Here is a 72,089-nt window from a genome sequence, read left to right as displayed (position 1 = left end):
AAACAGCAATACACATAAATTTAGGAAGTGTTTATGATTTTGAAACCCAGATAATTCATTTAAAATTGTGTATGTTGCCTCTTTGAAGTAATTAAAAAGATATAGAAGAAGCCCAAGTAGACTATAATAATTGCCATAATTAAGTACAAGGATTTTCATACAGAATTTGGCATATATGTTATTTTCCCAAAAATGAGCTTTTATTTAGTGACTAGTAGACCTAAGCCCGTTTAAAAACGGGCTCTAGGTGTGTCTCAGAACTGCCACCACCACCACACGTCATATAAAAGAACAAATTTGCGCTGCCTCACAGTCCTCTAACAGCAAGGAATAGACCAAAAGGAAAGTTCTTGGCCTTGTAGCCACCACCGGCGTAGCAGATCGTCTTCAGTCAACCTCGGACAGAAGAAAACAAGAAAAAATTCATTGCATAGCCTATCAATTCAGACTTGATCCCCCACCAGCTAGGGCCCGTGTGATATTTAGAGGGTAACACCTTCTTCCTGTGCTCCACCACCCGTAGGGATTGCCCTCACCTTTGGCTATAGCTGCCCAGACCTCACAGACAGCAACCAGCACATATAGGTAACCACAAAGTCCTGGCTTTTCCTCGTTTCAGACCAGTAGGATTGCTCACGATTTAAAGCCCTGTTCACCACCACACGTCAGCTCACCCGGCCCCCTGGCCCATCCTCGACCTGTCCCAATGGCAGTCCGTGTGGCACATGCACAGTAGCGCAAATGCATGACACAGGAACAGGAGTACGCAAGGACACTGGGAGATTATACTATGAGATGAGCCCAAATTTCACATAGCCGCAATTCAGCATTATAATTTGAAATGATGATGCAAAATTTGTATACACATTTTTGGGGAAATTCATAATAAAATTTGCATGTAAATGCATTCCATCCATAATTTTGCATAATTTTGTGAAATTTCACAACATATTATGCTGACTTTGGTGGCTAATAGCAAAGCCCCCATACATGCCATCACCAAAATTGCTTTGTGTGTTAAGGGAAATACTGAGAACTAGTCAAAAATTATTTTTTTTTTCAAAAAGATCATTCCACAAAAACTTTTCAGTGCACAACAAGAACATCAAGTTAAATCTCAATTGTTCATCCTCCCATGTCCGTTTCCTGGATACCACAATTTATGTACAAGATAGAATTTTACAAACATCCATCTACCGTAGACCAACTGACCGGCATATTTACTTCAAGTGGAATAGTTTCCACGCAGAACACACCTAAAAATCTATTGTTTACAGCCAGGCTCTGAGGTATAACTGAATATGTTCTAATTCAGAGGACAGAGACAGACAACATGTCGCTATGTAATATATTCATAGATCAGGAATATCATCCATGAATCGTTAATGATCAAATACACAGAGCAACTTTAAAATCTAGAGAGGAACTATTGAAGTACACCCCAAAGACTGAAAACAACAGAATCCCAATAGTGGTCACCTACAATCCAAGATTAAAGATGCTGAGGAAGATATTGAAAACCCTGCAACCAATAATTCACAAAGACAAACGTCTGAAGGAATTTTTTCCTGATTTACCACTGTTTGCCATCAGACAACCTCCCAATTTGAGACAAATGATTATCGGAAGTGCATTATCTACACCAGAAACTCCAGGCACATTACCCTGCAATAACGAAAGGTGCGAGACCTGCCCTTATATCATATGCACAAGCCAAATACAAATACCAAACTTACAGGAAAATTGGTCTGGTATTTAATGATATTTCTGTGAGTCATCCAATGTTGTATACATGATACGCTGCATGAAATGCCCCTCAAGAGGAATCTATATAGGAGAAACAGGACAAAAACTGCGCACAATAATGAACCAGAACCATCACTACTTTAAAATCAAAGAGGCTAAAATGGACGCACCAATGGGCCAACACTTCTGTGAACCAGGACACAGCATGCAAGATCTGAAAGTACTTATTCTTAAGGGTAACTTCAAAAATGAACAAGCAAGAAAGATTGCGGAGTACAAATTTATGAAAATGTTCAAGATATTAACAGAAGATTTAAATTGTGGAACAGGATTCATGACTCCTTATGTAACATGATTGACCATTGGCCATAAAAACAAAAATGCTTCTATCGTGCTGTCCGGGTATCTATGGTCCAGGCTATGTAGGAGCAGGTTCACCATAAATAAACGAAAAAGAGATGGCACACAATTGGCTGTTGCTGTGTATTCTGGAGCAAAGCAGCCAATTGTGTGCCATCTCTTTTTCGTTTGTTTATGGTGAACCAGCGACCACTTGGGCAATCCGGTCGAGACTGAGCACCGGCAAAGTGTACAGGTCATACATACCTGGTGTACTATGTTTCCAAGGCGTCCCTTCCACTAACTACATATGTAGGAGAAGGTGTTTAAAGCACTATCAAACTGAAGTAGAGAAGGTGAAACACCACTGCACAGGATGTGACAGTGCGAGATCACAGGCTGCCAGGCCCAGTGAGAACATATAAAAAGGGTCTTGATCCGCAATGTCTCTACACAAAATTGTTTATTGAGGACATATCCCAGCACAATAAAACAGCATCTGCTGACATGTTTTAGACTTGCAGGTCCTTTTTCATCATTACATTTTTTTATTGAAAGTAGAACTTCACATATACATCACATGCATTAAAGATAGCTTCAATGACAAGCATCATTTGCAACATATTGATATATAACAAAATGAGTATAAACATTTTCATTATTAAGATAGAGAGCATATACATATAACATATCATGCTTTATAACAAGAGTCTGCATACTGACAATTACTGACCCAACGGGTAGTCAATTGTAGGCTTACAGATTTGGCTGAACTGACGAAATCAGCAGGAGATAACCCTCGTCAGACAGAACATTAACCTGTGGATATCCTATGTATTTTATTATAACACAGAATGGAGTATAAGTGTGAATATCAAAGTATTGGGTATTTCCATTGTTATTAGATATATCAACAGGACCTTACACACTAGAAACACTTCAAAAAAAAAAGAAAACTAGGAAATAAGCATAACGGTCATATGACACAATCCTCTATAAGAGCCTATTTTTGGAAATATAAAAAGATCATAATGTCGGGGGGGGGGGGGGGGGGGGGGGAGGGTCACACCCAGGATTTCAGGAAAATATAGTTAGAGTGGTCTAAGCCTAATCTAGATCTAGTCTTGATTTCCATGTTTATATTGCTTTGAGTAAGGGCTAGGAGTTGAGAATGATGGAATGATTCTTGGGATTTCCAGTTAGAGGTGATTAAGTGTAGGGAGCTAAAGATAGTATGACAAATAAGTGGTTGATGTTTTTTTCAGGTAATACCTCAGATCCAATTAACAGAATGGCAAGCTCAGGGGTTAGTTTGAAATTAGAGATAGTAGATCTTCGTATGGATTGCTCTACTTATAACCATAGTGAAGCGACCAAAGGGCATTCCCATATCATATGTAGATAGGTACCTATTTTCTTAGAACATTTCCAGCACAAGGGAGACATATCTGGAGAGAAGGAAGCAGTTGGTATAGGGGTTAAGTACCACCTATATAGCAGTTTTGAGAAAGTTCCCAATGTGAAGAACATTTAGAGACTTTGGTAATTACCTTATTTGCCGACACCAGCTGAGGTACAGAAATAGCCTGCTTAAGGTCCATGGACCAAACTCTTGCATATCGTAGTAGAGGGGATTCTCCAGGAGTTTGTAGAGCCTCATGCCGTACAGATATGCCACCCTTGAACTGTTTTTTTTTTAATTCAGCATAGTTAGTATCTCTGGTAGAATGGTGGGAGGGTCTATGTTTTTGGACGCAATCAAATGATTAATTCCAAGGTATGAAACTAATTGGTTCTGAGGAAGATCAAATTGTTGAACTAACATAGCAAAGGTTTTGAGTTTTTGATTAGAAAATAAGTCTGAAAAAAGTGAGATCCCCGTGTTTTGCCAAACAGATTGAGGTTCGGAGAAACGTATTCAAGCACTCTAATGCTAGCTGGGATAAGTACTGAATTGTTTACAGGAGGGGGGTGTTTGACAAAACACTCCCAAGCTTTTAACGTTATTTGTATGGTAGGATATTGGGAATTTGGGATTTTAGCTCCCATAACGATACTAATTAATAAATCTCTAATATTGCAGTCCAGCAATTTTTGCTCCAAAATGACCCAAGGTTTTGTGGTAGAAGAGTTCCACCAATGTCTGACCATGTCAAAGATGGAAGCTTGATAATAAGATTCTATATAGGGTAAACCCATACCCCCCAGCTTCTTTGAGAGCGTCATAACTTGATATGATGTACACAATTTTTTACCACTCCACACAAAATGTATACATTTTTTAATATCTGCAAACCAAGATCTATTAATATGAATTGTTCGAAGCAGATATAGACTCTTTGGTAATAAAAATAATTTAAATGCAGCAATACGGCCTCACCAAGATAGCCAGAATCTAGACATACTCTGACATTATTTTTTAACTTCCGCTAGTAGTGGGATAAAGTTATGTTTAAATAAGTCTGAAGATGGATTTGTTAATTGGATGCCTAGATATGGCAGAAGCAGGTAGAAAGGCAGTTGGCACTGCAGCAGTATGTAGTCAGCATGGAAGGGGATTAGGCAGGTAGAACACACCTCACCCACAGTGTTGTAACTTGCGTGCTCTGATCCAAGGGAAGTACATACAAGGAAGAAGGAGAAGGAGCAGGAATGATCGTCACTGCCACGTACATTTATTCTTCAAAAAGTGAGGCACAGTTCGAATGCATAAATACAAAACAGCAGTGCAGCATACATGGACATACCGGTGCTGAGAGGTGTGGTGGTGATGGTGAGTGCTGGGCACTGCTCACCTGACAGCCGTTTTGCGCTATATCACGCTTCTATGGAGGCCTCCGTAGAAGCGCGATATAGCGCGAAACGGCCGTCAGGCGAGCAGTGCCCAGCACCCACCATCACCACCACACCTCTGAGCACCGGTACGTCCATGTCTGCTGCACTACTGTTTTTTATTTATGCATTCAAACTGTGCCTCACTTTTTGAAGAATAAATGTACGTTGCCGTGATGATCATTCCTGCTCCTTCTCCTTCCATGTATACCTAGATATGGCACTTTCCTCTCTGCCCAAGTGAACTCATATGTCTGTTTAATTTGCATGCTCACCGCTGAAGATAGATTCAGGCTGCTTTCACAGTAGGACGCTACAGGCGCACGCTAGAGCAGCCTGTAACGCTCCCCCAACGCACAGCAATGTAACACAAGCGGGCTGTTCACAGTGCCCACGTTGCGTTACATGTAACGCTGTACGTTGTAGTGAAAGTGCAGCATGCTGTGCATTCTACGTTAGACTGTTTGCACATGCTCAGTGGAGGGCGGAGAGGATGCGGGGAGATGCCGCTACAGTAGCCGTGCACATGGCTACTTAATATGCACTGCACTGGCGGCCGCTGATTGGCCGGCGGGACCACGTGATGCGGAGTGTCTCGATCCACATCACGTGGTCCCGCCGGCCAATCAGCGCCACTCTGGGAGACCTTATGCGGATAGAGCCGCCTAACGCGGCTCACTCTAACGTCCTCTCCCGCACCAGCAGGCGTTGCGTTAGGGGACATTAGGCGACCATAATGTCCCCTATAACGCAACGTCTTAGTGTGTAAGTAGCCTTAAACCCAAAATTTGGGATTTGTGCTGGTTTAGCTTATAAGGATGCTTCTGAAAAACTTTGCAATTCATGAATTAAAGAAGGGACACACACACACACACACACACACACCTCCTCCCTCTCTCTCTCTCTCTCTCTCTCTCTGATCTTGCCTTCCAGGGATTTGTAGGCTGTCAAAAGCAAGCTCACATACATTGGCCAGGAATCAAACCCAGGTCAACTGCTTGCAAGGCAGCTATGCTCACCGCTATACTACTGACAGCACTACATGCTGAAGCCAGCCTAGCATGTACCATTGTGATATACCCAAGAGAAAAATGAGCTTGCTTTTTTTGCCCAATTTGCTAGATGAAAGCAGTGGGACACATGGTGAAACTTACAGGCTTCAATTCGAGACTTCAGAATCAGAAAGATCATGTGCCTCCCTGGATGATGCTGGTGTAACACACACAGCAAAGGACAGCAATTTGAAGTCTGGAAGATTCCAGGGCAAGGGTGGGAAGGATGAAAAGCTAGGTGGCCATGCAACCCTTCCTGCTAGGGATGGCCTTGCATTTTGTGCTCAACAGTTGTCCGAAGAGAACCCCCAGATAGCCATGTAGAATCATCTCTCTCTCTCTCTCTCTCTCTCTCTCTCTCTCTCTCTAGGACTCTACCCTAATGTATTGGATTTTCAGATTAAAACTATTAAACCGATACCGGCGGAATGTCACAGCCAATTTCAGTATTCCGCCGGATTGAAAAAGCAATTCCATTCTGACGGAACGGAATGACCAATTTCCGTCTGGAATCGCGGAAAATACAATTCCGCAGAAAGTGGTGACCATCCCTACTAGAGAGAGATGAATCTGCATGGCTATCTGGGGTTCTCTTCGGACAACTCTTGAACAGAAAAGGCAAGGCCTTTCAACCACCAACCTTTCGGTTGACAAATGCGCTAACCAGGGGCGTCGCTAGCCCTGTTTTGGGGGGGCACGTGCCCCCAATCTATCCTGGGGTGCCACGGATCTCTGCCCGGCCCCCTCTGGCAGCGGCTCCCTCCAGCCGCCGCGTCACTCAGACCTCAGGATCAGGCGGCGAGCCGGCGACCAATCGTGCGGGCGCTAGGACCCAGCGCCCGCACTGATATGCGGAAGTGACATCACTTCCGCATATCGAGCGGGTGCATCCAGCGCCCGCTCTTACTGGTCGGGCCGCCGCTGATCCTGAGGTCTGCTACAAGGTAAGGGGGGTGGGGGGTGCGGCGGCGGCGGGGGGGGCCTCCCTGGCACTCACTCACTCCCTAAAGCGGCTCCCCTGGCCCTCACTCACTCCCTAAAGGGGCTCCCTGGCACTCACTCCCTAAAGCGGCTCCCCTGGCCCTCACTCACTCCCTAAAGGGGCTCCCTGGCCCTCACTCACTCCCTAAAGGGGCTCCCTGGCCCTCACTCACTCCCTAAAGGGGCTCCCTGGCACTCACTCCCTAAAGGGGCTCCCTGGCCCTCACTCACTCCCTAAAGGGGCTCCCTGGCTCTCACTCACTCCCTAAAGGGGCTCCCTGGCCCTCACTCACTCCCTAAAGGGGCTCCCTGGCACTCACTCACTCCCTAAAGGGGCTCCCCCTGGCACTCACTCCCTAAAGGGGCTCCCCCTGGCACTCACTCCCTAAAGGGGCTCCCCCTGGCACTCACTCCCTAAAGGGGCTCCCCCTGGCACTCACTCACTGCCTGAAGGGGCTCCCTGGCACTCACTCACTGCCTAAAGGGCCTCCCTGGCACTCACTCACTGCCTAAAGGGCCTCCCTGGCACTCACTCACTGCCTAAAAGGGCCTCCCTGGCACTCACTCACTGCCTAAAGGGCCTCCCTGGCACTCACTCACTGCCTAAAGGGCCTCCCTGGCACTCACTCACTGCCTAAAGGGCCTCCCTGGCACTCACTCACTGCCTAAAGGGCCTCCCTGGCACTCACTCACTGCCTGAAGGGCCTCCCTGGCACTCACTCACTGCCTGAAGGGCCTCCCTGGCACTCACTCACTGCCTGAAGGGCCTCCCTGGCACTCACTCACTGCCTGAAGGGGCTCCCTGGCACTCACTGCCTGAAGGGGCTCCCTGGCACTCACTGCCTGAAGGGGCTCCCTGGCACTCACTGCCTGAAGGGGCTCCCTGGCACTCACTGCCTGAAGGGGCTCCCTGGCACTCACTGCCTGAAGGGGCTCCCTGGCACTCACTGCCTGAAGGGGCTCCCTGGCACTCACTGCCTGAAGGGGCTCCCTGGCACTCACTCACTGCCTGAAGGGGCTCCCTGGCACTCACTCACTGCCTGAAGGGGCTCCCTGGCACTCACTCACTGCCTGAAGGGGCTCCCTGGCACTCACTCACTGCCTGAAGGGGCTCCCTGGCACTCACTCACTGCCTGAAGGGGCTCCCTGGCACTCACTCACTGCCTGAAGGGGCTCCCTGGCACTCACTCACTGCCTGAAGGGGCTCCCTGGCACTCACTCACTGCCTGAAGGGGCTCCCTGGCACTCACTCACTGCCTGAAGGGGCTCCCTGGCACTCACTCACTGCCTGAAGGGGCTCCCTGGCACTCACTCACTGCCTGAAGGGGCTCCCTGGCACTCACTCACTGCCTGAAGGGGCTCCCTGGCACTCACTCACTGCCTGAAGGGGCTCCCTGGCACTCACTCACTACCTTAAGGGGGTCCCTGTCACTCACTATCGGGGTCCCTGTCACTAACTACCTAACTGGAGGCGCCTGTCACTCACTAGCTAACCTGGGGGTCCCTGTCACTCACTAGCTAACCTGGGGGTCCCTGTCACTCACTACTTAACGTGGGGGCTACCATATTAAGGGGGGGTTCTGCCTATTTGTGAAATGCTGTCTATGTATGTGCCTCATGACTGCTGAATTTGTCTTGTTGGGAGCCTTATGATTTGTTGGGGGCCTCAAGATTGCTGAATTTGTCTTGTTGGGGGCCTCATGATTTGTTGGGGGCCTCAAGATTGCTGAATTTGTCTTGTTGGGGGCCTCATGATTTGTTGGAGGCCTCATGATTGCTGAATTTGTCTTGTTGGGGGCCTCATGATTTGTTGGGGGCCTCAAGATTGCTGAATTTGTCTTGTTGGGGGCCTCATGATTTGTTGGAGGCCTCATGATTGCTGAATTTCTTGATGGGGGCCTCATGATTTGTTGGGGGCCTCATGATTGCTGAATTTGTCTTGTTGGGGGTCACATGATTGCTAACTGTGAGACTATGGGAAAAGCTGAATCCTTATATGAGACAATAGCATTAAACCTACTTTTTTAGCTTTTTAAAACAGAAAATAAAACTGGGAGGTTCTAAAAAATTGAATACATTTTTCAGGAGTAGGATGGATGAAATGGTTTATCTTCACAGTTTATTTTCAACTTGGATTTTCCATAATGTTCATGTACGAGTTAAAACGTTTGTACAGTATTTAGTTTAAATTGCGGTTGCCACTTTGCGATAGATAAGTGACTTTTGGGTTGCAGTTTGGGCACTCGGCCTCCAAAAGGTTCGCCACCACTGTCATAATCTAATGTCCCACCATTGCTAGGTTCATGTAAATTTGTCTCCATCCGGCCGTTACCACACCTATATTCTGGTCCATGGCCCACCCATTTTTCGGTGTGGCACGATAAGCACGCCGCACAACGTGATCCTCATATTTTTGGCACGCTAGCTGCAGTGTGCTGAATTCTGCTGCCTACAGTATGTACAGTATACGCTGTTCTCTAGTTGCTGCACTGTGTGCTGATTTACCTCCAGTGTGTACAGTGTAAGGTGTTACTCTGTGCCTTTACTGATTGTAAACCAGCTATATTGTATGCTGATCCCTGCTACTTTCAGTATGTACAGTATTAGCTGTAAAGCCTGGTACACACATACAATTTTGATTAGCCAATTTTAGCTCTGTTCATAAAATTCATTGTCTGTTGGCCCACTTACTGCACGGGGGTGGTAAAATTGGGGGTCTGTAATTGACCAATCAAAATTGTATGTGCATAGACATCTTTGATCTATGCCTATACTGATTGTAAATTATCCAAATAAAGGACAGGGGGCTCCATCCAATATTTCGATGGGCAGGCCCGTTATCTGTAGCTTACACCACTGCTAAGTTCATGTGCATTTGGCCCCACCCATGGCCACGCCCACTCATTGCATGGCCACGCCCATTTTTGCCGAACTCCCCGCCTGGTGCCCACAGGTGCCCCCGATCTCCAAGGACCCTAGAAACGCCCCTAGCGCTAACCAATTGCGCCACAGAGACTGTGCATGCAGTTGCTGCTAAATGGTTTTATGGGAATGTGTGTGTCTTTTGGAGGGAGGAAGTAAGTCTGCTCCAAGAAGTTTAACACCACTTTTTCCTACAGCAGAGCATTAACTGTGTGGCAGTATAGTGGTGAGCATAGCTGCCTTCCAAGCAGTTGACCTGGGTTCGATTCCTGGCCAATGTATGTGAGCTTGCTTTTAACTTCCTACAAATCCTTGGAAGACAAGATCCATGAACGAGGAGGAGGAGGAGGAGGAGGAGGGTTTTTTAGTTTGTAATCAATTTCGGATCCGGATATCTGCAATATCCGCGGATATATCCGTGTCATGTGGCCAAATATCCGCAGATAGCTATTCGGATTTTTTTTAAAATCCGGAATCCGAATCGGATAGCATAAAAAAGTTCGGATATCCAAGTAACCCGGATATCCGGAATCCGGATGAGCATCCCTGAACACCGGCTCTAACCGTTTTTTTAACTGTCTCTGCGCTAGCGCTGTGCACTAAAACACTGCACTTGAGCCCCTTTTGCCTCTCCTTACAGAGCAAGAGCGTTGCGGACTTGCGGTTCCTCTGGCAACCAGAGGTGTCAGCTGTCTCGAGACAGCAGACATGCTCACCTCCTGACATCACTGGAACGCAACAGCCATTTTTTTACTACTGGCTGCCCACCCCCTGCTCCAAACAGCAGCCTGCTGTTCCTGGGAGGGGGGTTTAAATCCCTGCATCAGCAGCATTACAAGCCATCACTGCTGACTAAGGGATTAAATGTACAATAAATAATAGAAATAGAAAGAAAGAAAAAAAAAAAACCGAACAGGCCACCAAACCTATACAATATATATATGTATACCTGTTTTAAACTGATTGCGATAGCAAAACAATAACAACACATAACACATTGGATTTTGCAGTGTGACACTAAAGAAAAATAAAACTTTATTGGTACTCCAATATTATAACATGCTTGTGCTGGTAATATACACACTTTAAATTCCCAAAAAACAAATCTTAAAAATATAACATTTTCTATACTCTATAGAAAATATACTATCTTTGTTCCAATTTTTCAACTTTGATGATTAATTACATCCATACTTTTACCTGCCTACCTATATCTTGATGGGGACTTCCTTGGTAGAGCATACATGAGGTGCATGGGCTTCCTCACCACCTTCTACCATCGCGCTGTTGTCTTCTAATCCACCTTGGTAATCAGGCCAGTAGCAGCCAGTCATGCACTCCTGCACATATGTGGCCAGTCCACACGCGTGGGACCATTCTGCGCCAGCACTTTACTGCTGCATAGCTGCAGAATGCTCCCAGCTGTAGGGGCACGATGGGGGTGTGTGCATGGATGAGCCACGCATGCTGGATTACCGGGGTGGATCAGAAGACAATGGAGTTACCAGAGAGGATGGCGAAGGGAGCCCATGCACCTCATGGGACTGGAGGTAGCTCCAGGTAAGTATAAATACACCCTGGAAACCCATGTTAAGTTTCCTTTAAGGTTTAGTCAGGTAATTCACGTAAAGCGGTACTGTAAAGTTATTTTAGACGCATAGTTTCACTTACCTGGGGCTTCCCTAAGCCCCCAGCAGCTGCCCTGTCCCACGCCGTTCCTTCCCGAGCTGCCGTTCTCCCACCGCCAGCTCCATTCTGTGCCGTAGACTCCTAAGTGGATGCCAGAACAGCCCTGCCATGCGTATCTTTTCATCGCACTCCCCTCTGCAATAGCGGGGACACGAAGAAAGGATACATGTGGCAGGGCTGTGCTGGCGTCAACTTAGAAGTCTACGGCACAGAATGGAGCTGGTGGCGGGAGAACAGCAGCTCGGGAAGGACCGGCGTGGGACAGGGCAGCTGCTGGGGGCTTAGGGAAGCCCCAGGTAAGTGAAACTATGCGTCTAAAATAACTTTACAGTTCCGCTTTAACAGCAGTTATTTATACACAGTTAGGTCCATAAATATTTGGACAGATACAATTTTTCTAATTTTGGTTATGTACTTTACCACAACGAATAAAACAACTGAGATGTAGTTGAAGTACAGAGTTTCAATTGTTTCATTTAAAATTAATTATGGTAATGCATAGAAATGCAAACAATCTGAGATTTGTACAGGGAAAAACTAGATGAAAACTTAAGTCCCGAAGGACAGACCCTATTGCACATAAAAGGTTATAACTTTGAAGTATTTTAAAATGAACTCAATAGTTCTATAACATGACAAATGAGTGTGGTCCTGATCGATTCCCTGCCACCTCTGAGCAATACTACGGGGGGTTTGGAGGGGTCACTATTCCCCCACTCCCTGTGACTGAGCACTGTATATTTGAGCACTGTATAGTTAGCATCCAAGCGTATTGGGTTGCAGCACCACCAGTGTAGCAAGGGGGCCATAGAGACAATTATATATCTCTTGGCACCCTATGCATTTTACACTATAGATTTGAGTCACAGGGAGTGGGGAATAGCGACACTCAACCCCCGGTAGTAATGCACAGGGGTGGTAGGGGATAGACCAGGATCACTTTTTCATATGTGACCTATATAGCCAACAGGCAATGGAATTCACCCTTTTATGTTGTGTTATAGAACTATTGGGATATTTTAAAATACTTCAATAAGATTATGATTTTTAATCTGTACAATAGTGTCTGTCTTTCTGGACTTAAGTTTGCATAATGTACAAAGCCAAAATTAGGAAAAAAAAAGTTGTCTGTCCAAATATTTATGGACCTGTATGTTAAACATGATAGATTGCAAAAGTATAAGAATATAATATATGTACCCATTTCTATTTATATAGTTTTAAGTTGTCAGGGAAAAAAATAATATTTACCATCTTCATTTTCAAGATCGCTAGGTGCTAGCACTTAATTTAAACTCTATAGTGAGGATCTTGCTTATTCTTTTAATTTATGTATAATGCAAATAGCCTTACATTTTTCTTCTGCATTACAGGTTTTTTTATTTATTTATTTATTTTTTTTTTACACTGCTATGCTCTTATTTTTATTTTGTTATTTTTTTTACACATTGACATGTCTCCCATTAAATCAGTTCAGTTTGTAAAATTTAAGAAATTTAAATTATTAATTATGTTTTTCCCAATGAGAAATTACTCTAGGTCTCATTAAAGGATGCTTTTAGGCTCTGCAGAGCTTGTGCTTTTGTTATAGATTTCCACCCATTTGGTAGTGTTGCTGGTTTTGCTTCATATTCATCAGCAAAATCCTTATTAAACTTCACAAAAATGTATTTCCAGTAATCTGAGGACTCAAGGGTAGGATCTGGTTTAATGTCCCAGTTTGGATACTTTTTACGGTACTCTTTAAATGAGTGAGGCCTGAATCCTGTCTTTGAGTTTGAAAATGTTGCATCAGTTATGACAGATGTGCTGCATATGTCAATAGATAAGGTTTCATCTCTAGTCCATCTGTAGCTTCCCAGTCCATCAGGTCTATGGAGAGTAGCAAAATGATCTTTGTGCTGAGAACCTCCACCTTCACAGGGGACTTTGCAGAAAGGACACACCTTCCCACAACCAACCACCTGCCTAAACAATTCATCCCGAGGATCCACCTTCACCTTGCAAAGTATAGACTTTATATTCATAGATTTTAGCTTAGATAAAATTTGTAATTGAGTTTGTTCCTTGAGGAAGAGCTGGACATAAGAAGAAAATTGATCTGCTGCGGCTTTGTTCTGAAAAGACACCACATTCATCTTATCAAATGGAATCACTAGCTCATTCTTCAGCTTCTCACACACACGTTTCAGAAAGTCAGAGACAGATGTAGCTGTAAGGCATGTATCATCTCTAAGAATAGCTAAAACCCGGTTGTTTATTGTGGAGAGGATGCTTTTTACCAATGGCTCTAGGCTCTGTAGGTCTTCATACTTCTTTTCAATGTAGTTTTGAATCCAAGATCGTGTAAATGCCTCATATGATCCTATGAATTCTACATATTTTGGGAATGAAAGTTCTTCAATTAGTTCCCTTAACAGAAAGCTTTGAAAATTGGTTCTACCACTGAATCTCTTATTGTCCGGGCTTTCTTTTATGTCATCCACTATTTTGTCCCCAAGATGTTTAAATACATAATCTATCATAGCTGGCTTTAGACATTGCTCACAAAATAGTTTTGCTTTAGACTGGCACATATCTTTCTTCTGAAATGAGCTGATAAAGGTTTGTAAATATCCAGGCTTTAATCTATCCAGCTGAAGTTTTGAGTCATTCTTAAAAATAAAATCATCATGCATTTCCTGAAACTTCCGAGAGGCCTGTACAAGAATGTAATGCTTGATATCCAATTCAAACTGAGAAGGGAAATTAAGATTTGGTGTCTGTTTAGCAATCTCAGCATCAATCATACGAAGTAATTCCATACAATAGTTGTCATGGTAATCCTCTCCGGTCCTCACTTTCTCTCTGACATAGGTGTCACACTTCCTTGTTAAAGAAACTGAAAAGGTTTTCATTTTCTCGCAAGACTCATTGTTGTTATTACTGAATGCAGATCTAAATTTCTTAAGTTTGTTAATTATCCACCTTCCAAAATTCTCCTCTACTCCTGAACTAAATTGTGTGTCTGCTTTGATGCTTTCCACTAAGGTTTTATTTACATCAGATCCCTTAAAACTCATGTTCTTGATTAGTTCCTGATGCATGAGGTTACTGACAATACGTCTTTGTAATTTCTCCATACGTAGATTTGTCAGTGTTTTCATCCACATCTCTTCAAATTCCTTCTCTAGTTCTTCATCACTTAACTTCTCATTCCTTTCTCTGCATCTCTTCAGGAGATCAGTGATTTTTTCCTCAATCAAAGTCTGTGAACTATTCTGCATTTCCAGAACCTTGAACTTCCCTTTTTGAATGGAAACAGCCTCATCACATTTGCTAATGGCATCTCGTTCTAATTCTTTCCTTAGAGATTCTGCATTCAAAACAAAATCCTGCTTGTATCGCTCTACAAGATGAACATTTTCAGTTTTAGTTTTAAAATATTTATCTAAAGAGTCTAATATGTTATCTTGTTCTTCAGTTAGTAAAGCACAGAGCTTTTTTCTATATTCACAACACAGCTGTTCTTCATTCATATTTTCTGCCGTCTGATTTTTAATATTAGTCTCTGTCCTTACCAGCCAGTTGTGGACTGCTTTTCGAAACTCCCATTCCCATTGTGAGTAGGCCACAGACAGCTTATTATACGCTTCTGCCATTAAACTGTTCCTAAAGCTGAAGATGAACTTCTCGTGTTTTACTGCAGCCCATAAGCAGTCCATCCATTTTATGAAGTCAGGAATGGTAAAGGCCCCTTGCACTTGCAGTGACTTGCTTTTCATGAATTCTAATAAATACTTTTTCAGTTCATGCACTTGTTCACTGTATCCAGAATTCACTGGAGCCATTGGTGGAACCCCAAGCCAGAGGCCAGGGATGTACCAGTTGTCTTTTTCTAGGTTATAGTCCATGACATCACAGAATTTTTTTATCTCATCTTTCTTTTCCATTGCTGCAGCTATTTTTGTGATTTCATTTAACTGCTCCAGGAGTTTATTTCGGTCCCTCATGTTTTTGTCATGTGCAGATACATCACTCACATTTTGGTGAACAAACTGGCAGTTGGGTCTCTTTCCTACTTCTTTCATTCTAAGAAATGCATGGACCACTATCTGTAGAATATCTTTCATTTCTGTTGCGTTTTCCATGGCCATATTGACTATAGTGACATCGCTTAACCCGACTACTAATGTGGCCAGTTCATTGTCATGTTCATAGCTGCCTTCTAAAGATGCCAGTTCTGGAGCTTTTAATCCCTCAGTGTCAATCACCATGATGAAGTCACAACCCATCTCCTCCTGAAAGTTTTCTTCCACTTTAAGAAGTGTCATGAATGCACCTCTTGTGCATCTTCCACTGGCCACCGGGAATTGCAGACCAAACATGGTGTTCAGAAGGGTGGATTTTCCAGTACTCTGTACTCCCAGTACAGTTATCACTCGTAATCTACATTTATTTCCTGTTTTGATGTTCAGCTGAGTCAGAATGGCTTTTATCCACTCTATAGGGATGTTGGAAGCATCTCCATCCATAAGTTCCAATGGAAATCCATCCAGCATGAGATCAGCAGCTAACCCAGGTAATCGTGTAAATCTTGCTGTATTTTCAGATAATGCTTTTTCCTTAATCATGGAACATTCGGCCTCATAGAACTGCCCTATCTCCCGTAAGAAATGTTCAATTCCTAAAGAACTGTCTGATATTTTTTGGTCTATCCGCTTGAGTTCATCAACTTTAAGTGACTTATTACTACATTTTTCTTTGTAGTCAGCATGCAATTTAGAAAGATTATTTCTAGCAATTGAATCAAGTTCAATCTTCATCCATTTCAGGAAAAATTGTTTCTCTGTCTTAGTAAAATGGGTGATGGCATCAATAAAGAGTTTGATACCACTAGGAAGATTGTACTTATTTTGTTCTTCATGCAGTAATTTATGTTTCTTTTTCAGTTCATCTAGATATTGCTGGGCATTTTTACCTTCCTGTTTTGTCATTCTGCAAAATTCCTTTTCTATTTCAGAGAGCCGTTTCCATAGATCACCCTGTAACACCATGGACTTCTGTTTGTACTCGGCTACATTTATTATTTCTTTTGTAATGTTGCAAGCATGTTCTTTGGCTTTCCGACAGTCATGACCTTGTTCATCTATATGAATGTTCAGTTCATTGGTTTTACTATCAAGTTCTCTGATCTTCATTCTTTTTGTGTCTATTTTTAAGGAACTTACAATATGGCTTTGTAGTTTACCCACCAAAGAGGCTTCATTTGCTCCACCTGAACGTATTATCACATTTGATTTTTTTAATTGTAACACTGGAGATAAGTCATTCAGGTGCTTCAGAGTCTCTGTACTTACTTTTTTTGTTGGACCTGGAGTAAGAATGATATAATATTGAGTGCCTTTTACAGTAAGGTTTGATAAGAATGTGAATTCCCGCTCTGAAATATCCTCAATAAAAACAAAAACAGCTGATGAGACTTGAGTCAAGAACGTGAACTGGTTCAAATGTGACAACAGATCTCCACGTAGGTTGGTAACTGCAATGGGCTCTGGAAACACATCAGACTTACCAGAGGGAAAATACCAGGACATTTCCACAAGTCCATCAGATATTTTCCTGGTAATGTTTCCGCCCTTCATGCTGTTGTGTATGAAGAAGTCGTTATGCACTTGAGCCGGATTAAGAATTTGATTCAGAGTTGTAGACTTGGATAATTTGTTTTCCCCCATCCTGACAAAAGAGAAGATTGGCATAGAAATATTCTCCACATTATCTTCACTAAATCCTTTACTGTCAGCTAATGTTTGAGGCCTCCACTTCTTTACTATGTCTTTCATTGCCCAAAGCATGAAGGTGCACTGCGGACTATCACCAGCAGGGAGCAGCAGAGGGACAGCAAACTGACACATGGACATTTTAGTTATAATCTCTTGTTGCAGAAAACTGTCTGAACAGTGCAGGAGGGCACACAGGACATCCAGGGGGTGGATGGAACTAGAAGAATTGTCTTCATCTTCAATGGACGAAGTGCTAAACAGAGAATCATTATTATTATTATCATCATCAGTTCCATAATGCTCTTCCAGGACCAAACCATCTCTTGCAGTTCTGTTTAAAGCCATCAGTTTTCTTAAGCAATTCCAGAGAAGATCTTCTGAAGTTATAGGTTGCCTGTCTTTAAGATCTTCTAAGCCGATGCTCAAGATATCCCTCAAGGTCAATTTTGAAGTCAGGTGATGCTTCATTTGTATTTTTTCCAGAAGTTCGTGAAAAAAAAATTCTGATTCTGTAATAAAATAAAAAGGAAAGAATTATGTTTCTAAAGAAAAAAAGTCCTTAAATGTAATCTTTTAATACAGTCAATTTCATTTATATATGTAAAATTTAAATGTACCGGGAAACCTAAAGAAGATTGTCAAAAAAACGCAATTAACCTCCTTGCCGGTTATTCCGAACTCAGTTTGGAGTAACCTGCGCAGGAGGATTTCTCAGGCCCCGCTGGGCCGATTTGCATAATTTTTTTTCCTACACGCAGCTAGCACTTTGCTAGCTGCGTGTAGTACGCGATTACCGCCGCTCACCGCCGATTCGCCGCTACCCGCCGTGCCACCCCCCCGCCCCAGACCCCTGCGCAGCCTGGCCAATCAGTGCCAGGCAGCGCTAAGGGGCGGATCGGGATTCCCTCTGACGTCATGACGTCTGTGACGTCGGTGACATCATCCCGCCCGGTCGCCAGGGGAAGCCCTGCAGGAAATCCCGTTCTCAACGGGATTTCCTGCATACTCTGATCGCCGAAGGCGATCGGAGTGGGTGGGGGGATGCCGCCGCTCAGCGGCTATCATGTAGCGAGCCCTGGACTCGCTACATGATTTAAAAAAAAAAAAAAGTGTGGCGCTGCCTCCTTGCCGGATTTTTTAGACCGGCAAGGAGGTTAAAGCCAATACGAAAAGTGACAAAAAATTAAAAAAAGCACCATGGTTACATGTGCACAGCAGTGAATATGCTCATATAATCATGGTATATGCAAAACCAGGGGCGTAGCAATAGGGGTTGCAGAGGTAGCCACCGCATCGGGGCCCTTGGGCCAGAGGGGCCCCGAAGGGCCCTCCCTCAACTACAGTATTAGCTCTCTATTGGTCCTGTGCTCATAATAATCACATCTATAGCTACTTTGAATAGTAGTAATCATTAACCAACTGTTCTCCATCCCCCTTCTAGCACCTCTGACACTGTAGTTGCCATTGGCAGGTTTTGGTGCACCGTATTAATTGCTATGTATAGAGTGCTTGTGGAGGCCCATTGCAAAACTTGCATCGGGGCCCACAACTCCTTAGCTACGCCACTGTGCAAAACGTAGTATTTTCCGTGGCAGAGGCCTCAGTAGGTCTGGTGTCAAGTGCTGCAATTTATGGTTTCATCTCCTTGTTCCCCAAGACAAGACAAGACAAATAACATTTATATTGCGCTTTTCTCCTGGCGGACTCAAAGCGCCAGAGCTGCAGCCACTAGGACGCGCTCTATAGGCGGTGGCAGTGTTTGGGAGACTTGCCTAAGGTCTCCTACTGAATAGGTGCTGGCTTACTGAACAGGCAGAGCCGAGATTTGAACCCAGGTCTCCTGTGTCAGAGGCAGAGCCCTTAACCATTACACCATCCAGCCACTGGACCTCCTATGCCAGACCAAGCAAAATCAATATTGTTATAACAATGTTACATGTAAATTAATAAAGGACCAATATCACACCAAAAAAAAAAAAAAAATGTACAATTTAAAATACATGTAAAAACGAGAGAGGTCGCGAACATCAAATTTTGGGTTCACGGACTCTGAAATCGAACTTCCGTAAAAGTTTGAGTTCACCTGAGCCAGGGAAACCGCCATAAACTTCAATGTGCAGGTGCATTTTAAAACCTACAAGGACTGTTTCTGGCCACACAAGTGATGGAAACATTGTTTCAAGGGGTCTAACACCTGGACTGTGGCATGCTGGATCCATGCCAAAAGTCCCACCAAAAATTACGTAGTTTACGTCATTAGTTTTAATCGCTAAAGGGCAGAAATCACTGTACATTCCTAAATTTGAGGAATAAAGGGTTGCTTTAACCTCTTGAGGACCACAGTGTTAAACCCCCTAAAGACCAGGCAATTTTTTTTTTAAATAGGCCACTGCAGCTTTAAGGCAAAGCACACAAGTGATCCCCCCTGTTTTCTCCCCACTAACAGAGCTCTCTGTTGGTGGGGTCTGATCGCTCCTCCTGCGTTTATTTTTTTAATAAATATTTTTGTTATTTATTGTTAAATAAGGCTATTTCTTTCTTTTTTCCTCTCCCTTCCCGCAGCCAGCCAATCATGGTGATCGGCTATCCTAGTCTTCTGCCTATGAGAGCCGATTGCTCTCTAGTGTCCAGTACAGCGCTGCTGAAGATCGCAGTGCTGTACATGGTAATAAGTCTCCAGAGTGGCGATCGCTTGAAGACTGAAGGCAGAGCTCATTTGCCTACCAACAGGAGATGTGCACGCAGCCTGCATGTGATCTCCCAGTGCTGGGCCGAAATTACACATTCGCGTAATTACGCATCGTAATTCACTACAAATGCACCGTAAGCGTTACGTGTAAGGTTACGGTATTACACGTAATTAATTACGCGTAGACCGTAGGTTACGTTTTACGCGTAAAAAATTACGCGTAAGACAGTAAACTCCCATTGAAATTACACAGTCTGCTGTAATCGCGTAATATTACGCTCCAGTATAATATAAAAAAGCCGCCGACTTTAAGGGTTAATAGCAAAGCCCCCTTAAGTGCTAAGAGCTTCAAATTTGGAGAATATATTAAGGAGAACAGAAGGAATAAGAGGAAATTTTTTTTTTCAAAAAGACCTTATTGTTTTTGAGAAAATCGATGTTAAAGTTTCAAAGGAAAAATATATACATTTAAAAACCCGCCGACTTTAACGGTTAATAGCAAAGCCTGCTTAAAATTTAGGAACACCAAATTCACAGGGTATATTAAGGGGATCAGTGGGAATAAGAGGAAAATTTTTTTTTTCAAAAAGACCTTATAGTTTTTGAGAAAATCGATTTTTAAGTTTCAAGGGCGAAAATGTCTTTTAAATGCGGAAAATGTCAGTTTTTTTTTGCACAGGTAACAATAGTGTTTTATTTTCATAGATTCCCCCAAGTGGGAAGAGTTTTACTTACTTCGTTCTGAGTGTGGGAAATATAAAAAAAAAAACGACGTGGGGTCCCCCCTCCCAGACCTCTTTAACCCCTTGTCCCCCATGCAGACTGGGATAGCCAGAATGCGGAGCACCGGCCGCGTGGGGCTCCGCACCCTGACTATACCAGCCCGCATGGTCCATGGATTGGGGGGTCTCGGAGGGGGAGGGGCAGCCAAGCTTTCCCCTCCCCCTCCGAGCCCTTGTCCAATCCAAGGACAAGGGGCTCTTCTCCACCTCCGATGGGCGGTGGAGGTGGAGGCCGCGATTTCCTGGGGAGGGGTTCATGGTGGCATCTGGGAGTCCCCTTTAAAAAGGGGTCCCCCAGATGCCCACCCCCCTCCCAGGAGAAATGAGTATAGAGGTACTTGTACCCCTTACCCATTTCCTTTAAGAGTTAAAAGTAAATAAACACACAAACACATAGAAAAAGTATTTTAATTGAACAAAAAAACATAACCACGAAAAAAGTCCTTTAATATTCCTAATTAACCATTAATACTTACCTGTCCCTTTAAAAGCCAGTTCCCACGCAATATCCTCGGAAATATACTAATCAGTTACAATGTAACAAAGTTATTACAATGTAACAACTTTGTTACTTTGTAACACCACCGCACCCGACGTCACTCGCCGCTCACCCGCCGGCCGCCGCATACACGCTAGTCCCCGCCGGCTCCCGCCGTCCACTCCGCCCACACCTGTCACCCATATACATGCTGGCACCCATGGGTGCCAGCATGTATATAGGTGACATGTGGGAGAGGCGGGGAGGGCAGCGGAGCCGGCGGGGACTTAGCGTCCCTTCACCCGACAGAGCTCTGAGCTATATTAGCTCAGAGCTCTCGAAAGCATCTTTGTATTTGGGCTCCAAGGAGCCCCATTGGTCCTTAGCAGACCAATGGGGTTCCTTCAAATCAGAATCAAATCAGAGCCGGCGGGGACTAGCGTGTATGCGGCGGCCGGCGGGTGAGCGGCGAGTGACGTCGGGTGCGGTGGTGTTACAAAGTAACAAAGTTGTTACATTGTAATAACTTTGTTACATTGTAACTGATTAGTATATTTCCGAGGATATTGCGTGGGAACTGGCTTTTAAAGGGACAGGTAAGTATTAATGGTTAATTAGGAATATTAAAGGACTTTTTTCGTGGTTATGTTTTTTGTTCAATTAAAATACTTTTTCTATGTGTTTGTGTGTTTATTTACTTTTAACTCTTAAAGGAAATGGGTAAGGGGTACAAGTACCTCTATACTCATTTCTCCTGGGAGGGGGGTGGGCATCTGGGGGACCCCTTTTTAAAGGGGACTCCCAGATGCCACCATGAACCCCTCCCCAGGAAATCGCGGCCTCCACCTCCACCGCCCATCGGAGGTGGAGAAGAGCCCCTTGTCCTTGGATTGGACAAGGGCTCGGAGGGGGAGGGGAAAGCTTGGCTGCCCCTCCCCTTCCGAGACCCCCCAATCCATGGACCATGCGGGCTGGTATAGTCAGGGTGCGGAGCCCCACGCGGCCGGTGCTCCGCATTCTGGCTATCCCAGTCTGCATGGGGGACAAGGGGTTAAAGAGGTCTGGGAGGGGGGACCCCACGTCGTTTTTTTTTTATATTTCCCACACTCAGAACGAAGTAAGTAAAACTCTTCCCACTTGGGGGAATCTATGAAAATAAAACACTATTGTTACCTGTGCAAAAAAAACTGACATTTTCCGCATTTAAAAGACATTTTCACCCTTGAAACTTAAAAATCGATTTTCTCAAAAACTATAAGGTCTTTTTGAAAAAAAAAAATTTCTTCTTATTCCCACTGATCCCCTTAATATATTCTCCAAATTTGAGGCTCTTAGCACTTACGGGGGCTTTGCTATTAACCCTTAAAGTCGGCGGCTACCTAACATTGATCCATGCGTCAACTTTTCCGCTTGGCAGCATGACCTTACGCATTAATTGCTAATAGGACTTTACGCGTAAGCCTATAACGTAATAACCTGAATTACGGTATACTTACGTGTAATTGCGTAAGTGCTATGCGTAATTACAGACATGTACCGAAATTGAATGTCTATGCCGTAAGCGTAATTTCGTAACGCGTAATAGCGTAAAATTACGCGTAATTACAGACATGTACCGAAATTGAATGTCTATGCCGTAAGCGTAATTTCGTAACGCGTAATAGCGTAAAATTACGCGTAATGATCCGTAAGCGTAGCTTTCTCCATTACGACCAGCACTGTGATCTCCTGCACTGCGAGGCCCAAGGAACTTATGATGATCGGCGTCAGGCGGTCCTGGGGCTGCCATGCCCATCGGCGTGACGTGGTCAGCAAGCAGTTAATATGTCTGGAGTAGTGTGTACACATGATGGTAGCGTAGTGTGGCAGAGAAGTCACGTGGCATGCAGGGAAGAAATACAGCTGTGTGAGGACTGATTTACTAGTCTTCCGGCAGGCAGTAACCTTCCGGGATCCATGCCTCATTCATCTTGATAAAGATCAGGCAGTCAAGTCAGGTAGGTGACTTCTCTTGTCAGTGACAATCCCTCTTGCATCGCTAAGGTCCTTTCTGACAGGACGCTTGAGGTGGGGCAAGAGAGAAGTTAGATTGCAAATTGTGAGAACTCAGGCCACAGGTCAAGCCTACGCACCCAATAGTCCAGGGGTTCATCGCTCCTCAGAGTGTCGATATCAGCAGTTAAGGCAAGGTAGTCTGCTACCTGTCAGTTGAGGCATTCTTTGAGGGTGGATCGCAAAGGGCTGTGGCGATTTATTGGACTAAAGAAACTGTGCATGTCCGACATCACCAACACATCTGAAAAGCATCCGGTCCTGCCGGGGAAGGAGGAGGATTACTGGTACCTCCTTCCTGTCATGCTGTGACATCACTATTGAATGCAGTATACAGTATACTTAATGTGGCCACAATAGCAGTAGTGTGCATAGCTGAGTGTCAGTGGGCTGTGTAGTGAGAGAGATCTGCATTTCAAGATTACAGGACAGTGAAACAAAGCAAATAGAAAACACATCAAAGAAAGGCAATAACACCTCTGCAGAGAGACTCCAGCCAAAGAGATCAAGCTATGACATAGTGCTGATAATTGATTCTAATGGGAAATACATCAATACCAGACGTCTTTTTCCTGGGAAACATGTTAAAACAATACCCTGCCCAACAATTGAAAAAGCAGCAGAGGTCATCGACAAGCCAAACTTCACTGGCCCTAAGCATATCATCATACATACAGGGACAAACAACCTGGACAATAGACAAGACCGCATTGCAGACAAACTGTCCTCCTTAATAATGGCCACAGAAAAACAATTCCCTAGCTCCAAAATCATTTTGTCTAAATTGCTACCAAGAACAGACATCTCTCCCCAGACAATCCAGGATAAAAATAAGCAGCTGACTACCAAAATCAGCCCATCAGCAAACATACAACTGGCAGAACATTTCTCTATATCAGATCAGCATCTATATGACAATAAATGCCTCAATAAGCGAGGAGTGAGCCTGCTGGCAAAAGAGTTTAAAGACCTGGTGCTTATCAGGCCCCTGACACCCAGACCGCAGACAGCGGCAGCACCAGCCAATTCAAGCCAGACTACCCCCAAAAGGCATAACATAAATCGATCCATAAACCAAAATGTAAATCCCCTGAGATGGCAACAGAGGAGGAACCCAGCCACCACAAGACCTACAACTGAGATAACACCACAGAGCACTGACATGGCAGAAGAACTAAGGAAACTGCTTCTTGCCACACACAATATGCTGAAGGATGGACTGTGGAAAACTGACTGCCCTATAAACAGCTCATTACAAGGTAAACAAAACCAAACAACATGACACCCCTCATAATTAGCAGCTGGAATATTCAAGGCTTGAATGCTTCAGCTTTTGAACCAAAATAAACGACGCAGACTTTGAAGAAAGACTAAGAAAGGTGGACATACAGATCCTCTTAGAGACATGGACCCAGACAGAGGATGAGTCATCGGTACCCATTGGTTATCGGGAATTCACTGTCGCAGCCCAGAAACACAAACATATCAAGCAGGGCCGCTGCTCAGGAGGGATTATAATCTGGTATAAGGAGGAGCTCCAAGAATACATCAAACCAGTGAAGAGAGGGAACAGCCACATCTGGTTAAAGTTAAGCAGCCCCATCTCTTCTCAGACTGACATTTACCTCTGTGCAGCATATATTTCACCATACTCTAATCCAGAGAGCTACCAAGTCCTACAAAGGGAAGCTGCTCACTTCCAAACCTTGGGGAAAATACTTATCTATGGTGACCTAAATGCCAGAACAGGAATAGAAAAAGACTACCTCACCTCAGAAGGCAATTTCCATATATTTGGACCCGAGACCCAATACCCTGAAGCCATACAGAAAGATAGAAACAGCTATGACAGCACAGTCAATAAGTATGGGAAACAACTGCTGAACCTCTGCAAAGGTCTAGGACTTCACATCCTTAATGGCCGAACCAAAGGGGACTCTCTAGGGAGATACACACTAAACTCCCATGTAGGTAGTAGTGTGGTGGACTATGCCATCAGTGACATGGACCCTGCAAGCATCCGCGCTCTTATAGTCACCCCACAATCACACCTGTCAGACCACAACCAAATTCTACTATACATCAATTCCTCAAGCAAACCCTCTGTACAACAACATCCAGGAAGCCTGTGTAACCTGCCACCCACTCTTAAATGGTCCAGAGAATCAATCATACAGTACAAGGAGACTCAACAGACCAGAAGCAATACAGCTACTTCTGGACTATCAAACGTATACCTACAACCCTGATCAACAAGGTGTGCAGCAAGCAGCAAAGTACTTCAACCAGATATTGCACACCATTGCAGAAATGGCCAACATAAGAAGGACTGCCCAAAAGAGACCATCAAACAAAAACTCAAACAAATGGTTCGACTGTGAATGCAAGTCACTAAGAAACAACCTACGAGCCATATCAAACAAAAAACACAGACATCCAAACAACATAGAATTGAGGACAGCACATGACGCCGCACAACGTCAATATAAAGCAACCATTAAAAAGAAAAAACAAAATCACATCCAAAATCGACTCGAACGGCTTGAAGAATCTCTGCAAGACAACTCCTTTTGGGAGACCTGGAAACAAATTGGCAAAAAACCCAAACAAAATCAACATATCCAAAATGGCCAAGTCTGGCTACAATACTTCAAAGACCTATACAGAGATATTCCTATAAAAGAACTCAGCCCAGAACAAGTACAAATATTCAGCAAATTAAAGAACCTGGAGGAGAAGGTGAAAGATTTTCAAAACCCACTTGACACACCTTTCACACTGGAGGAAATAAAAGAGAAGATAAAATCCATGCAAGGCAAAAAGCTAGTGGCACCGATGGAATCCTATCAGAAATGATCAGATCTGGCACCCCAGAAATCCATGCTGCAATATGGAAACTATTCAACCTGGTCCTGTACGCCGGTTACTTCCCTGAATTCTGGAATGAAGGACTTATAACTCCCATTTACAAGAGTGGAGATCGCTATGACCCAGCCAACTACAGAGGCATCTGTGTGAGCAGCACACTGGGAAAACTGTTCAACAGCATCCTGAATAAGAGAATCCTCACCTTTCTCACACAGCACAATGTTATCAGTAAGAGCCAAGCAGGTTTTATGCCAAACCATCGCACCACCGACCACATCTACACCCTGCACACCCTTATCAAGCACCATGTACACAGACGAAGAAAGGGAAAATATTTGCCTGCTTTGTGGACTTTAAAAAGGCTTTTGACTCAGTGTGGCATCCAGGTTTGTTCCTGAGACTCCTAGAGAGCAGAATAGGAGGGAAAGCATATGATGTCATAAAGAGCTCATACACTGGGAACAAGTGCAGTGTGAAAGTAAATGGGAAAAGAACACCTTTTTTCCTCCAGGGTCGGGGAGTAAGACAGGGTTGCAGCCTGAGTCCAACACTTTTCAACATATACATCAACAAATTAGCCTCAGCCCTAGAGGCTTCACCAGCACCAGGACTCACCCTGCATGACACAAATTCCTACTGTACACAGATGACCTCTGACTGCTATTGCCAACTAAAGAAGGTCTACAAGACAGCCTAGAAATCCTGGAGAAATTTAGCACAACATGGGCACTCCCCATAATCTAAAGAAAAGCAAAACCATGGTGTTCCATAGGAAAAACAGGTCAGCCCAGAGCCCATCCTTTATACTCAATGACTGAAATCAGCAGAACTGATACATATACCTACCTTGGTCTGGAAATCAACCAATCAGGAAGCCTTAAGTCAGCCATGGAGGCCCTAAAAGCCGAAGCATGCCGAACGTTCTATGCCATCAGGAAAGAACTGTACCACCTCAAACCACCAGTAAAGGTCTGGCTGAAAGTATTTGACAGTGTCATCACCCCAATCCTACTGTATGGAAGTGAAGTATGGGGCCCCACCACCTACCCAGATCAATCAAAATGGGAATCCAGCCCAACAGAAATATTCCACCTTGAGTTCTGCAAACACCTTCTCCATGTCCATCGGAGTACCTCAAACAATGCCTGCCGAGCTGAGCTGGGGAGATTCCCATTACTGCTTGAGATACAGAAGAGAGTGTTGTCCTTCTGGGCCCACCTACAGAGCAACAGCCCTGACTCACCCCACTACAAAGCCATGCTGCACAATGAAGACCAAGAAAAGCCGTGTGTGCTGAAAGTTGTGGTCAGCTCTATACTCCCTCCAAACCCCGACCCACGGGTCATAACAAGAGTCCAGATAAAACACACCACAGCTAAGAGCAAAGAAGACTATGTGGAAAAATGTTGGAGTGAAATAAAACAGTCACAAAAGCTAACCATATACCAGTCTCTACAAAGAGAATATAAAATGGCCCCATACCTGGAAAAGCTCCAAAACTCCCAGGAGAGGAAAATCCTGAGTGTCTACAGATTGAGTGCTCACAACCTCGAAATAGAGTCTGGGAGACACAGACAGACGTACAAACCCAGGGAGGAGAGACTATGCCAACACTGTGAGCAGAAGACCATTGAGGATGAAAGCCACTTCCTATTGCACTGCCCCAAATATACTGCAACCAGGGACACTTACTTTAAGAAATTGTTGAAAACTATTCCCAGACTTTCTCACACTAGAAGATGAGAGAAAAACATATATCCTACTAGGAGAAGAGGAATCCACAGTGACAATCGCTGCACACTATGTCACAGCATGCCACAGACTGAGGAGCATAACGGAACTGTAAACCTAAAAATGTCCACAGACTGCTTAGCCATTGTCCCCCTCCCATGTCCCCTATTTCCCCTTGCTTTGGCAATACCTGTAATGAATCTTGGTCATGCCAATAAAGCGATCTTTGATTTTGTCACACACAGAGAAATGCAGTAATACAAACAATAGCAGTAGTGTGCTGTGCACACAGCTCTGGGTGTCAGTGTGGTCTGTGGAGTGCCGCACATGGTTGCTCAACATGAGTTTGTGATTACTAGGGATGGGACGACGAATCCGGCGAATCCACGAATCCCTCGAATATCAGGAAATATTCGAGATTCGTGGACTTTAATCCCGACGCCATTTTTCATTCGCCGAATCCGCCGAATCCCGACGCTGCATCACCGCGCATCCGCCGCTTCCCCCGCTCGCAATTGTCCTCCTCCCGCTCCCCGCAGCCTCCTCCGCTCGCCCGCCGCATAAATAAGAGGAAGCAGCCTCTCACCTCCAGCATGGAGCCCGGAGCGGCAGACCTCCTGCAGACTTTCTCATTCCCCCTAGTGATCGGCTCTTACTACGCGTCATCAGTAAGAGCCGGTCCAGTGGCCACTAGGGGGAACTAGGAAGTGAAGGGAGAAGGCTGCCGCTCCAGGCTCCACGCTGATGCTGGAGGTGAGAGGCTGCTTCTCCTTATGTATGCAGGGGGACGAGCGGAGGAGGCTGCGGGGGGTGGGAGAAGGATATGTGCCATAAATGTTACATAAAAGAACATGCACACCAGACAAAAGATGCTTTTAAATGCAATGCTTATTATTAAAAACTTGTACATAAACCCCGATAAACGGGCAGGATACAAACATATACATGTTAGCACAATTTTAACTGAACAATCAGCAATGACACAATGTTACAATATCCTGACATAAACAGAGATGGAGGAAAGTCAGAATTTACCCAACAGCAGCGCTGTTTCGAGGCAATTTGAGCCTCTTGATCACGGGCAATAAAAGTCCAAACAGGCAAACAGCAGATAGGCAACAGATGCGATCATGCAGGGCGGCGTCCTCTTCATGCTGTGTCCAAACTCAGTTTAAATACATGCCATCTAACAGCTCATTGGCCCAAAGCACCGGGGCCGGCCCAAGTGACGCATGCGTACACGCGGCAAATAGCCGCTATACGCATTGACGTCACATCCGCTTCCGCCATGTTCCGTAATGCAAAGGTCATTGCGTACAAATGTACGCGTGTAATGCGGAAAAATCAATGCGTCCATGCGGATTTTATGCCACATGGAATTTAGACTCTGCATATATGAACGGAGCAAAGCGGAGCGTTACCCTGGCTAAAGAAAACCGCTTCCTGGTGCATTTAACGGTGCTTTTCCGGGCAAAATCTACAAGAAGACACAAACAGACATATTTAGAACAAGACACTATGTATAAAATTGTTAAATAGCAACAATGCCATAAAATATAAAACTATCCTACTTGACAGTAACCAACAGTCTACAAAACTGACAGGTCTACCTCCTCATTAAGACCAAATGGAACTTTGGTCCTTAGTTTATAAATCCAAAAAAGTTCTCTACTTTTCAATTTCTGCTCCATATCACCACCTCTCCATGGTTTTTTAACTATCTCCACTACCCTAAAGCGTAACTGTGATATACAGTGACCAGCAGTGTAGAAATGGCGCACCAACGGAGAATCTGCGTCACCACAGCGAATATTGCTGCGGTGTTCAGATACGTGTGCGAATGTCTCTGCCGGTTTGCCCAACATAGAGCATCCCACATGGACATATAATAATATAAACAACCCCTATAGAGGAACAATTAGCAAACTCATCAAGATATATGCGAGAGCCAGTTCTAGGATGCGAGAAATACGGTCCTCTCGCAACATAACCACACTGTACACAGTGGCCACATGGATACATCCCTTTCAAGGCTGGTAACCCTGAGAGCCAATTACCTGTATTTCTCTTTTCAGACACTGGCATATTCCTGGCATGAACAAGAGTATCTCGCACACTTCTCGACCGCTTGAATGCACACATAGGGGGTTCTTTAAACACCGGGGCCAATCTCTGATCACTGCTGATGACCGACCAGTGCTTACGCACAATTTCAAAAGCCTGTTTCGAGAGAGGAGAATAAGTCAGAATCAGCGGTATTCTTTTCGACAGTTCTTTAGGTTTATATTGCAACAGAGATGACCTGCTCTTACCGGCAGCCCTGGACAAAGCATCAAATAGTATTTCCTCACTGTAACCTCTTTGCCTAAAATCAGTGTACATCCTGCCCGCCTCATTAAAAAAAGCCTCATCAGTCGACGCAATACGGCGAATTCTCAGAAATGGACTGAATGGGAGACTTTTCTTAAGACTCAACGGGTGGTAACTACGGGCATCCAGATAAGTATTTTTATCAGTTGGCTTCTTATAGGGCACAGTTTGTAACATGCCCCTTTCCAGGATGACACTGACATCCAGGAAATGAACTTCCCGGGAATCAAATTCCAACGTGAACTTGATAGAGGGTACACAGCTGTCCAGGACCACCTTAAAAGACTCCAGGGCATCTACGGGGCCATCCCAGATAAAGAAGATGTCATCTATGTACCTCAGCCAGCATAAAACGTGGCCGAGGTACATAGAATTGGAATATACATATTCCCTCTCAAAAGCATCCATGACCAAATTTGCACTCACTCATATCGATAGAGTTCAGTACTTCCCGTCCCCTACAGGTGATACGGGAAGTACTGAACTCTATCGATATGAGTGAGGATTTAAAGCATTTTTTGATGGCGCTCTTGGAAATTGTGCTCACTGAAAATTACTTTCATTTTGAGGGTTCCTTCTGTAAGCAATTACAAGGTACTGCAATGGGGAGCAATGTAGCCCCCACATATGCAAATTTGGTCATGGATGCTTTTGAGAGGGAATATGTATATTCCAATTCTATGTACCTCGGCCACGTTTTATGCTGGCTGAGGTACATAGATGACATCTTCTTTATCTGGGATGGCCCCGTAGATGCCCTGGAGTCTTTTAAGGTGGTCCTGGACAGCTGTGTACCCTCTATCAAGTTCACGTTGGAATTTGATTCCCGGGAAGTTCATTTCCTGGATGTCAGTGTCATCCTGGAAAGGGGCATGTTACAAACTGTGCCCTATAAGAAGCCAACTGATAAAAATACTTATCTGGATGCCCGTAGTTACCACCCGTTGAGTCTTAAGAAAAGTCTCCCATTCAGTCCATTTCTGAGAATTCGCCGTATTGCGTCGACTGATGAGGCTTTTTTTAATGAGGCGGGCAGGATGTACACTGATTTTAGGCAAAGAGGTTACAGTGAGGAAATACTATTTGATGCTTTGTCCAGGGCTGCCGGTAAGAGCAGGTCATCTCTGTTGCAATATAAACCTAAAGAACTGTCGAAAAGAATACCGCTGATTCTGACTTATTCTCCTCTCTCGAAACAGGCTTTTGAAATTGTGCGTAAGCACTGGTCGGTCATCAGCAGTGATCAGAGATTGGCCCCGGTGTTTAAAGAACCCCCTATGTGTGCATTCAAGCGGTCGAGAAGTGTGCGAGATACTCTTGTTCATGCCAGGAATATGCCAGTGTCTGAAAAGAGAAATACAGGTAATTGGCTCTCAGGGTTACCAGCCTTGAAAGGGATGTATCCATGTGGCCACTGTGTACAGTGTGGTTATGTTGCGAGAGGACCGTATTTCTCGCATCCTAGAACTGGCTCTCGCATATATCTTGATGAGTTTGCTAATTGTTCCTCTATAGGGGTTGTTTATATTATTATATGTCCATGTGGGATGCTCTATGTTGGGCAAACCGGAAGAGACATTCGCACACGTATCTGAACACCGCAGCAATATTCGCTGCGGTGACGCAGATTCTCCGTTGGTGCGCCATTTCTACACTGCTGGTCACTGTATATCAAAGTTACGCTTTAGGGTAGTGGAGATAGTTAAAAAACCATGGAGAGGTGGTGATATGGAGCAGAAATTGAAAAGTAGAGAACTTTTTTGGATTTATAAACGAAGGACCAAAGTTCCATTTGGTCTTAATGAGGAGGTAGACCTGTCAGTTTTGTAGACTGTTGGTTACTGTCAAGTAGGATAGTTTTATATTTTATGGCATTGTTGCTATTTAACAATTTTATACATAGTGTCTTGTTCTAAATATGTCTGTTTGTGTCTTCTTGTAGATTTTGCCCGGAAAAGCACCGTTAAATGCACCAGGAAGCGGTTTTCTGTAGCCAGGGTAACGCTCCGCTTTGCTCCGTTCATATATGCAGAGTCTAAATTCCATGTGGCATAAAATCCGCATGGACGCATTGATTTTTCCGCATTACACGCGTACGTTTGTACGCAATGACCTTTGCATTACGGAACATGGCGGAAGCGGATGTGACGTCAATGCGTATAGCGGCTATTTGCCGCGTGTACGCATGCGTCACTTGGGCCGGCCCCGATGCTTTGGGCCAATGAGCTGTTAGATGGCATGTATTTAAACTGAGTTTGGACACAGCATGAAGAGGACGCCGCCCTGCATGATCGCATCTGTTGCCTATCTGCTGTTTGCCTGTTTGGACTTTTATTGCCCGTGATCAAGAGGCTCAAATTGCCTCGAAACAGCGCTGCTGTTGGGTAAATTCTGACTTTCCTCCATCTCTGTTTATGTCAGGATATTGTAACATTGTGTCATTGCTGATTGTTCAGTTAAAATTGTGCTAACATGTATATGTTTGTATCCTGCCCGTTTATCGGGGTTTATGTACAAGTTTTTAATAATAAGCATTGCATTTAAAAGCATCTTTTGTCTGGTGTGCATGTTCTTTTATGTAACATTTATGTATTTTTATAACATTGCACCCTGCGTGATTAAGCATTGGTCTATATAGTTTGATGGTCTATTTATATGGGTGTGCAGACCCTAATGTACATATAGAAGGATATGTGCCACCCATAAGAAGCCCCCATAGCCTGCTATCTATACTGCAGTCCCCATACGAAGCCCCCCATAGCCTGCTATCTATACTGAAGCCCCCCATAGCCTGCTACCTATACTAAAGCCCCCATAGCCTGCTATCTATACTGAAGCCCCCCATACTGAAGCCCCCCATAGCCTGCTACCTATACTAAAGCCCCCCATAGCCTGCTAACTATGCTGAAGCCCCCCATAGCCTGCTACCTATACTGAAGCCCCCATAGCCTGTTACCTATACTAAAGCCCCCATAGCCTGTTACCTATACTAAAGCCCCATAGCCTGCTAACTATACTGAAGCCCCCCATACTGAAGCCCCCCATAGCCTGCTACCTATACTGAAGCCCCACATAGCCTGTTACCTATACTGAAGAACCCCCATAGCCTGCTATCTATACTGAAGCCCCCCATACTGAAGCCCCCCATAGCCTGCTACCTATACTAAAGCCCCCCATAGCCTGCTACCTATACTGAAGAACCCCCATAGCCTGCTATCTATACTGAAGCCCCCCATACTGAAGCCCCCCATAGCCTGCTACCTATACTAGAGCCCCCCATAGCCTGCTAACTATGCTGAAGCCCCCCATAGCCTGATACCTATACTGAAGCCCCCATAGCCTGTTACCTATACTAAAGCCGCCATAGCCTGCTAACTATACTGAAGCCCCCCATACTGAAGCCCCCCATAGCCTGCTACCTATACTGAAGCCCCACATAGCCTGTTACCTATACTGAAGAACCCCCATAGCCTGCTATCTATACTGAAGCCCCCCATACTGAAGCCCCCCATAGCCTGCTACCTATACTAAAGCCCCCCATAGCCTGCTACCTATACTGAAGAACCCCCATAGCCTGCTATCTATACTGAAGCCCCCCATACTGAAGCCCCCCATAGCCTGCTACCTATACTAGAGCCCCCCCATAGCCTGCTAACTATGCTGAAGCCCCCCATAGCCTGATACCTATACTGAAGCCCCCATAGCCTGTTACCTATACTAAAGCCGCCATAGCCTGCTATCTATACTGAAGCCCCCCATACTGAAGCCCCCCCATAGCCTGCTACCTATACTAAAGCCCCCCATAGCCTGCTACCTATACTGAAGCCCCCATAGCCTGTTAACTATACTAAAGCCCCCATAGCCTGTTACCTATACTAAAGCCCCCATAGCCTGTTACCTATACTAAAGCCCCCATAGCCTGCTAACTATACTGAAGCCCCCCATACTGAAGCCCCCCCATAGCCTGCTACCTATACTGAAGCCCCACATAGCCTGTTACCTATACTGAAGAACCCCCATAGCCTGCTATCTATACTGAAGCCCCCCATACTGAAGCCCCCCATAGCCTGCTACCTATACTAGAGCCCCCCATAGCCTGCTAACTATGCTGAAGCCCCCCATAGCCTGCTATCTATACTGAAGCCCCCCATACTGAAGCCCCCCATAGCCTGCTACCTATACTAGAGCCCCCCATAGCCTGCTAACTATGCTGAAGCCCCCCATAGCCTGATACCTATACTGAAGCCCCCATAGCCTGTTACCTATACTAAAGCCGCCATAGCCTGCTAACTATACTGAAGCCCCCCATACTGAAGCCCCCCATAGCCTGCTACCTATACTGAAGCCCCACATAGCCTGTTACCTATACTGAAGAACCCCCATAGCCTGCTATCTATACTGAAGCCCCCCATAATGAAGCCCCCCATAGCCTGCTACCTATACTAAAGCCCCCCATAGCCTGCTACCTATACTGAAGAACCCCCATAGCCTGCTATCTATACTGAAGCCCCCCATACTGAAGCCCCCCATAGCCTGCTACCTATACTAGAGCCCCCCATAGCCTGCTAACTATGCTGAAGCCCCCCATAGCCTGATACCTATACTGAAGCCCCCATAGCCTGTTACCTATACTAAAGCCGCCATAGCCTGCTATCTATACTGAAGCCCCCCATACTGAAGCCCCCCCATAGCCTGCTACCTATACTAAAGCCCCCCATAGCCTGCTAACTATGCTGAAGCCCCCCATAGCCTGCTACCTATACTGAAGCCCCCATAGCCTGTTACCTATACTAAAGCCCCCATAGCCTGTTACCTATACTAAAGCCCCCATAGCCTGTTACCTATACTAAAGCCCCCATAGCCTGTTACCTATACTAAAGCCCCCATAGCCTGTTACCTATACTAAAGCCCCCATAGCCTGTTACCTATACTAAAGCCCCCATAGCCTGCTAACTATACTGAAGCCCCCCATACTGAAGCCCCCCCATAGCCTGCTACCTATACTGAAGCCCCCCATAGCCTGCTACCTATACTGAAGCCCCCCATAGCCTGTTACCGATACTGAAGCACCCCCTTTAGCCTGCTAACTATACTGAAGCCCCCCATAGCCTGCTACCTATACTGAAGCCCCCCCATAGCTTGCTACCTATACTGAAGGCCCCTATACCCTGCTACCTATACTGAAGCCCCCTATACCCTGCTACCTATACTGAAGCACCCTATACTCTGCTACCTATACTGAAGCCCCCTATACTCTGCTACCTATACTGAAGCCCCCTATACTCTGCTACCTATACTAAAGCCCCCTATACTCTGCTACCTATACTGAAGCCCCCTATACTCTGCTACCTATACTGAAGCCCCCTATACTCTGCTACCTATACTGAAGCCCCCTATACTCTGCTACCTATACTGAAGCCCCCTATACTCTGCTACCTATACTGAAGCCCCCTATACTCTGCTACCTATACTGAAGCCCCCTATACTCTGCTACCTATACTGAAGCCCCCTATACTCTGCTACCTATACTGAAGCCCCCTATACTCTGCTACCTATACTGAAGCCCCCTATACTCTGCTACCTATACTGAAGCCCCCTATACTCTGCTACCTATACTGAAGGCCCCTATACCCTGCTACCTATACTGAAGGCCCCTATACCCTGCTACCTATACTGAAGGCCCCTATACCCTGCTACCTATACTGAAGGCCACTATACCCTGCTGCCTATACTGAAGACACCTTTACCTAGCTACCTATACTGAAGGCCCCTATACCCTGCTGCCTATACTGAAGGCCCCTATACGCTGCTGCCTATACTGAAGACACCTTTACCTAGCTACCTATACTGAAGGCCCCTATACCCTGCTGCCTATACTGAAGGCCCCTATACCCTGCTACCTATACTGAAGGCCCCTATACTCAGGTGGCGCTTCTGAGGGGGTGGCACCCGCCCGTCCGTGGGTGTGGAGTGCCGCCCGAGCTGGAGGGAATAGCGGGCAGGAAGGGGGTATTGGGCCTAGTGGCGGGGAGGGGGGTCGGACCCCCCCCCTCCCTCGCCTGGGTCCCCCGTCCTCTGCTCCCCTCCAGCTTGTTATGCGCGCTGGCTGGCTGGAGCTGTAAGAGGCAACGGGCGGGGATCACTCACCTCTTCCTCGTTCCAACATGCGCTCCACTGACGTCACTTCCTGTGGCGTAGCAGGAAGTGACGTCAGTGGAGCGCAGGCTGAACGAGGAAGAGGTGAGTGATCCCCGCCCGTTGCCTCTTACAGCTGCAGCCAGCCAGCCAGCGCGCATAACAACCTGGAGGGGAGCGGAGGACGGGGGACCCAGGCGAGGGAGGGGGGGGTCCGACCCCCCTCCCCGCCACTAGGCCCAGTACCCCCTTCCTGCCCGCTATCCACTCCAGCTCGGGCGCCCCCACACCCACTTGGCGCAGCGGCGATTTCTTTAAAGTTTGCCTCAGGCGGCAAATGGTCTAGGGCCGGGCCTGCCTATACCTTGCTACCTATCCTGAAGGCCCCTATACTATGCTACCTATACTGAAGGCCCCTATACCCTGCTACCTATACTGAAGGCTCCTATACCCTGCTACCTATACTGAAGGCCCCTATACCCTGCTACCTATACTGAAACCCCCTATACTCTGCTACCTATACTGAAGGCCCCTATACCCTGCTGCCTATACTGAAGACACCTTTACCTAGCTACCTATACTGAAGGCCCCTATACCCTGCTGCCTATACTGAAGGCCACTATACCCTGCTGCCTGTACTGAAGGCCACTATACCCTGCTGCCTATACTGAAGGCCCCTACACCCTGCTGCCTATACTGAAGGCCACTATACCCAGCTGCCTATACTGAAGGCCACTATACCCTGCTGCCTATACTGAAGGCCCCTATACCCTGCTGCCTATACTGAAGGCCCCTATACCCTGCTGCCTAGTGCCTATAATGAAGGCCCCTATACCCTGCTGCCTATACTGAAGGCCACTATACCCTGCAACCTATACTTAAGGCCCCTATAACCTGCTGCCTATACTGAAGGTCCCTATACCTTGCAACCTATAGTGAAGGCCCCTATACCTTGCTAGCTATACTGAAGACACCTTTACCTCGCTACCTATAGTGCGGGCAACTATTCCATGGATCGCACAATTCTTATGTGCAGGATTCGTTAGATTCGGGATTCGAAAGGTTCGAGATATTCGAGAACCTTTTTAGATTCGGATCCGGATTCGGATTTGAAGAAATTGTGGATTCGTCCCATCCCTAGTGATTACTAGTAACTCGTGATCACAAGCGTTTTTGTCAATCACGAGCTTGTAATAGTCAATCGAGATTGGCTCTTGATCGCCGATCACGAATGCACTCCTGATTGCACTCGTGATCACAAGCTCGTGAGCACGTAGTCAGGGAAATTACATTGTATGACGTCATTGGGCCAATCAGAGGGCCCCCAGTCAAAGCCCTAGCAACCAATCAGAGGAGGGGAGTTTGGCCCTCCCCTCCTCTATATAAGGCGGCAGCCATGTTGAGGATCTCATCCTTGCGTGTGACTTGTGGTACTGACAGCATCTTCAGTGCTGCTGTGTCTTATAGCAAGTGCTTTTCTCACTGTTTACCCAGCATGTTTGCATCCAAACACATTCTGGACATATTTATTGTATTGCTTTATAGATGGATAGTGATTTGATTGTGTTAGTCAGTGTAGCTGAGCAGTGGCGTACCTAGGGCATTTGGCACCCGGTGCTGGGTATTAAAAGACACCCCCCCTTAAAAAAATGATCGTGGCCACAACCGGCAAAAAATTAGGCGTGGTCATGACCGGATGAGGGTCGGAGCTAACTGTAATTTAACCACTTGAGGACCACAGTCTTTCTACCCCTTAAGGACCAGGCACTTTTTTTCCATTCAGACCACTGCAGCTTTCACGGTTTATTGCTCGCTCATACAACCTACCACCTAAATGAATTTTGGCTCCTTTTCTTGTCACTAATAAAGCTTTCTTTTGGTGCTATTTGATTGCTCCTGCGATTTTTACTTTTTATTATATTCAGCAAAAAAGACATGAATTTTGGCAAAAAAATGATTTTTTTAACTTTCTGTGCTGACATTTTTCAAATAAAGTAAAATTTCTGTATACATGCAGCGCGAAAAATGTGGACAAACATGTTTTTGATTAAAAAAAACCCATTCAGTGTATATTTATTGGTTTGTGTAAAAGTTATAGCGTTTACAAACTATGGTGCAAAAAGTGAATTTTCCCATTTTCAAGCATCTATGACTTTTCTGACCCCCTGTCATGTTTCATGAGGGGCTAGAATTCCAGGATAGTATAAATACCCCCCAAATGACCCCATTTTGGAAAGAAGACATCCCAAAGTATTCACTGAGAGGCATAGTGAGTTCATAGAAGATATTATTTTTTGTCACAAGTAAGCGGAAAATGACACTTTGTGACAAAAAAAAAAAAAAAAAAAAAGGTTTCCATTTCTGCTAACTTGCGACAAAAAAAAATGAAATCTGCCACGGACTCACCATGCCCCTCTCTGAATACCTTGAAGTGTCTACTTTCCAAAATGGGGTCATTTGTGGGGTGTGTTCACTGTCCTGGCATTTTGGGGGGTGCTAAATTGTAAGCACCCCTGTAAAGCCTAAAGGTGCTCATTGGACTTTGGACCCCTTAGCGCAGTTAGGCTGCAAAAAATGCCACACATGTGGTATTGCCATACTCAGTAGAAGTAGTATAATGTGTTTTGGGGTGTATTTTTACACATGGGTGGGAGAAATATCTCTGTGAATGACAAGGTTTTCATTTTTTTTACACACAATTGTCCATTTACAGAGTTATTTCTCCCACCCAGCATGGGTATGTGTAAAAATACACCACAAAACACATTATACTACTTCTCCTGAGTACGGCGATACCACATGTGTGGCACTTTTTTGCACCCTAACTGCGCTAAAGGGCCCAAAGTCCAATGAGTACCTTTAGGATTTCATAGGTCATTTTGCGACATTTGGTTTCAAGACTACTCCTCATGGTTTAGGGCCCCTAAAATGCCAGGGCAGTATAGGAACCCCACAAATGACCCCATTTTAGAAAGAAGACACCCAAAGGTATTCCGTTAGGAGTATGGTGAGTTCATAGAAGATTTTATTTTTTGTCACAAGTTAGCGGAACATGACACTTTGTGAAAAAAACAATTAAAATCAATTTCCGCTAACTTGTGACAAAAAAATAAAAACTTCTATGAACTCACCATACTCCTAACGGAATACCTTTGGGTGTCTTCTTTCTAAAATGGGGTCATTTGTGGGGTTCCTATACTGCCCTGGCATTTTAGGGGCCCTAAACCATGAGGAGTAGTCTGGAAATCAAATTCCGCAAAATTACCTGTGAAATCCTAAAGGTACTCATTGGACTTTGGGCCCTTTAGCGCAGTTCGGGTGCAAAAAAGTGCCACACATGTGGTATCGCCGTACTCTGGAGAAGTAGTACAATGTGTTTTGGGGTGTATTTTTACACATACCCATGCTGGGTGGGAGAAATAACTCTGTAAATGGACAATTGTGTGTAAAAAAATCAAAAGATTGTCATTTACAGAAGTATTTCTCCCACCCAGCATGGGTATGTGTAAAAATACACCCCAAAACACATTATACTACTTCTCCCGAGTACGGCAATACCACATGTGTGGCACTTTTTTGCACCCTAACTGCGCTAAAGGGCCCAAAGTCCAATGAGTACCTTTAGGATTTCACAGGTCATTTTTGTTTCAAGACTACTCCTCACGGTTTAGGGCCCCTAAAATGCCAGGGCAGTATAGGAACCCCACTAATGACCCCATTTTACAAAGAAGACACCCAAAGGTATTCCATTAGGAGTATGGTGAGTTCATAGAAGATTTTATTTTTTGCCACAAGTTAGCGAAAATTGATTTGAATTGTTTTTCTTCACAAAGTGTCATATTCCGCTAACTTGTGACAAAAAATAAAATCTTCTATGACCTCGCCATACACCTAATGGAATACCTTTGGTTGTCTCCTTTCTAGAATGGGGTCATTTGTGGGGTTCCTATACTGCCCTGGCATTTTAGGGGCCCTGAACTGTGAGGAGTAGTCTTGAAACCAAATGTCGCAAAATGACCTGTGAAATCCTAAAGGTACTCATTGGACTTTGGGCCCCTTAGCGCACTTAGGGTGTAAAAAAGTGCCACACATGTGGTACCGCCGTACTCAGGAGAAGTAGTATAATGTGTTTTGGGGTGTATTTTTACACATACCCATGCTGGGTGGTAGAAATATCTCTGTACATGACAATTGTTTGATTTTTTTTACACACAATTGTCCATTTACAGAGAGATTTCTCCCACCCAGCATGGGTATGTGTAAAAATACACCCCAAAACACATTATACTACTTCTCCTGAGTACGGCGATACCACGTGTGACACTTTTTTTGCAGCCTAGGTGCGCTAAGGGGCCCAACGTCCTATTCACAGGTCATTTTGAGGCATTTGTTTTCTAGACTACTCATCACGGTTTAGGGCCCCTAAAATGCCAGGGCAGTATAGGAACCCCACAAGTGACCCCATTTTAGAAAGAAGACACCCCAAGGTATTCCATTAGATGTATGGCGAGGTCATAGAAGATTTTACTTTTAGTCACAAGTTAGTGAAAAATGACACTTTGTGAAAAAAAAACCAATAAAAATCAATTTCCGCTAACTTTTGACAAAAAATAAAATATTTTATGAACTCGTCATACACCTAACAGAATACCTTGGGGTGTCTTTTTTCTAAAATGGGGTCACTTGTGGGGTTCCTATACCGCCCTGGCATTTTACAGGCCCAAAACCGTGAGTAGTCTGGAAACCAAATGTCTCAAAATGACTGTTCAGGGGTATAAGCATCTGCAAATTTTGATGACAGGTGGTCTATGAGGGGGCGAATTTTGTGGAACCGGTCATAAGCAGGGTGACCTTTTAGATGACAGGTTGTATTGGGCCTGATCTGATGGATAGGAGTGCTAGGGGGGTGACAGGAGGTGAATGATGGGTGTCTCAGGGGGTGATTAGAGGGGAAAATAGATGCACTCAATGCACTGGGGAGGTGATCGGAAGGGGGTCTGAGGGGGATCTGAGGGTTTGGCCGAGTGATCAGGAGCCCACACGGGGCAAATTAGGGCCTGATCTGATGGGTAGGTGTGCTAGGGGGTGACAGGTAGTGACAGGAGGTGATTGATGGGTGTCTCAAGGTGTGATTAGTGGGGGGAATAGATGCAAGTAATGCAATGGCGAGGTGATCAGGGCTGGGGTCTGAGGGTGTGGGCGGGTGATTGGGTGCCCTAGGGGCAGATGGGGGTCTAATCTGATAGGTAGCAGTGACAGGGGGTGATTGATGGGTAATTAGTGGGTGTTTAGAGGAGAGAACAGATGCAATGCACTTGGGAGGTGGTCAGGGCTGGGGTCTGAGGGTGTTCTGAGGGTGTGGGCAGGTGATTGGGTGCCCTAGGGGCAGATGGGGGTCTAATCTGATAGGTAGCAGTGACAGGGGGTGATTGATGGGTAATTAGTGGGTGTTTAGAGGAGAGAACAGATGCAATGCACTTGGGAGGTGATCTGACTGCGGGTCTGCAGGCGATCGGATGGTGTGTGTGGGTGATCAGATTGCCCGCAAGGGGCAGGTTAGGGACTGATTGATGGGTGGCAATGACAGGGGCTGATTGATGGGTGGCAGTGACAGGGGCTGATTGATGGGTGATAGGTGATTGGCAGGTGATTGACAGGTGATCAGTGGGTTATTACAGGTTATTACACATTAGTGCACATCCATCACCCCCTGGTCACCACACCCCCCCGCAAGCCTCACTGGATGTATCCATGAAATTATGATGCAAGACACCTGACAGGTTTGATGTTTTGATTGTATTCAATACCGCATGTCATCTGGCTGCAAGCAGTAAACAATTTGCAACAACAGGACAGTGCCCGGTCTCTTTATCTTCATGTTTTTCGCTACAATGAGAACTTTCTTCTGCTTCTTCTAACTGTGAGCACGTCACTGTGCATAACATGTTTATGCGGCCAGCAAAGTGAGGACTTGTATATTTTACACCAGAGCAGGTGCTGCTCACCCCCATTCCCTGCCGGGTGCCCAGCCTCCATCTTTCTTTTGATTTTTATTACAGGGGAGAACAGATGTAATTAATGCACTGGTGAATTGATAAGGGGGGGTCAGAGGGCAATCTGAGCGTGTTGGCGGGTGATTGGGTGCCCGCAAGGGGCAGATTAGGGTCTGATCTGATAGGTAAAAGTGACAGGTGGTGATAGGGGGTGATTGATGGGTAATTAGTGGGTGTTTAGAGGAGAGAATAGATGTAAACAATGGATTTGGGAGGTGATCTGATGTCGGATCTGCGGGCTATCTATTGGTGTGGGTGGGTGATCAGATTGCCCGCAAGGGACAGGTTAGGGGCCGATTGTTGGGTGGCAGTGACAGGGGGTGATTGATGGGTGATTGATGGGTGATTGATGGGTGATTGACAGGTTATCAGGGGCGATAGATGCATACAGTACACAGGGGGGGGGGGGGGGGGGGTCTGGGGGGGTCCTGGGGAGAATCTGAGGGGTGGGGGGGTGATCAGGAGGGGGCAGGGGGCGGGGGGGGGGGGGAAATAGCGTTGACAGATAGTGACAGGGAGTGATTGATGGGTTATTAGGGGGGTGATTGGGTGCAAACAGGGGTCTGGGGGGTTGGGGTCTGAGGGGTGCTGTGGGCGATCAGTGGGCGGGGGGGGGGGGCAGATCAGTGTGTTTGGGTGCAGACTAGGGTGGCTGCAGCCTGCCCTGGTGGTCCCTCGGACACTGGGACCACCAGGGCAGGAGGCAGCCTGTATAATACACTTTGTATACATTACAAAGTGTATTATACACTTTGTAGCGGCGATCGCGGGGTTAACATCCCGCCGGCGCTTCCGTATGGCCGGCGGGATGTTACAGCGGGTGGGCGGAGCCAGTTGCCGGGGGAAGCGCGCGTCATCAATGACGCGATCGCTCCCCTCGGCATAGGAAAAGGACGCAACGCCCTAAGGCGTATTGCGGTCCTTAAGGCATCCACTTTGCCGCCGCCCATGGGCTGTGGGCGGTCGGCAAGTGGTTAAAGTATTAGCTAGTATAGTTGCCCCCAGTATAGCTAGTATAGTTGCCCCCAGTATAGCTAGTATAGTTGCCCCCAGTATAGTTGTCCCCAGTATAGCTAGTATAGTTGCCCCCAGTATAGTTGTCCCCAGTATAGCTAGTATAGTTGCCCCCAGTATAGATAGTATAGTTGCCCCCAGAGCTGCCCCAGTATAGTTGCCCCCAGTATAGCTAGTATAGTTGCCCCCAGTATAGCTGCCCCCAGTATAGCTAGTATAGTTGCCCCCAGTATAGCTAGTATAGTTGCCCCCAGTATAGCTAGTATAGTTGCCCCCAGTATAGTTGTCCCCAGTATAGCTAGTATAGTTGCCCCCAGTATAGTTGTCCCCAGTATAGCTAGTATAGTTGCCCCCAGTATAGCTAGTATAGTTGCCCTCAGTATAGCTAGTATAGTTGCCCCCAGTATAGTTGTCCCCAGTATAGCTAGTATAGTTGCCCCCAGTATAGTTGTCCCCAGTATAGCTAGTATAGTTGCCCCCAGTATAGATAGTATAGTTGCCCCCAGAGCTGCCCCAGTATAGCTGCCCCCAGTATAGCTAGTTTAGTTGCCCCCAGTATAGCTAGTTTAGTTTCCCCCAGTATAGCTAGTATAGCTGCCCCCAGTATAGCTAGTATAGCAGCCACCAGTATAGCTAGTTTAGTTGCCCCCAGTATAGCTAGTTTAGTTGCCCCCAGTATAGTTGTCCCCAGTATAGCTAGTATAGTTGCCCCCAGTATAGATAGTATAGTTGCCCCCAGAGCTGCCCCAGTATAGTTGCCCCCAGGGTAGCTAGTATAGTTTCCCCCAGTATAGCTAGTATAGTTGCCCCCAGTATAGCTGCCCCTAGTATAGCTAGTATAGGTGCCCCAGTATAGCTAGTATAGCTGCCCCCAGTATAGATAGTATAGTTGCCCCCAGAGCTGCCCCAGTATAGCTAGTATAGTTGCCCCAGTATAGCTAGTATAGATGCCCCCAGTATAGTTGCCCCAGTATAGATGCCCCCAATATGGTTGCCCCCACTATAGCTAGTATAGCTGCCCCAGTATAGCTAGTATAGTTGCCCCCAGTATAGCTAGTATAGTTGCCCCCAGTGTAGCTAGTATAGTTGCCCCCAGTGTAGCTAGTATAGTTGCCCCCAGTATAGCTAGTTTAGTTGCCCCCAGTATAGCTAGTTTAGTTGCCCCCAGTATAGCTGCTCCAGGAGGGGGAAAACAGCGCTAGAAGGAGGGGCAGTGGGGGCAGCGGCGGGGAGGGGGGAAAGATCCCCCCCTCCCTCACCTGGGTCCCCTCCTTCTGCCTCTCTCCCCCTCCAAATGACAACGGGGGCAGCGGGCAACTTACAGGCAGGACAGGCGGGCAGAGACTTTTACTTCTGCGTTCCAGCAGCTGGAGCGCTCCGTCGCCGTCACGTGCCTCTTCTCCGCCTCCAATGCTGTGACACGCATTGGAGCCGGAGAAGAGGCACATGACGGCGACCCAGCGTTCCAGCTGCTGGAACGCAGAAGTAAAGTAAGTAGTCTCTGCCCGCCCTGCCTGTAAGTTGCCCGCTGCCCCCGCTGTCATTTGGAGGGGGAGAGAGGCAGAAGTAGGGGACCCAGGTGAGGGAGGGGGGGGATCTTTCCCCCCTCCCCGCCGCTATCCCTGTCACCCCTCCTTTTAGCGCTGCTCTTCCCCTCCTGCACTGTCTGCAATGGGGGGGGGTCGTGGCGACACCCCCCTGGCTGGCTGTCACCCGGTGCGCCACGCCCCCCTGCGCCCTATTGTAGGAACGCTACTGTAGCTGAGTGTATTTACTGTATACAGTGCTAGGCTAGCTTAGCTGAGGTGTTTGTAGGCTAGGCCTGCTAGGTAGCCTAATAGTAGCATGTAGGTAGGTTAGGGATTAGCTCTTGGTTTGTCAGTTACTGTATTAGTTTACTGTTAGACCTACACTAGCATACAGTCAGTGTCAGTCACTCAGCACTGCAGCATTTCTTTCACTAGCGTCTGCAGCTGCTTCCTTTGAGTGTGTGACAGGCAGTCTCTTATTGTGTCAGTCGCTGTCACTCTCCTGTAAGTGCTCATTTACTGTGAAAACAGTGTGATTTTGCTATTTTACACCTGTAGAACACATTGTAATGCTGTATACTTGACATTTGCTAGTCAGAGCAGTCAGTGTATATGCTGTATACAGTCACTTAGCTGAGGTCTGTGCAGACCAGTGAGGGCAGGCCTGCTTAGCCTGCTACTAGGTACCGTAGCCTAGTAGCCCTTTTCGTGATTAATCATTGATTATATTATATCAGTTACTGTGTTAGTTTAATGTTAGACTTACACTAGCATAGTCAGTGTTACTCAGCACTAGGGATGATCGGAAAGAGCAAATTCCGTTCCGCCAGAATTTGCGGATTCCGTCAGCGTTAAATTCCGTTGCTATGAAAATTCCGCCGGATTTTTACGAAATTCCACGGAATTCCGGATTCCGCCAGAAAAATTTAAATAATCACAAAAGTAACCTTGTTTATCCTATATGGTAGCCCATAGACCCTATTAACTGTTCCCTTAGTCCTTTTCTTCCTCCCTTCCTCCGGAGGAGGGTCTCGTCTTCCAGGGAATTGTAGTATTTCAAAAGCCAGCTTACATACCTTGGCTGGGAATTTAACCCAGGTCTGAGTGCGTGGTAGGTAGCTCTCTTCACCACTATACCACCACCAACACTACATGCTGAAGCCAGCCTAGCATGTACATTATGATATATCCAAGAGAAAAATGAGCTTGCTTAAAGAGAACCCGAGGTGGGTTTGAAGAATATTATCTGCATACAGAGGCTGGACCTGCCTATACAGCCCAGCCTCTGTTGCTATCCCAAACCCCCCTAAGGTCCCCCTGCACTCTGCAATCCCTCATAAATCACAGCCACGCTGCTGACAAACAGCTTGTCAGAGCTGGCTGTGTTTATCTCTATAGTGTCAGTCTGCTGCTCTCCCCGCCTCCTGCAGAACTCCAGTCCCCGCCTGCATCCCTTCCCTCCCTGCTGATTGGAGGGAAGGGACGAGGGCAGGGACCGGAGCTATGCAGGAGGCGGGGGAGCAGCTGAGACTGACACTACAAATGTATACACAGCCTCACAGCACAGCTGTGATTTATGAGGGATTGCAGAGTGCAGGGAGACCTTAGTGGGGTTTGGGATAGCAACAGAGGCTGGGCTGTATAGGCAGATCCAGCCTCTGTATGCAGATAACATTCTTTAAACACACCTCGGGTTCTCTTTAAGGATTTGTAGCATGTCAAAAGCCAACGCACATTGGCCAGGAATAGAACCCAGGCCTACCGCTCTGTAGGCTGCTATCCTAATCATTATACCACCAACACACACTACAATGCTACATGCTGAAGCCAGCCTAGCATGTACCATTATGATATATCCAAGAGAAAAATTAGCTTGCTTAACCACTTGAGGACCACAGTCTTTCTACCCCTTAAGGAACAGAGCCTTTTTCTCCATTCAGACCACTGCAGCTTTCACGGTTTATTGCTCGGTCATACAACCTACCACCTAAATTAATTTTATCTCCTTTTCTTGTCACTAATACAGCTTTCTTCTGGTGCTATTTGATTGCTGCTGCAAGTTTTAGTTTTTATTATATTCATCAAAAAAGACATGAATTTTGTCAAAAAAATTACTAACTTTCTGTACTGACATTTTTCAAATAAAGTAAAACTTCCTATACATTTGAGCACGAAAGTTATTCTGCTACATGTCTTTGATAAAAAAAAAAAAAAAAAAAAAAAAAAAAAAAAACATTCAGTGTGTATTTATTGGATTGGGTAAAAGTTATAGCCTTTTTCAAACTATGGTGCCAAAAGTGAATTTTCCCATTTAGAAGCATCTCTGACTTTTCTGACCACCTGTCATGTTTCATGAGGTGATACATTTCCAGGATAGTATAAATACCCCCCAAATGACCCCATTTTGGAAAGAAGACATCCCAAAGTATTCACTGAGAGGCATGGTGAGTTCATAGAATATTTTATATTTTTTGTCACAAGTTAGCGGAAAATGACACTTTGTGACAGAAAAAAAAAAAAAAAAAGTTTCCATTTCTTCTAACTTGCAACAACAACAAAAAATGAAATCTGCCACGGACTCACTATGCTCCTCTCTGAATACCTTGAAGGGTCTACCTTCCAAAATGGGGTCATTTGTGGGGTGTGCTTACTGTCCTGGCATTTTGGGGGTGCTAAATTGTAAGCACCCCTGTAAAGCCTTAAGGTGCTCATTGGACTTTGGGCCCCTTAGCGCAGTTAGGATGCAAAAAAGTGCCACACGTGGTATTGCCGTACTCAGGAGAAGTAGTATAATGTGTTTTGGAGTGTATTTTTACACATACCCATGCTGGGTGGGAGAAATCTCTGTAGATGACAATTTTTTTTTTTTTTTTTACACACAATTGTCCATTTACAGAGATATTTCTCCCACTCAGCATGGGTATGTGTAAAAATACACCCCAAAACACATTATACTACTTCTCCTGAGTACGGTGATACCACGTGTGGCACTTTTTTGCACCCTTAGTGCGCTAAGGGGCCCAAAGTCCAATGAGTACCTTTAGGATTTCACAGGTCATTTTGCGACATTTGGTTTCAAGACTACTCCTCACGGTTTAGGGCCCCTAAAATGCCAGGGCAGTATAGGAACCCCACAAATGACCCCATTTTAGAAAGAAGACACCCCAAGGTATTCCGTTAGGAGTATGGTGAGTTCATAGAAGATTTTATTTTGTGTGTCACAAGTAAGCGGAAATTGATTGTTTTTTTTCACAAAGTGTCATTTTCCGCTAACTTGTGACAAAAAATAAATTCTATGAACTCACCATACTCCTAACGGAATACCTTGGGGTGCTTTCTAAAATGGGGTCATTTGTGGGGTTCCTATACTGCCCTGGCATTTTAGGGGCCCTAAACCGTGAGGAGTAGTCTTGAAACCAAATGTCGCAAAATGACCTGTGAAATCCTAAAGGTACTCATTGGACTTTGGGCCCCTTAGCGCACTTAGGGTGCAAAAAAGTGCCACACATGTGGTATCGACGTACTCAGGAGAAATAGTATAATGTGTTTTGTGGTGTATTTTTACACATACCCATGCTGGGTGGGAGAAATCTCTGTAAATGACAATTTTTTGATTTTTTTTTTTTTACACACAATTGTCCATTTACAGAGAGATTTCTCCCACCCAGCATGGGTATGTGTAAAAATACACCCCAAAACACATACTACTTCTCCTGAGTACGGCGATATGACATGTGTGACACTTTTTTTGCAGCCTAGGTGCGCTAAGGGGCCCAACATCATATTCACAGGTCATTTTGAGGCATTTGTTTTCTAGACTACTCTTCACGGTTTAGGGCCCCTAAAATGCCAGGGCAGTATAGGAACCCCACAAGTGACCCCATTTTAGAAAGTAGACACCCCAAGGTATTCCGTTAGGTGTATGGCGAGTTCATAGAAGATTTTATTTTTTGTCACAAGTTAGTGAAAAATTACACTTTGTGAAAACACAATAAAAATCAATTTCCGCTAACTTTTGACAAAAAATAAAATCTTCTATGAACTCGTCATACACCTAACAGAATACCTTGGGGTGTCTTTTCTAAAAAGGGGTCACTTGTGGGGTTCCTATACCGCCCTGGCATTTTACGGGCCCAAAACCGTGAGTAGTCTGGAAACCAAATGTTTCAAAATGACTGTTCAGGGGTATAAGCATCTGCAAATTTTGATGACAGGTGGTCTATGAGGGGGCGAAATTTGTGGAACCGGTCATAAGCAGGGTGGCCTTTTAGATGACAGGTTGTATTGGGCCTGATCTGATGGATAGGAGTGCTAGGGGGGGCGACAGGAGGTGATTGATGGGCGTCTCAGGGGGTGGTTAAAGGGGAAAATAGATGCAATCAATGCACTGGGGAGGTGATCGGAAGGGGGTCTGCGGGGGATCTGAGGGTTTGGCTGAGTGATCAGGAGCCCACACGGGGCAAATTAGGGCCTGATCTGATGGGTAGGTGTGCTAGGGGGTGACAGGAGGTGATTGATGGGTGTCTCAAGGAGTGATTAGTGGGGGAATAGAGGCAAGCAATGCACTGGCGAGGTGATCAGGTCTGGGGTCTGAGGGTGTGCGCGGGTGATTGGGTGCCCTAGGGGCACATAGGGGTCTAATATGATGGGTAGCAGTGACAGGTGGTGACAGGGGGTGATTGATGTGTAATTAGTGGGTGTTTAGAGGAGAGAACAAATGCAATGCACTTGGGAGGTGATCTGATGGCGGGTCTGCAGGCGATCGGATGGTGTGGGTGGGTGATCAGATTGCCCACAAGGGGCAGGTTAGGGGCTGATTGATGGGTGGCAGTGACAGGGGGTGATTGATGGGTGATAGGTGATTGGCAGGTGATTGACAGGTGATCAGTGGGTTATTACAAGGAAGAACAGATGTAATTAATGCACTGGCGAATTGATAAGGGGGGGGGGGGGTCTGAGGGCAATCTGAGCGTGTGGGCGGGTGATTGGGTGCCCGCAAGGGGCAGATTAGGGTCAGATCTGATAGGTAACAGTGACAGGTGGTGATAGGGGGTGATTGATGGGTAATTAGTGGGTGTTTAGAGAAGAGTACAGATGTAAACAATACACTTGGGAGGTGATCTGACGGCGGGTTTGCGGGCGATCTAATGGTGTGGGGTGGGCGATCAGATTGCCTACAAGAGGCAGGTTAGGGGCTGATTGTTGGGTGGCAGTGACAGGGGGTGATTGATGGGTGATTGACGGGTGATCAAGGGGGATAGATGCATACAGTACACAGGGGGGGGGGGGGTCAGGAGTCCTCAGAGGGCAGTTTAGGGAATTAAAAAAAAAAATAGCGTTGACAGATAGTGACAGGGAGTGATTGATGGGTTATTAGGGGGGTGATTGGGTGCAAACAGTGGTCTGGGGGGTGGGCGGGGTCTGAGGGGTGCTGTGGGTGATCAGGGGGCGGGGGGGCAGATCAGTGTGTTTGGCTGCAGACTAGGGTGGCTGCCTCCTGCCCTGGTGGTCCCTCAGACACTGGGACCACCAGGGCAGGAGGCAGCCTGTATAATACACTTTGTATACATTACAAAGTGTATTATACACTTTGTAGCAGCGATTGCGGGGTTAACAACCCGCCGGCGCTTCCGAACGGCCGGCGGGTTGTCGTCGCAGGTGGTCGGAGCCAGTTGCCAGGGAAGCGCGCGTCATCAATGACGCGATCGCTCCCCCGGCATGCCGAAAGGACGCAACGCCCTTGGGCGTATTGCGGTCCTTTCGGCGTCCACTTTGCAGCCACCCATCGGCTGTGGGCGGTCGGCAAGTGGTTAAAGTAACTGTCAGGCTGCAAAAGCTAATTTAAACCTCTATTCTCCTGTGTTAAAGAGTTTAGAAGGAAGCCAAAAAGGCATAAAAGATTCCACACACCTAATTGAACTTCTCAGTACCATTTCTTGGCAAGACAACTACCCATGGCTAACTTGTGACGTTACCTCCCTACACACAAATATTCCCCACTCATATGGCATCACGGCCATCAAACATTTCCTGTCTACCAACCCCCTAATGCCTCACAGCCAACAGTCATTTCTAGCCAACTGTACTGAGATTTATCTTACAGAATAACATTTTCACTTTTATGGACAAGGTCTATCACCAAACGAACGGCACAGCGATGGATTTGTCCTTTGCCCCGTCCTACGCTAATCTCGCCATGGGCCTCTTTGAACTTCAAAAAATGCAGTCCAATAACCCCTACTTCGACAATATCGTGTTTTACAAGCGTTACATCGACAACCTCATTTTCATCTGGCAAGGTAATTCTGATCTCATTCCCCTCTTCCTCAATTATCTAAATTGTAATCCGGCTGGACTACAGTTCACATCAAAGTGCAACCCAGTAAGCATCGAGTTCCTAGATCTAACAATTTTTGTCAAATCTAATCTCATCAAAACAAAAACATATTTCAAACCGGTAGACGCTAACAATTATATTCACTTTGACAGCTTTCACCATCGCCCTTGGACCATCAACACACCTTATAGTCAGTTTAAAAGAATCCATAAAAATTGCACAGATGTCACCGACTACAATTTACAGTCTGACATCCTTGCAAAAAAATTTCAGGCTCGTAAATATCCAAAAAAGCTAATTAAGGACGCTATATTCAAAGCAAAAAAAACGAAAGAAACCAATCCACCATCTGTTCATGCACAATCAATTACCACCGATTCATCACACAATTCAACGCCCGACACCCCCAAATCCGATCCATTTTAAAAAAAAGATGGGAAATCCTACTCCAGGACCCATACCTTCGTCCAATCATCCCACCTACTCCCGCCATCACATTCAGAAAAGCACCTAATCTAAAAAGTCTTCTAGCCCCCAGCCGGTTAAAAACACCCACTTCCAACAGTCATACAGACAACCAACATACACCTGGTTGCTCACCCTGTAACACCAGATGTCTGGCCTGTTCATTCATACAAACCACTACCACTTTCCAATCCCAGAATACGAAATCACAATACCCAATCAGAAACCATCTAACTTGCACCTCCAGATATGTCATCTATATCATCACTTGCCCCTGTCACCTTCAGTACGTGTGCCGTACCAACCAACCAGCGCGCAACAGGATTGGACAACACAAAAGGAATATACTTAAAAACTTCCCACTACACAGCGTATCAAAACACGTCGGCACTCATCACCACAGTGACCCTTCCCTTTTCCGGATCACCCTCATTGAATCCATACCACAACAACAACACAACGCTTTTGAAAAATTGAGGGCGAGGGAGATGTTCTGGATCCAAATATTAAAGACCCTCACGCCTGAGGGCCTTAACAAACAGCTTGAAAAAATTCATTGATAAATCCGATTATTTTTACTTTTATAGTCGCCTCTTTTATCATCCTTGTTTTTAGTACTATTTTTATTTTATTACATTTCTCGAACATTTTATCGTGAAACTGCTTTCCCTGCTTTTATGTATGTTTTGATATGTATTACCTTTCTTCACTATGATCCCTCCACCGTAGTAAAGCTCATATAGGGAATTGGGACTAATATCCCCACTATAGAACTAATATGAAGCTTCTCTACCGCTGGAGCGAGTGCAACATAGCAATTTAAAGTTTTCAGTTTTGTTTTGCTCTCATGTTTATGATATTAACACATTTCTATTAACATTTAAGAATTTTTATACATGTCTTTACTCTTATCACCTATTTTTGTTTCTTAAAATTGTCTGGCAGTGTTGAGTTTCTGTTGTGAAAAAAACATGTAATAGAAGTACATTGCCCAACAACAATACCAAAATTGTCCACTAGATGTTGCTATTGTATTGAAAAGAATATTCATCCATTATCACAGTCTTAAATTACACAGTGTGTACAAAAACGGCTTCAGCACAGGTTTATATACAATGATAACCATGTTTTTCTACCCTTGATACATTGCCCACTCTTTTCTAGCCCTTTTGTTTTTGTTTGTTGTTTTTTATGCTCACTCTGAACACAAAAAAAAACGTTTCTGGCTGTTTGCCCACACGCAAGATGGCGTGGGGCCGCTCACACATGCGCACTTGCAGCGCTCCGTCAGGCGTACAATCATGCCGCCAGGCAGATATGACGCAATTCCCCACTCTTCCCTATGCGGAAGTGATTACACGCTAGTGCGTTCCAATCTGCGTTGAATGCGGCTTCACTACAACCACCGGCTCACCCTAATGACGCGCAATAACAGCGCTCACACTGCCGGCGTGGCATCTACGGACCTGCCCAGCCTAACATTGATTGGGGGCGTGCCGTCCACTATTAAAGCTGCAAGTCAGGAGCACCTAGGCACAAAGGCACCAGGTGTGACTCTGACATTAGACTGGCAAGTTCTACGTTATTTTCCCTCTCAGATCCGCTACCCTTCAAACCTACAACTTCTGCTAAACCCGTTTTTTTCTTTCTACCTAATCACCTGGATCTCCAAATATACCTATAGATGCCTCCCAATCTACCCCTAACTTCTATACCTGCTCAACCTGTCCATTTCAACCAAATACCTGTCCCTCTATATAATATATATATATATATAATACATATGGTCCTTATTATCATCATACATAATTCCCATCATGGAACTAGATATTTTCCGCCCATACCAATCTACCCCACCCCCTCCCCTTTTCCGCCCATACCAATCTACCCCACCTCCTCCCCTTGTCCTGCCAATAACCCCTCCCCCACACACACACTTCTTGTAATAAACCTGCCCTCCCCCCCCTTTTTTTGCATATTCCTCTGATTCAAACACACATTATGGCCTCTTGCACACGGCAAGCAATTCAGATTCAGATTCCGCTTTTTAATCAGTTTTTACCTCCGATTCAGATTCAGATTTGCAGTGTGCAAGGAGCAAACTGCAAATCTGAATCTGAATCGGAAGTAAAAACAGATTAAAAAGCGGAATCTGAATCTGAATTGCTTGCAGTGTGCAAGAGGCCTAAAACAAAGTAATGGTCTGTATGTTTATGCCACTTGTCCGTGTACATACCAATGCATGCCTTTTGTCCCTAATAGTGTACTCCTATCTCCACTGCCTGATGAAGCGGGTATAGACCTGCGAAACGCGTTGCAAAACTCTGGAGTGTACTAATAAATTTATTGTTGTCTAACTACACAGTTTATGTGTCTGCTTGAGGGAGGCAAGTCCACCACTGCCTCCTAAGCGATTTTAAAAGTTTTAAATTTTGTTTTTATCCTTTTGGCGCCTCTGTTCACTTTATAATAGGTTGAGATAAGAAGTGGATCAGTCGGCACTTGCTGTGAACTGTAATTTATTCAAAAGGAGGTAGCATATCACATCACATTCATAGGTGCAATAGAGGTAAACATACCATATGGAAGGCTGCGCGGTGATGGTGGGTGCTGGGCACAGATGAGCCTTACGGCCGTTTCGCGCTAGGCATGCGCTTCTACGCCTCCGTAGAAGCGCATGCCTAGCACGAAACGGCCGTAAGGCTCATCTGTGCCCAGCACCCACCATCACCGCGCAGCCTTCCATATGGTATGTTTACCTCTATTGCACCTATGAATGTGATGTGATATGCTACCTCCTTTTGAATAAATTACAGTTCACAGCAAGTGCCGACTGATCCACTTCTTATCTCAACCTGCTTCCCTTGTACATTCCTAGTCTGGCACGCTGTTTGTACCTAAGGATCAGAAGGCTTGCCATCCTGCCATTGCTCCTCATGCCACGCAGAAAGAGCTGTAGTGCCGACTCCTCCTTTTGTTTTCCTATCTGAGCCATTCACTTTATAATAGAGTACATATCCACCCTTGGTGGAGGGGGATACCCCTTTCTTTCTTCACGCCTACAGAGAGCAACTTCTTAATCCTGAGTGGGGACAGATCAATCTCCTCACCTGCCTATACAGAGGTTGCCTGGAGGTAACCCTGGTTTGTGAGTATTTAACTTACTCCTTCTCATTATACCAATTGTCTTAACTTACTACACCATATTGGGCTCTCGGTTCTCCCCCTTTTTTACAATGGTACATGCTAGACTGGCTTCAGCATGTAGCATTGTAGTGTGTTGTGTTGGTGGTATAATGGTTAGGATAGCAAGTACCAAGCACTAGACCTGGGTTCAATTCCCGGCCAATGTGAGTTGGCTTTTGACATGCTACAAATCCTTAAGCAAGCTCATTTTTCTCTTGGATATATCATCATAATGGTACATGCTAGGCTGGCTTCAGCATGTAGTGTTGGTATAGTGGCGAAGAGATCTACCTGCCATGCACTCAGACCTGGGTTCAATTCCCGGCCAAGGGATGCAAGCTGGCTTTTGAAATACTACATTTCCATGGAAGACAAGATATATTGTGCAATGTCTGGCAGGGGCAGAGGCAACAGGAGAGGCAGCGCCATTGCGGCTGCCGCTGGCAGGTCTGTGGCTGGTCCACCGCCAGCCACAGATAGAGATGGCTGAACAGTTTGCCGGGCTGGTAGTTCACGTGAATTTCAGCTGTTCACGTCCGCGTCTGGATGCAAACACACAGCGCGTTCCACCCACCTACTATACCTCATCATTGGGCTAAACTTTGACCCTCTACATCACAGGCAGCAGACACATGACAGCCAATCAGGCTGCACTCCCCTATGGACCCTTGCCCCCCCCTATAAAAATGCTGCAGCACTGCCATATTCTCAGTCGACTGCTGTAGTGAGGTGAAGGGAGAGATATTGTTGGAGATAGGGAAAGCATTAGTTAGGCTGTTAGCTTGCTCCTCGCTGACATTTGTTGCTGAAAGCACCCAAAAAAAAATAAAATAAAATAAAAAAAAAATAAAATAAAATAAAAAACACACTTGAGGGGTAATATTCTTCTGATGTGTTTGTGTGTGAGAGAGACACTGCATACAGCCCTGTCACAGCTGGCCCTTGCTGTACCCGTCAGCACACTATAACCAGTGACACTATAACCAGTGCATATCTTTCCACTGTATTTGTCATTGAACTTACTATAGCATAGCTTTCTGTGTGGGTGACACTGCATAGATACAGCCCACAGTCCCAGCTGGCGTTTGTAGTCTGCCAACACAATCTATTACCACTAGAGTTGGGCCGAATGGTTCGCCTGCGAACGGTTCCATGCGAACTTCAGTGGTTCGCGTTCGCGTCCCGCAGGCGAACTTTTGCGGAAGTTCGGTTCGCCCCATAATGCACCATGAGGGCCAACTTTGACCCTCTACATCACAGTCAGCAGGCCCAGTGTAGCCAATTAGGCTACACTAGCCCCTGGAGCCACTCCCCCCCTAATAAAAGGCAGGCAGCGGCGGCCATTACGCTCACTCGTGTGCCTGCGTTAGTGAGAGTAGGGCAAGCTGCTGCACACTCTCTCTCATAGGGAAAGATTAGTTAGGCTTAGCTTGTCCCTGGCTGCATACCTGTTCTGTTCAGTGAGCCCACTGTATACCTGCATACCTGTACTGTGAACCCACCACTGCATACCTGTACTGTGAACCCACCACTGCATACCTGTTTAGTGAACCCGCCACTGCATACCTGTTTTGTGAACCCGCCACTGCATACCTGTTCAGTGAACCCACCACTGCATACCTGTTCTGTTCAGTAAACCCGTCACTGCATACCTGTTCTGTTCAGTGAACCCGCCACTGCATACCTGTTCTGTTCATCAGCCAGGCGACCATATGGGCTGTAAAGCCACCAAAACCTGCACTCTCGCCATGGTGCGCACCAGTCCAGCACGGCCGTCACTACACAAACAGCTGTTTGCGGTGCGTTACACGGTGAGTTTGGTGTGTCAGTGTGAAGCAGTACCTTAATTACACTACCTGATTGATGTATACACATGCAAGATGTTTTAAAGCACTTTAGGTCTGTCATTTAGCATTCAATGTGATTTCTGCCCTTAACCTCCTCAGCGGTATGGACGACTATACAGGTCCATCACCGCCGGAGGTCGCCGCTCAGGCCCTGCTGGGCCGATTTGAGCGAAATAAAAAGCAGCACACGCAGCCAGCACTTTGCCAGCCGCGTGTGCTGCCTGTTCGCCGCCGCCCTGCGGCGATCCACCGCGAGCAGCGGCGAAAGAGGGTCCCCCCAGCCGCCCGAGCCCTGCGCAGCCGGAACAAAAGTTCCGGCCAGCGCTAAGGGCTGGATTGGAGGCGGCTGACGTCAGGACGTCGGCTGACGTCCATGACGTCACTCCGCTCGTCGCTATGGCGACGATGTAAGCAAAACAAGGAAGGCTGCTCATTGCGGCCTTCCTGGTTTATTCTGGGCGCTGGAGGCGATCGGAAGAACGCCTCCGGAGCGCCCTCTAGTGGGATTTCATGCAGCCAACTTTCAGTTGGCTGCATGAAACAGTTTTTTTTTTTAATTAAAAAAAAACCCTCCCGCAGCCGCCCTGGCGATCTTAATAGACCGCCAGGGAGGTTAAAATGCTGCTTTGCGTCAAATACAGATTTTTCCCGGGGACTTTTGGCATGTATCCCACTCCACCATGCCCCCCTCCAGGTGTTAGACCCCTTGAAACATCTTTTCCATCACTTTTGTGGCCAGCATAATTTTTCTTTTTTCAAAGTTTGCATCCCCATTGAAGTCTATTGCGGTTCGCGAACTTTTACGCGAACCGAACCTTACGCGGAAGTTCGCGAACCTAAAATAGGAGGTTCGGCCCTACTCTAATTACCACCAGTGCATATCTTTTCCACTGTATTGGTTGGCTGAAATGTGTAATGGTTAAGGGCTCTGCCTCTGACACAGGAGACCAGGGTTCAAATCTCAGCTCTGCTTGTTGAGTAAGCCAGCACCTATTCAGTAGGAGACCTTCGGCATGTCTCTCTACTGCTTCTGCCTATAGAGCGCATCCTAGTGGCTTTAGCTCTGGCGCTTGAGTCCGCCAGGAGAAAAAGCACAGTATAAATGTGATTTGTCTTTGTCTTATTTGTGATTGAACTTACTATAGCATTGCTCTGTGTGTGTGACAGTGATGCTCGGATACCCCAATCCCCCAATCACGGATTCGAATACAACCGGCCACAGCAGTTCAAAAATCCAGATAAGTCGTGATTGTGACCCGGATTTGAAATTGCCTTACAAATTTGGCCCGGATTTACCAGTGATTGCCTCTAAAATCCAGGAATCTCGGCTGTGATTCGTGAGTAAAAGCCTGCCGACTTTAGCAAAGCCCCCTTACATGGTAGAAACGCCAACATTTGCCAGAAATGTTAAAGAGAATCTGTATTGTTAAAATCGCACAAAAGTAAACATACCAGTGCGTTAGGGGACATCTCCTATTCCCCTCTGTCACAATTTCACCGCTCCCCGCCGCATTAAAAGTAGTCAAAAACTGTTTTAAAAAGTTTGTTTATAAACAAACAAAATGGCCACCAAAACAGGAAGTAGGTTGATGTACAGCATGTCCACACATAGAAAATACATCCATACACAAGCAGGCTGTATACAGCCTTACTTCTGAATCTCAAAAGATCACTTGTGTGTGTTTACCTTCTGTCCCCAGCTTCTCTCATGCACTGAACATTACAGGCTTCCTGCAGACAGCTCTGCCTATGTCGTTAATTCCTTAGTATGTGACAGACCAGCTCCTTTCACAGCCTCCAGAGGAGGATTTTTATCCAGCTCTCTTCTATCACTGATAAGATAGCAGAGAAGCTGCTGGCTTATGTAAATAAAACACACACTGGAGTGTGCATAGAGGAACAGTTCAACACTGAAGAACTTGGCAGCCTTCCAGACACAGGCCGACAAGTCTGACAGGGGAAAGATACATTGATTTATTACAGAGATGGTTATAGTAGAAAGCGCTGCAGCAAGCCAGATCACATTAGAATAGGTTTAGGAACTTGTAGGATGGTAGAAAAAAACGTAATTTTTGTTACAGAGTCACTTTACGGAAAATAGTGGGAACAAGAGGAGAACAATTTTCAAAAAGACCTTATAGTTTTAGAAAATCTATTTTAACATTTCAAAGGAAAAAAGTATACATTTAAATGTGGTAAATGACAGTTCATTAATGACGCAAAACCCGCCGACTTTAGCAGTTAATAGCAAAGCCCCCTTACATGGTAGAAACACCTAGTTTGTAGGATATGTTAAAAGAGTGGGGAAAATAATCTTTTCCTATTTTTTTTTGTATGTTCAGAGTGTGGGAAACAAAAAAAATTATGTGGAGTCCCTCCCACCTAGCATAATTAAAGGAATACTGTAGGGAGGGGGGGTCGGAGGAAAATGAGTTGAACTTACTCAGGGCTTCTAATGGTCCCCCACAGACATCCTGTGCCCGCGCAGCTACTCACCGATGCTCCGGCCCCGCCTCCGGTTCACTTTTGGAATTCCAGACTTTAAATTCTGAAAACGCCTGCATTGCCGTGTCCTCACTCCCGCTGATGTCACCAGCAGTCCGTAAACCCAAAGTCTAAAGTTCGGGCCATCTCTAGCAACAAGCAGACTGACTCACTGCACAACTTATTATTTTCTTTTGTTTTTCTGAAAGCATGTTTGTCAAATGTATCAAAAATTATTTCTAATGTTTTTATATTTGTGTGCTGCTTTTATTAATGTGTGCATACCATTGGTGTTTGTGTTTTGCGATCAGGTGTCTTTGTAAAAACAGTTGTCCCTAGTTGGGTGTTAGGCCTCCCCAGACTCAGTTTCTTTTGGCAGAGGTTACATTACTGATAGAGGCACACACAAAAAAAAAAAAAAAGCCACACTGGTGAGCTTTGGAATGTCGGCATTCGGGTGGTGGCAACAGCAGGTGTTGAAGGGCGTGTTGGCTGGATGACCCCAGGTGTATCACTAAATGCAACATGTGTGAATAACTCCTCTGACATATCAAGTGGAGCAGCTGTGGTGCTAGTGGTGGTGGTAAGTTGTTGTGGGATACCAGAAGTAGAGCAGCAGGAGGACGGTGCGTCAAGGAGGTTCTATGCGGAAGCTGTAGAAGATGTGGTGTGCTGCCTAAGCCATTTTGGGGGTTGAAGGTACATGCCTTCTGAATACTGCATTCTTCCAGGGCCACAAACTCACAGCAGTACGACCTCAAGGACACTTGTGAGGTGGCCTGCTTCTGCCTGGCATTTTTTTATTGGGGTACTGTTCCTGCAACGAGTGAAAAGTCATGCAGTGGAGGTGCCTGCAACTGAATATGACAATAATAGCACTAGTGTACATGGCTCTGGTTGTCAGTGGGCTGTGTAGTGTCACACACTGAGCAACAGTTCAAACAATACAGTGCTAATAATGCCCAGGAGCATAGTAGTGGAAAAATGTGCTTAGGATTTTTTGTGGTACACAATTCAATATCAATGTAAGTGGACACTGGCGTGGTTCAGTGCTAGTGAGCTGTATCTGTGCACAATCAGACAGGCACTGAGAATATGCTGCAACAGTTTAAACACAACTTAGTGATAATAACAGAGACCCTGAACAATGTGCTTTTATTTGGCATGTGTGGCTGTGGAGTGTCACAAACAAAAAACAATTTAACTGCTATCAACCAGCGAGGATCAAAATTCCAGATGAAGCCCAACTGGAACATGGTGGGCGCTGCATCAGTTTTATGGGGGGGGGGGGGAGAGTTAAAGACAGAGTGCAGGCTGATTTGCTGCCATGTGCCCTCTGTGATGTAAGGGGTAAAAGTTTAGCCCAATGATGTTGTATGAGGGCGGGTCTAATGGCGCCATGTGCTCACCGCTCGTGGCAAGGACAAATACCTTGCCTTCGCAGAATAGTGCTCGCCGGCAAACTAGTCAGGCCATCTCCATAGCTATACACAAATGATAAAAACTGCCACCACCTTTTCTATTTGGGTAAAAGGACTTGCTATCTAATCTGAGCTAGGGGAGAAAGTTAACACAACCAAATCTTATTAAACAATACAATCCACTGGGTTATCTCTTCAGAGAGCAGGCTCATATTGTGATACTCAAAACAAGTGATAGCCAAAAATGACTTATTGATAGATGAAAATGGATGAATGATGGATGAGGACGATGATGATAGAAAACAATCTTATAAGTAACTAAATGAACAATGCAGCAACAGATTAAAATAAAAGATAATACAAATGAGGAAAAGGTTAGTTACATTATGGTAAGAGTCCGAGTCCTTTGTGAAAGTGCAAAGGGAAACGCCCATGCCAATAGGAGCCCCATATTGAGGCTTTGTTCATATCTAAAATTAAACTCGCTGACTGAAGCAATTTTTTTTATTTTTTTGAGCATTTTTCCCCGTCCCAGTGCTCCACTGCACACTAAGATTTTGTGCAAAACGCTTTTGTAAGCACTTTTGCAGAGCTATTCCGTAAAACGTCAGTCAGGAAGTAAAATAAAATAAATACAATGTATTTATTGCTAAAAACACAAATTGCCGCATAAAAAGATTTTGTGAGCATTTAGCGATCTTCCGATACCTTCCATTAGAGCAAAATTGTCCCAAAAATGGTACAGGCAGCGCTTTGCGGAGTGAAAAGCAGATGAAACACACTGATATGAACCTTCTCATAGAGAATCATTGCACAAGCGTTTTGTGGGCGATTTTGAAAATTGTCTGCACTTCAAAAAAGGCTGAAAATGCCCTTAGTGTGAATGAGCCCTACGAGTTCTCTGGCTAGCAGTAGTTCTTTGGCTGATGAGAAATTGAGAACTAATGTGTGCTAAGCAGGATTCTCTTGAAGAATCTGCTTGGAAGGTGGGATTAACCTCCCTGGCGGTAACCCCGAGCTCAGCTCGGGGTTACGAAAAATATGACAGGAGAGGCTGAGCTTGGGGTAGCTGAAAAAAAAAAAAAAAAAAAAAACCCTGTCTTTAGCAGCTCTTCTTCTTGCGCATGATCGGCACTGTGCAGCAGGACTCCAGGCTTCTCCTCCTGGGCACTGGGATCCCCATGTCCCGAGCTCTGCTTCCGGGATCCCAGCGGCCAATCAGAGCAGCAGTGTGGCGGTGCCGCATCACATCACGGGGGAGGTGTGAGAAATTTAAAAATGTTAAAAGATGATTGGCCTAATTATGCATTGTATTGAATACAAGTGTTGCAAGGTGATAAATACAATTGTAACCAATGCATTGTAGCCATTTGGTCCCCAGCTGCTTCTGAGCCAAGTGCTAGTGATTTGCTGATCTGCCTTATTACTTTGATAATCTGTTACCGATTTTTGCCTGGACTTTGACTAGTCTTTGATTTCTGTTGCCGATTTATGCCTGGACATCTCTCAACCTGCCATCTGCCCCAACTTCAGCTTGGTTTTCTATTGCTTTAAAAAGAGGGGAAAGGGCTCTTGAACAGAGGAAAGGGCCACTGAACACTAACAATTTAATTGTCCAATAAAGAGTTACTGATTCATGTGCGACCACTTCCTGGTCAGTGTGGTGCTGTTTTCAATGGGACTTTTCCCTCTATTTATATTAATAGTTTATAAGGGCAATCTTCTTTTGCTGCATTTCTGCTTGGTTTTTGACTACTGCCTGCCTGACATCTGCCATGGCGTCAGCCTCTAGAAGGTGTCTCTCACCAGAAGCGCCGATGGAGCTAGAGGACAGTGATACTGATCTGCAGTCACTGGCGGACTTGAGTGACAGCAACACACCTGGAGATCTGTCATCTGACTCGGGTACTGAGAGCGACGGTGACTCCCATCACCACCGAGCTTAGTGATGTGTGCATTTGGTGCCCCACTGCCATTAGTCAGGCTCTGCCACTGCCCCCATGTTTCCTTTTTACTGGGGAGCCTGGCCTGGGAAGCAGTAGATTTGGGCGCATGAGACAAGTGGACAAAAAGGGCGCCCCATTCACTTTCATTATAAATATCGTTTAATGGGCGCTGAACGGGGAAAATAAGGCGCCGGAGATTTTTAAGGATTTATAACGGCGCCCGGAGATTTTTAAGGATTTATAACTATGTTTGTGATGATTTAAGTTTACAAAATGAGCCCGTGACGAATAACGTTTATGAAGATAATAAATCACTATTTCTAAAACATTTCTAACACATTATTATCCACCCAAAAAAAAACGCCCGGAGATTTTTAAGGATTTATAACTATGTTTCTGATGATTTAAGTTTACAAAATGAGCCCGTGACGAATAACGTTTATGAAGATAATAAATCACTATTTCTAAAACATTTCTAACACATTATTATCCACCCAAAAAAATAATTTACATTTTTTTTCTTTACATTCTTTATTTATTCATGTCTGTAAAACATTATTATCCATAGGGGGTTTTAGGTTTAGGCACCAACAGGGGGGTCTTAGGTTTAGGCACCAACTGGGGGGTCTTAGGTTTAGGCACCAACAGGGGGGTCTTAGGTTTAGGCACCAACAGGGGGGTCTTAGGTTTAGGCACCAACAGGGGGGTCTTAGGTTTAGGCACCAACAGGGGGGTCTTAGGTTTAGGCACCAACAGGGGGGTCTTAGGTTTAGGCACCAACAGGGGGTCTAGGGGTTAGGGATAGGTACAGGGAGGGTTTTTAATAAACGAAAATATAAGTTTCACTTTACAAACAGGGAAGATTAACGTTTTAAGAATTGCCGATCTCATACACATTATTTAGTGATTTATACATTTTTAAAACACTATTTATAAACGAAATTCTACACAATAATTTCTATAAACGATATTTCCATTTATCGTTTATGCCACGCGCCCTTTTTTCCCCGACGCCCTTTTCGTACGTACGCCAGTAAACTGCAAACACAACCCCCTGGCTTACTTGCATCCCTTTTTAAATGATACTGTCATTGAAAAAAATAGTTGGAGACAAAACAGCTATGCCACACAACAACCACAAGTGCTCCACACGGGCCATTTTCAAACAGCAGGACATGGGAGCCAGTCATTGAGGAGGACATGTGGCTTTTTTTTAGGCCTATTTATTCTGCAGGGGGGTAATAGCTGTTTTTGAAAACTTCCAAAACACTTAAGTACCACAGAGGGACATAAGAGTTGGTGAAAGCCTGAATGCCTATAAGGAGAGGCTGAGTTGGTTTCTGTACATAGCATCCAAGAGGGTCCACTTTGGTGTGAAATCCAACATGATCTATGAGTCAGCAACCGGATATATCTGGAACACCACCCTTTATATCGGCAAAAGGAATCAAATGAACCTTACTTTCAGCAGCTAGAGTGGTGACATCCTTTGTTCTGTCTTTGATTGAGCCTTTGCTAAACAAGGGATACTGTGTGACCACAGATAATTTGTACAGTTCCCTGAATGTTTTAAATTTCTCATCAAAGATAAGACTGATGTATATGGCACCATTAGGCCTAATAGAAAGGAAATGCCAACAACATTCGCCAAACAAAACTGAATACTGGTGACAATGTTGCTTGGCAAAAGTGGAAAATGCTGGATCTCAGACTGGTGTGACAAAAAGGATGTCTATCTCCTCAGCGCAGTCCATGACACCTCACTGCCAGAACAAGAGGAGGTAAAGACATTGAAAAGCCTCAAGTCATTGTGGATTACAACAGCATGATGAGTGGTGTGTATAGAGCCGAACAGGCGATGACTTTATCTAGCAGTGGAGAGATGGCTCGAACCTCCGATTTTAGGTTTGTGACCTCGAACTTCCACAAACGTTCGGGTTCGCGCAAACTTTGCGAACCGCCATAGACTTCAATGGGGAGGCAAACTTTGAAGACTACAAACATTTATGCTGGCCACAAAAGTGATGGCAAAGCTTGTTCAAGGGGTCCAACACCTGGAGGGGGGCATGGTGGGAGCGGGATACATGCCAAACGTCCCGGGAAAAAAAAAAAAAAAAACACAGGATTTGATGCACAGCAGTATTTTAAGGGCAGAAATCACATTGCAATGCTAAATTGGAGGCATAAAGTGCCTTGGAACATCTTGCATGTGTATACATCAAGCAGGTAGTGTAATTAGTGTACTGCTTCACACTGACGCACCAAACTCACTGTGTAACACACCGCAAACAGCTGTTTGTGTAGTGACGGCCTTGCTGGACTGGTGCACACCATGGTGAGTGCAGGCCATGGCGGTTTTCAAGCCCAAATGGTCACCGGGCTGTGGTACAACAACAAATAACATTTGTAGAGCGCTTTTCTCCCATAGGACTCAAAGCGCATAAGCATGGCTCAGACCATTGTGGTACAGAGGAAGAATTTTATAAGTCCGGAAATGCCAGGCTAAACAGGTGGCTTTTCAGTCTGGATTTGAATAGCTCCAGGGATGGTGCTGTCTTTACTGGGTGTGGCAGCGAGTTCCAAAGAGTAGGGGCAGCATGACAGAAGGCTCTATCTCCAGATTTTTTGAGGTGCACTCTGGGAGTGACCAAGCTTATAGAACTAGCTGATCTGAGGTTGTGAGAGGTGTGGTGCAGCTTCAGCAAGTCCTTCATGTATCCAGGGCCCAGATTGTGCAGGGATTTGAATGTCAGCAGTCCAATCTTGAAGAGTATTCTCTATTCTACTGGTAGCCAGTGCAGTGAGCAAAGGATCGGTGTAATGTGACAGTGGCGAGGCTGGTTTGTTAGCAATCTGGCAGCAGCATTCTGCACTAATTGCAGGCGACGCAGGTCCTTTTTGGGGAGGCCAGCATAAAGGGCATTGCAGTAATCCAGCCGTGATGTGATGAAGGCATGAACTAGGGTTGGAAGATCCTCTGGGGGATCAGATGTTTAATCTTTGCAATGTTCTTCAGATGAAAGTAGGAAGATTTAACTACAGATGAAATTTGGTTTCTGAAACCTAAATCCCCATCGATTAGTACGCCAAGGCTGCGCACAAGGTTGGAGCTGTTTATGTCCGAATTCCCAATCCTGATTGGTGTTGCTTTAGGATAGAGCTGTTTTGATGGCGAGCACTGGCTTTGGACCAAGAGGACCTCAGTTTTGTCAGCATTCAGTTTCAACCAGTTATCATTCATCCATGCCTGTAGCTCAGCTAAGCAAGAGTTTATTTTTGGAGTAGGGTCTGTTCCACCAGGTTTGAAGGACAGGTATAGCTGTGTGTCATCGGCGTAGCAGTGGTACGTCAGGCCATGTCGTTGGATAAGTGTACCGAGTGGCAACATGTAGATTGCAAACAGCAGAGGGGATAGGATTGATCCTTGTGGCACTCCGAATTGTAGAGGTGCAGGTTTGGACATTATAGGTCCTAGGGATACTCTCTGTGTTCTCTCAGTCAGGAATGATCTGAACCACTGGAGGACTGATCCACTGATGCCACAGTACTCCTGCAGTCTATTAAGCAGGATTTCATGGTCAACTGTATCAAAAGCCGCTGAAAGATCCAACAGGATTAGGATGGAGCATTCCCCCCTGTCCCTTGCCATGAGCAGGTCGTTGCAGACTTGGATGAGGGCTGTTTCACAGCTGTGGTGTTTCTTAAAGCCAGATTGTAGAGGGTCCAGGTTGTTGTTTACTGACAGCCTGGTTTCAAGTAGCAGATAGACAGCCTTTTCAATAACTTTACCTAAGAAGGGGAGGTTGGAGACAGGTCTGTAGCTGCTCATTGCATCTGGATCCATGGAAGGTTTTTTAGAAGGGGCTTGATGATTCCTTCTTTTAAAAAGAGGTAGGAAACCTCCCTGCTTGCAGAGAGCAATTTACTATTTTGTGAAATGCTGGGCCCAGCAGGTCAGGGGGGCATTTCAGCATATGTTTAGTTGGTCCAGGGTCCAGGTCGCAGGTTGTCTGGCTGAGGCGACGGAGGATGTCTGAGATCTCTTCCTCACTAATACTTTTGAAGTCAGTCCAGGGTGTTAGGTTGTTTTTGCAGCTATTTCCAGGAGTTGCATTAGTCTTGGGTGCTGTGGACTGAATGAGAGACCGAATAGAGGATACTTTGTCAGCAAAGTAGCACGCATATTTCTCACATAGCTCCTTTGGTAGCTCAATGATAGAACAACAGTGACTGATCAAATTTGGTCTGTCCATAATGAAACAACCACCTTATCTTGGGTCTCTCCCCCCCCCCCTGCCCCCTCACATTTATATAGCCAGCAGTCATTGTTTCATTGTGATACGTAAGCCCCTTAACCGCGGCAAGGTAATGGTCACGAAGGGGAATTGACACATGTACATGCCTTTTGTTTCGTTGTTGCAGCCCCAGTGCATCCAGAAAAATTAGGCAGGCATGTGCACGCACCAGAAAATTATTCTTTTTGTTCAGGAATTTACCTGGAGTCTGTGATCTTTCATTTTCCAAAGACTATGGTCTGATGTGTGTATGTGGCCTTAGTCTTCGGGCAGCCAGAAGGCACCGCTCAGGCCCTGCTGGGCCGATTTGCATATTTTTTTTTTTGCTACACGCAGCTAGCACTTTGCTAGCTGCATGTGCAATGTGATCGCCACTGCTACCTGCTGATCCGCCGCTATTTGTCGCGCCGCGGCCGCCCCCCCCCCCCCCAGACCCCGTGCGCTGCCTGGCCAATCAGTGCCAGGCAGCGCTGTGGGGTGGATCGGAGTCCCCTTTGACGTCACGATGTCGATGAAGTCATCCCGCTCGTCGCTATTGCTAGGGGGGGGGGGGGGAAGCCCTCCAGGAGATCCCGTTCTTTGAACGGGATCTCCTGATCTCCGTCTCGCTACATGAAAAAGGAAAAAAAAAAATTTTAAAAAAGGATTTGCTGCCACCTGGTGGATTTTTAGCAAACCCCAGGAGGGTTAACGGGAATTTGTTATGGAGGGCAAATCTGCCATCCATATAACTGACTTTCTGGATTTTACAAATGGAAACTTTAAGTCCTAATGGCCTCAATATAGCCTTGGAAACCATGGCAAAGAAAACAGAAAGAACTATGGTTAAAATTGCACCTTAGAGGATTATTTATTGAACTGCACAATGTATTTTTTTACATGTATACAATTTATTCATTTGTCCTCTTAAAATATACATATATTTATTAGTTATTAATATCTATATATTTATGTTACATTATTATTACCTTTTATACATATTTATATTTTATAGCCAATTGATATGACATTATCCCCATATTTATAGTTGTTGATTTTTATTAATACAATGGAAACTGCATGAGTTTTTATAGAAAAATAAAAATTCTAGCCGTCACCGAATGCTAATTGGCCAAAACACATTATAGCCCCCTTCATTATCAGTATCAATGATATACTGCCCCTTTTGGAAATGTATTGTTCCAATTGGAACAATCCAATATATAAAACATAATGGAGGTTTGATCCAATCGAAAAAATCTCCAAATACAGCTTAATAAGATCTAGAGATAAATTCAACAATACAATTTCTCACCATAAGTTGCAAACCAGATACTCTAAGTATACACCTTTGAATTGCTAGCGAACAAATCTTTTGTGCCTTTTAGTGCTCAATGCCATAGAGTTGAAGCAAACTCAAATTGGTCTTTATTTTAACATCCTCAATTGATAATTTCCAATGTTGGTCTTGTGTCCTAAATATGTATATCAATCAGCCTCAAACTCAATCTTCCCCAAAAAAATAAATAAATAAATAAAAGTTACAAAAAAATCCTTGAGCTTTTTAAATAAATGTATCACATTTGCATATGATTATGGAAACTTCCCCATGCAATCATCACTCCCCCAATAGAGGAGTGTGCTATAGTACCCCCTATTGATCTGAAATTACTTTACAATGTAAAAATAACCTGTTGAACTGAAATTATATTACACCTACAGATAGAAAATAGTGTAGTGCCACCTATTGGTTTGAGGTGGTACTGCGGCCTCCTGGTCTGAATATCAGCACAGAGGCTGCCCCCTAGTGGCAGTCATTTTATTTCTGCTTTCAATCCTTTTATAGCCTAACACTAAAGCTGGCCATACACTGGCCCGATTTGCCGCCGTTTGACAGCAGATTCGATCACTGGGATCGAATCTGCTGCCAATCGTTCGATCAGATCGGTCCGTCGATCGCCCGCGGGTAGGGAGCGCGTCACTAGCGGCGGCCGATCCGATACAGGTATACATTACCTGACGCTGGCTCCCGGGCATCTTCTCCGTGCTGCACCACTCTGTTCCTGCTTCCATCCCAGCGTACATTAACTTACTGTGTCACTCCAGTGACCAGGAAGTTCAACTAGAGGGCGCTCTATTTGAACTTCCTGGTCACGGAGTGACACAGTGTACGCTGGGATGCGGTGCGGGATGCTGGGATGCACTGCAGTGCGGAGAAGAGGACCCGGAGCCAGCTTCAGGTAATGTATACGGAGGGGGGGGGGGGGGGGGGGGGGAAGACAGGCGGCAGGAGCAGCTCCACAGATTGTGATCAGTTTCATGCTGAAATCGATTCACAATCTGTTTGCAGTAAAGGCAGCCAAACGATCCCTCTCTGATCAAATTCGATCAGATAGGGATCTGTCAGTTGGTCGATCTAATGGCAAATCGACCAGTGTATGGCTACCTTAACTTTCCCAGCCCACTTAGGGAGAAAACCCTGACCTACAGCAGAGGCTCATGGTCTCTGGTTACATTTACATACACGCACTGATTGGGCCGCCTTTAACTAATTGTTTTTTGAATGTCAATTAAATTGGATCATATCAATGTAGCAACTGTTTGCCTGAGGAAAGGAGGAATGGCCTCTTGAAACTAGTTGTATTTGTTACATTAATTAAAGAATCAGTTACTTCCAGCACAAGTCTCCTGTGCTTTCTTTCAGCCACTTCAGTGCTACTGCTCACCACCCAGCCACTGCTGTGGTGTATCTGAACAGAGCAGTGTGTGGATTGCTAACTTTTCAGGAAGGAGACTCTCCCTGCTAAGGGATTGAGTCTCATACAGCCCACAGGTGTCTGCAGCTCTGGTGTTCTAGCCAGTGCTGGGACACCAACGGCTACAAACCAGACAGCTGCTCCTGATATCCTGCTTCCAGCCACAGGATCCCTTTGGACAAAGAGCCTGCTTCTGACCTGGTCCCTGGTCTGAGAGGGACAAAAGCCTGCAAGCGGATAATACCCATAAGGGCATATGAGCAACCACATCCAGTGAGATCTGTCTACGATCAGCTGGTTCCCCTTCTGAGTGCGCTCTTTTGGGGTTTTTTCCCCTACCCCATGTCCTTTATGGATTTCTCTGCCACTGCAAGTGCACCACACAGAGCAGCACAGACGACTTCCATCACCCAACACATCATCTACATATAGAAAACTAATTTTATCCAGCTCCAAAAATAGGCTAGGATGTTTTACGAACTGCCTGAGTTACACAGACACAATCATTGTAGACATAGTTGATAGGAAGTCATAAATATAGATTAATAACAATGTGTTACCAGAAGTGGTTTCCATGGGGCGCTCAGCAGTAGAAGCTGTTGAACCTGAAACAAGAAAACAATAGTTACTCACCGGGTAACGTTCTTTCTAGTGATCCTCTGGGACAAGACTCCGAGATATCCACGCCCCTTCCAGGAAATATTTCAATCCCTCCCCTATAAAAGAAAGGCCATGAGAATCTCCCCTCAGTCTTAAATAATAACTGTCTAGAACTCTTCCTTTCCTTATTTATACTATGAACCACTCCATACTAAGTACAGAATTATTGTATTATACCCCATTTGGGTGGGACTCTTGTCCCAGAGGATCACTAGAAAGAACGTTACCCGGTGAGTAACTATTGTTTTATCCAGTGATCCTCTGGGACAAGACTCCGAGATAAGCAAGAATCAAACCTCAGGGTGGGTAGCAGCCTTCAAGACTTTACCACCAAAGGCTTGCTGTTGTTCCGATAACACATCCAATTTATAATGTTTCACAAAAGTGTTAAAACTTGACCACGTAGCGGCTTTGCAAATCTGCTCCGGGGTAGCACCAGAATTATGTGCCCAGGATGATGCTACTGCTCTAGTTGAATGTGCCGTGAAGGACAATGGGAGTTCCAGGTTCAATAAAGAATAAGCCATATTAATAGCTTTCTTAATCCATCTAGATATAGTAGATTTGGATGCAGTGCAACCTTTATTCTTACCCCCAAATAGGACAAACAAGGAATCCGACTTCCTAAATTCTGAAGTAGTCTTGATATAGTGTAAAATACACCTTCTAACATCTACTAGGTACAGATCTTTATCCTTTTTTTCCCCCTGGACACTACAGGAAGGGATAACAATAGATTGAGATCTATGGTATTTGGACACCACCTTGGGAAGAAACCCTGGGTCTGTTTGCAAAACGAATCTGTCTCCTAAATCCTGAAAATATGGAGGCTTACAAGATAACGCTTGTATCTCACTGACCCTCCTAGCTGTAGATATGGCGGTGAGGAACACAGTTTTAATTGTAACATGCAATAAATCACTCTGGTCCAATGGTTCAAATGGAGTCCTGGATGACCCTTTTAGCACTGACGGTAGATCCCACGGGGACACATTAGGTGCTTTTATTGGTACCTGTCTACCAATAGCTCTAAAAAATCTAATCACCAAGTCCTCTCCAGCTAATTTTCTCCCTGTCATTGCAGCCAAAGCTGATACCTGCACTTTTAATGTGCTGACCGATAAACCTTTTTCCCAGCCTTCCTGCAAAAAATCCAATAAAGCTGGAATAGAAAAAGACTCATAAGAAGAAGAATCTAACCAATGGAAAAAAGTTTTCCAATACTTAATATACATACTTCTAGTAGAATCCTTTCTGCTTTTCAATAAAGTTTGAATAACTCTACTGGAAAGCCCCTTGCTCTTAAGCCAAACTACCTCAGGATCCAGGCTGCCAGTTTTAACTTTTCTACCTCCGGATGCCAAAGCTTTCCCTGGAACAGTAGATCTTTTCTGTCCGGTAGCTTCAGAGGAGGTTCCACAGCTAGCTTTTTTAGACTTGGGAACCAACTTCTCTTTGGCCACATCGGTGCAATCAGAATTAATGGGGCTTTTACCTCCTTCCATTTTTTGATGACTAATGGAATGAGAGGCAGAGGAGGAAAAGCAAACGCCAGAGGAAAGTCCCATACTTGTGATAACGCATCTATTCCCCAAGGATCGTCCCTTGGATTTATCGAGCAAAAAACTGGCAGAAGAGCATTCTGCCTCGTTGCAAAAAGATCGATTGACGGGACACCCCAGACATCTA

At 45.3% G+C, this 72,089-nt stretch overlaps 1 protein-coding gene across 1 annotated transcript; it reads right to left on the bottom strand.

The window, feature by feature from the left end:
- Positions 1–13,096: 13,096 nt before the first annotated feature.
- Positions 13,097–70,344, bottom strand: LOC137543685 (up-regulator of cell proliferation-like). Its single transcript, XM_068264810.1, has 2 exons — positions 70,301–70,344; positions 13,097–17,832 (listed from the first exon to the last, which is right to left on the bottom strand). The coding sequence occupies exons 1-2, from the start codon at positions 70,314–70,316 to the stop codon at positions 13,097–13,099; spliced, it is 4,752 nt and encodes a 1,583-aa protein (XP_068120911.1). The 5' UTR covers positions 70,317–70,344.
- Positions 70,345–72,089: the final 1,745 nt, after the last annotated feature.

The sequence above is a fragment of the Hyperolius riggenbachi genome, unplaced genomic scaffold, assembly GCF_040937935.1.
Source record: "Hyperolius riggenbachi isolate aHypRig1 unplaced genomic scaffold, aHypRig1.pri scaffold_165, whole genome shotgun sequence".
Taxonomy (NCBI): Eukaryota; Metazoa; Chordata; class Amphibia; order Anura; family Hyperoliidae; genus Hyperolius; species Hyperolius riggenbachi.
Note: the sequence above shows the minus strand (reverse complement) of the source record. Positions and strands in the feature narration are given on the sequence as shown.